This window comes from Vitis riparia, chromosome 15, assembly GCF_004353265.1.
Source record: "Vitis riparia cultivar Riparia Gloire de Montpellier isolate 1030 chromosome 15, EGFV_Vit.rip_1.0, whole genome shotgun sequence".
Taxonomy (NCBI): Eukaryota; Viridiplantae; Streptophyta; class Magnoliopsida; order Vitales; family Vitaceae; genus Vitis; species Vitis riparia.
In genome coordinates, this window is record NC_048445.1 from 10,764,043 (window position 1) to 10,836,131 (window position 72,089).

The 72,089-nt window shown below is 32.7% G+C and overlaps 2 protein-coding genes across 7 annotated transcripts; one reads left to right on the forward strand and one right to left on the reverse strand.

The window, feature by feature from the left end:
* Positions 1–1,393: 1,393 nt before the first annotated feature.
* LOC117932316 (histone deacetylase 9) lies at positions 1,394–19,838 on the forward strand. Of its 4 annotated transcripts, none has more exons than XM_034853508.1 (14): positions 1,394–1,504; positions 1,768–1,880; positions 1,972–2,089; positions 2,897–2,971; positions 3,043–3,267; positions 3,816–3,892; positions 13,145–13,237; positions 13,343–13,451; positions 13,660–13,709; positions 13,812–13,902; positions 15,650–15,720; positions 15,983–16,081; positions 19,323–19,389; positions 19,495–19,838. In XM_034853508.1, exons 1-14 carry the CDS (start codon positions 1,468–1,470, stop codon positions 19,578–19,580), a joined length of 1,311 nt encoding a protein of 436 aa, XP_034709399.1. In that variant the 5' UTR covers positions 1,394–1,467; the 3' UTR covers positions 19,581–19,838. The 4 variants fall into 4 exon arrangements, with proteins under 4 accessions (XP_034709399.1, XP_034709400.1, XP_034709401.1 ...); XM_034853509.1 differs by having other exon boundaries at positions 3,043–3,262; positions 3,829–3,892; XM_034853510.1 differs by having other exon boundaries at positions 1,418–1,504; positions 1,748–1,880.
* Positions 19,839–56,837: 36,999 nt separating this feature from the next.
* LOC117931831 lies at positions 56,838–61,892 on the reverse strand. Of its 3 annotated transcripts, none has more exons than XM_034852902.1 (2): positions 61,532–61,892; positions 56,838–56,875 (listed from the first exon to the last, which is right to left on the reverse strand). In XM_034852902.1, the coding sequence occupies exons 1-2, from the start codon at positions 61,872–61,874 to the stop codon at positions 56,868–56,870; spliced, it is 351 nt and encodes a 116-aa protein (XP_034708793.1). In that variant the 5' UTR covers positions 61,875–61,892; the 3' UTR covers positions 56,838–56,867. The 3 variants fall into 3 exon arrangements, with proteins under 3 accessions (XP_034708793.1, XP_034708791.1, XP_034708792.1); XM_034852900.1 differs by lacking the exon at positions 56,838–56,875 and adding an exon at positions 57,467–57,734; XM_034852901.1 differs by lacking the exon at positions 56,838–56,875 and adding an exon at positions 59,924–59,961.
* Positions 61,893–72,089: the final 10,197 nt, after the last annotated feature.

Below are 72,089 nucleotides of genomic sequence, written 5' to 3' on the forward strand. Positions count from 1 at the left end.
AATATAGAATACTTCAAGTTTTCAAAATTTTGCTCTAAAAAATATTAAATAAATATTTTTTATTTTCCGAGTTTGGTGTTTGAGGAAGTTTTTCATGAGGTACAAAAAAGCAAGCCTTTGGGTACTTCATCCACCACACCCATGGTATATGCATTCCCTAGTATCCTTCATTAATGAATCGGAGGAAATTACCTCGGATTTAAATAAAAATTATTTTTTGTTTGCTTATATTCATAATTTTCATTGTAGAAAGATAACATTTATTATTATTTTTTAATAAAATATTTACTCGATAACTAAGACCACCTTTTATTTTTAAAAATAAAAATAGTTTAGAGTTCGTTTAAGAGTGATTTCATAAAGTGTTTTTAATTTAAAATATTTTTTTTAAAATTAGAGTTATGCTTGATAACTATTTTCGAAAACAATTATAAAAAATAATTTTTTAAAACATTTTTTAAAAATTGTTCTCAAATTTTTTATAAAACAAAAATATGATTGAAAATGTGAAATATTTTTAATATTTTTAAATATATTTTAAAAATAATTTTGATGTCTATTGTTTTATTTTTAATCATTTTATATGTTTATATAATTATTTTTTAAAACAATTTTTTTAAAGTAAAAATAATTAAAAATATTTAAAAAATGTTATATGAAAATATTATTTTTTTGTTTTTAAGAATAACAATAGAAAATAGTTTTCTGATTTCAAAACATGTTTTTCTGTTTTTATGTTTTAGAAAATATAAAACTGTTTTTTGAAAATAGTTGACAAATAGGACCTAACAGAATTTAGAAAATATTTAAAAAAAATCTTGAAAAGTCATATTTAGGTGGTGTTTGTTTTTTTTACTTAATTCTAAATAGAATCTTAATACTTAATAGTATTAAATATTAGGTTGTTTGTTTTTGTAGTATTTTATTTCTATTAAGTATTAAAAAGTAAAAAAAATCATTGTGTTATTTTTTCTATTTAAAAAAAGCTACATATTTTGGCTTTTTCTATTTAGTAAAAAGTTTATAATAAGTCATAAAAAAGTAAAAAAATAAACAACCTAAATTCTAAAACTAAATGATTTTCAGCAAAAACAGTTTTAAAGAAAAACATAAATCTTTTTAGAGAAAACATTTTTATTAAAAACATTTCGAGTGCATATCGGTAAAACACAGTCTTAATATTTGTTTGGATACATTTCTTTAAAAATTAATTAAAAGAATTGAAGTATTAAAAACTTTTTACTACCTTAATAACAGAACTGGGTTTAAAGTCTTAGCCACGTGGACAACTCAGGTGACCATATTGGCGTTTTTTTGTTTTTCTTAAAAGCTATTTCAGTAATTATTTATTTCTTTTTAATAAAAACTATTTTGGTATTAATATTCATCGTCTTTAACTCGGAAGAAGGCTGCGATGACCAAACCTCGGTGACCGTACATCTTCTTCCTCCGCTGCTATTCGCTAAAATGCGCTCTAAGGACAGGATCTCCTACTTCTACGACGGTTCTATTCAATTTTCAATTTCTTTCTGTTACATTTATTTGAAATTCGCTACTTTCCCTCTGTTTGGTTCCCGAGAAACCGGACGAAAGCAAAATAAAAAGAAAAAAGTTTTAAGTGAATATGCTATTTTAGGATAAGATTTTTTTTTGGAATGGAGGAGATTCAAGAGTCCAAATTTTTAACTTCTGGGAAACCAAACGGAGTTGAAAGGCGCTAAGCTTCTGGAATTTATCAGTGGTTTAGAGTTTTGATTGGGGTTGCAGGTGATGTGGGAAGTGTGTACTTTGGGCCCAACCATCCGATGAAGCCGCACCGGCTTTGTATGACTCACCATCTCGTACTCTCTTACGAACTTCACAAGAAGATGGAAATCTATGTTAGTTATTGCAAATTGAATTTTTCCCTGATTTATTTGCACATTTAATGGCGTATTTTGTGTTTTGATTATTTTTGTTGCAAAAACGCAGAGGCCTCACAAGGCATATCCAGTTGAGCTTGCGCAGTTTCATTCTGCAGAATATGTCGAATTTCTGCATCGGATAACCCCTGACACACAACATTTATTCTCGAATGAATTGGCAAGATGTATGACTTGTTTTATTCAGAATATTACTGGGTGCTAAGTGAATTAGTGCCCCTTCTTTATGCATTAGTTCTTGTTGCTATAAAAGGTGAAAATATTTTTAAACATATATTGCTATTATTAACATGACAATCTTAATCATCTTGTCTGAGTTGAAATTTTTTTAAAAAGGTTCACAGGATCCTAGGTTTTAGTTGTTCATCTTATTCCAATTTGAGTTTTGATAGTGAGCTCTTTTGAACTGTGATTATTTGCAGCTTCTGCCATGACTTAGTACTAGATTGTTTATGGTTCTCGATCATGGCCTTTGAGTTAATGTGTTAATTATTGCTTGCAATTGTAAAGTGAACTAAATTTACTAAGCCATTTGGACCATGCAAATTTCCAGAAAGATAGATAGGATTATGGCTTTTGTTTGTAACTAGCAAGTAAGTTCTATAATTTGTGTCATTTGATACTTAGGGTTACCTACTAGTACTTGGGATCTCCTGGTCTTGTGGTTTTTCATTTTTCCATGTGTGCAGTAAAATTGAAGATCATCTGCTGCTGGGCAGGTTGTTAAAATTGGGCAAGCATGTTATTTGCTTGAAGCCTATACAGTATTTCGGTGGTGAAATTTTTATGCATGTTTCTAGTTTGAGTTTCTCTTTGTTTGTTCTCACTATTTTTCTTTCTATCTTCAAGTGATTGATTTAGTGTGCATGCAAACTGTTTAGTCTAAATATGAAATTAATCAAATCCTATAGACTTCCAATTAAATTTTTTAGGTTTATTAATGCCAAGTTTCATTTTTTCCTTTCTTTCCCCAGATAATCTTGGAGAAGACTGCCCTGTCTTCGAAAATTTATTTGAGTTTTGTCAAATTTATGCTGGTGGAACAATAGGTAAGTTCAACCTTAGTATTGCAGTCATGTATGTTTTGTTATCTTAACCATGCATTGTGGTTTGTAAGCAGATGCTGCACGCAGATTAAACAATCAGCTTTGTGACATAGCTATAAATTGGGCTGGTGGATTGCACCATGCGAAGAAGTGCGTGGCATCTGGATTTTGTTACATCAATGACTTAGTTTTGGGGATTTTGGAGCTTCTAAAACATCATGCCCGTGTTCTTTATATTGATATTGATGTACATCATGGTGATGGTGTAGAAGAAGCCTTTTATTTCACAGACAGGTCAGGTAACCTTCCTATTTTGTTATTAATTCTGACTATGAAAGGGATTGTAAAGCCATTTGAGACATCGAATTTAATTTAAAAGTTCAATATAGTTAATATCATGTTGCTCACTGCTAGCTTTGTCAAATGTGAGGTTGCTTTAAAAATGTAGATGCAACAACAGGTGGTTAGTTTTTAAAATGTGTTGATACAAGCATCTGTGAGGTTCAATAGTCAATCTATGGGACTGTTGTATCTACATTTCATAACAGAAATGGCCATTTTGTGAAACAGAGAACGTGTTGCATACATATATGGAAAAGTGTCATGTAATGTACATCAGACATTGTTATTTTTCATGTAAAACTAGTAATTCTTGTTGTATTTTTACCATTTTCTGGTTATGTCTAATTCATAGTGGAATAATGATTCCATATTCCTGACTCAATCTGACAAGAAGTAGTAGGAAGCAGTACTTCCTATATGAAATTGATCTACTGAAAAGGATGTATACAGATTTAGATTTATGGAGATTTACATGATTTTTATAACTCAATTTAAATTCATCTAGTTCAACATGACAGGGTGATGACTGTTAGTTTTCACAAGTATGGGGATAAGTTCTTTCCTGGAACGGGTGATGTTAAGGTATTTTCTAACACTTTGCTCTTTACTTTTAGCATTCCCATCAGTAACTTAACATCGGTTAATTTCTGCAACGGGTCATTTCATATACCCTGTTGATCAGTTTCAGGCAGCCTTTATCTTAGCTTCAATTGTTTTCCTATATTCAATATATAATCCCTTGTTCTTTTTAGGGAGAATACATTCAGTTACCAAGGTTCTGAATTTGTTTTATGTGTTTTGTAATTTAGGAAGTAGTTTTGATTGTTCAATCTTATCAGTTATGAGGAAGCTGGCCTTTTCATCGTTGAGTTTCAAGTTCTTGTCATGATTGGAATGGAGGAGAGAGAAAGAGAGTAAGAGAGAGAGAGAGAGAGAGCGTGGGAGGAGAGGGAGAGTGGATGCGTGTGAGCGAGGATGAAGAGAAAGATTTCCGATCGGGGTCTCGGAAAATTTTGAGAGGGAGTAGCTTCGGAGTGGAGTCGAAGTCGTTCGAGGTCGAAGTAGAGGAGAAGAAAGGTAAATTGCAAGCCATTATTGTGGAAAGGAAAAGAGGGATTTCTTCATGGGTCAAACTAGGACCGGAGAGCCTAGGGTTCTTTCTGGACTGCTTGCGTTTTTGCATAGAAGACACGAGTGCCGGAAAATGGGAAAGAAGTTGGAAGGAAAACAGGAGGTCTTATTCGATGGTGCATGATGAGAACAAGGGGGGGTATTTTCTCCGGTTGGGCGTTGTAGATCTGAAGAAAAAAAGCTTTAGCATCTTTATCCCCAAAAGTAGAGGGGTAAAGGATGGCTGGTCTTCAATGGCAGAGACGTTGCGAAGCTTGGGGGTAGTCTCCGGAAGGAAGGAAAGCCAGCAGGTCGAGGCGACTTTGCTGAAACCCAAGTTGGTAAAATCTTTTGCGGAGGTGGTCCAGATGCCAAGGAACAAAGGTAGAGCAGTGGTGACGGTGGAGGTTAGAAAAGAGGAGATGAGCAGAAATTTGAACAAGCTGGGTCATTGCCTCGTTGGGTTCTGGAACCCTAGCTCAGAGAGGTGAGGATTTGAAAAGCTGGGGGAGCCAAATGGCAAAAATTTGGGGCTTGAAGGGCAAACTAGGGATGGCAAAATTGGAAAGGGGTAAGGTTTTGTTAGAGTTTGAGTTGGTGGCAAAAGCTAAGAAAGCTCTTAGCCATGGAAGAATCTCGGTTGGGGGGCTTCTCCTACGCCTGGAGAGTTGGAGCCCTGAGACGGGGTGTTTGGTGGAAGGAGAGAAAAGACGCGAGGCTTGGGTGAGGTTTGTGGGGCTTACCCGTTTCATTATGGGATCGAGCCATTTTGAGAAGAGTAGGGGAGGAATGCAGGGGTTTCTTGGCCGTCGACACCCAAACGGAGAAGTTGGAAGAATTGTAGTGGGCTCGGATTTTGGTGAAATTAAACAGCAAGGAGCTCCCTAACGTGGTGGAGATCTGGGTGGAAGAGGTCTATTACTCGCTAATTTTGTGGTGGAAGGTTAGGCCGTTAATAAGGTTTTATCTAGCCGATAAGTGCGGGAAGGAAGTTGGAGTAGGAGAAGAGGTTGGGGGTGAGGGCTCTGTATGCGCGGGCAAGTGCATGGTGGAGGTGGACAGAGGCTCTAGGCTCGAGGCCCTGGTTCAGTCTGCCGACGGGACGCGGGGGCAGACGAGTAGGTCGAGGTGTCCTTCGGTTCCTTCTCGAAGCCTTGACGGGTCATCGGGTCGGTTTCTTGGAGGTTTGCAGTTGCTGGGTGGGCTTTCTAAGCCGGGCCTAGTAGAGGAATCTTTTATTCCAACTTTTAGGCCCATTGGGCCAGGCCCAGTTTTGACTGTTGAGACGGAGGTTGGGCCGGTTGGGCTGGAGTCTCAGCCTTTGTTTGAGGAGTCTGGGCCGAATGAGGGTAGAGGCCCATCCCAGCCACTGTTAGCGGCTAGAGCCCAAGTTGGTGGGATCCCTTCCTCGGTTATGTCGAGCCCAAGCTCCTTGGGGTGTCCAGATTTAGATTCCACTAATTTCTGGGTGAAGGATGGCTTGCGAAAGCAAATTGAAGCTGAACTCCATTCCAAGGTGAGATCGTTGACTGACCATGCTTTACTTGAGGAAGCCTTGAGGTATGGGAATGTCTTTGACCCTAAAGGAATTTTGGATTCTGGGCTCTCTTCTTCTTTCTTTTTTTTTCCCGGTCGGACTCCAGATGGGGAGTATTATGACTATTCTGGGGCTGTTTGTGAGACAGCCTAAGGGGAAATACCGGTACGCATGATCAATGCCCCGGGGTTTATAGAGGGCGAGACCGTCACTCGTTGGGAGTTGATGGAGGTAAGTAACGGCTACATTGAGGAAATAAGAGCGGAGTTGAGCTCAGTTCGAACTAAGCCTCAAGAAGCAAGAGGCTAGGAGGAGGTCAGTTGGGAGGAAAGTGATCTGGCTAGGTTCAGCAAGTTCTTGGGATTTCCGACAGAGGGTTTGGAGAAGGATATTTTGGCTTTTTTGGTTAAAATCAGAAAGAGAAGGGAAAGAATTCACAACAAAACTCTATTGGAGAAATCTAAATTTGAAAGGGAATTAAAAAGACTGGAATGTTCTATTAACTACGAAAGGGGGAAAAAACAGAAATTTGGTTTGCAAGGAAGAGGGTGCCAAATCATGGAAGTCCAATGAAGTTAAGACTTTTGAGTTGGAATGTTCGTGGAGTTAATGATAGCTCCAAAAGAAAGGTGGTTAAAGCCGTGATTAGAAGTCAGAGGGTGGATTTGTTCTGCCTCCAGGAGACAAAAATTCAGGCAATGTCGGAGGGTGTGGTGAGAAGCTTAGGCACTGGAAGGTTCCTAGATTGGGGTGCCCTGGATGCTTCTGGAGCTGCCGGGGGGGGGGATTTTGATCTATTGGGACAAAAGGACACTGAATGTGCTTGAGATGGAGGTGGGTCATTTTCAATTTCCTGTAGATTCAGGAATGTGGAGGATGGGTTCGTTTGGATTTTCACAGGAGTGTACGGGCCTTTCTCTAGAGAGGAAAGGGTTTGGTTTTGGGAGGAGTTAGGGGCGATCAGAGGCATTTGGGATGATCCCTGGTGTTTAGGGGGTGACTTCAACGTCATCCTCTCCCAAAGGGAAAGGAGTAGGCAAGGAAGGCTAACTGGTGCGATGAGAAGGTTTGCCCAGATTGTTGACGAGTTAGAGCTTCTTGACCTTCCTATGTAAGGAGGTTTTCTTACTTGGAATGGGGGTAGGAATAATCAGTCGTGGGCTAGACTGGATAGATTCCTAGTGACTCAGAATTGGCTTGATCAATTCAGTGGGATTGTCCAGAGCAGGCTGTCTAGACCCACTTCAGACCACTTTCCCACTCTGTTGGAGGGTGGTGGGTTAAGGAGGGGTCCTTCCTCGTTTAGGTTTGAAAATATGTGGCTTAAAGTGGATGGCTTTAAGGACCTCATTCGGGGTTGGTGGCAGGGGACTGTGGTGAGAGGGAATGCTAGCTACAGGTTGACTACTAAGTTGAAGCAAAGAATCAAAGTTTGGAATAGGGATGTGTTTGGAAGGTTGGAAGTCAATAGAAATTCAGCTCTTCAACAAGTTGAATTTTGGGATGGGGTGGAAAGCGAGAGGAGCCTCTCAGAAGGGGACACTGAGCTGAAAAAAGAAGCTAAGGAAACCTAAAAAAAGTGGTCTTGCTAGAAGAAATCCATTGGAGACAATTATCTAGGGAGCTGTGGTTAAAGGAAGGGGATAAGAACACATACTTTTTTCACAGGATGGCAAACGCCCACCGGAGAAATAATTCCTTGGATAGAATTAAGATTAACGGGGTGTGGTTGACTAAGGAACAAAAGGTGAGGTAGGGGATTGTTAATGTTTTTCAGCAATTGTTCTCGGAAGAGCCAAGCTGGAGGGCGGACATAGAGGGGCTGCATCTCCATCGTCTGAATTTCCAAGAAGTTGAAAATTTGGAATTGCCCTTCTCTGAGGAAGAAATCCATTTTGCCCTGTTGGAGCTAAATGGTAACAAAGCTCCTGGACCGGATGGTTTCACAGTGGCCTTTTGGCAAGCGTATTGGGATTTTGTGAGGGAAGAGATCTTGGAGTTGTTCAAGGAGTTTTATGATCAAAGATCCTTTGCTAAAAGCCTGAACACCACTTTGCTGGTCCTTATTCCTAAGAAAGGGGGTGTTGAGGACTTGGGGGATTTCCGGCCCATTAGCTTTCTAGGGGGACTGTACAAGTTGTTGGCTAAGGTGCTGGCTAATAGGTTGAAGAAGGTTTTAGGAAAGGTAGTTTTCGAGGATCAAAACGCGTTTGTGAAGGGTAGACAGATTTTGGATGCCTCGTTTATAGCTAATGAGGTGGTTGACTTTTGGCAAAAACGAAAAGAGAAAGGGCTGATTTGTAAATTGGACATTGAAAAAGCCTATGACAGCATAAATTGGAGTTTTCTAATGAAGGTTTTGCATAAGATGGGATTTGGGTCTCAGTGGATGGAGTGGATTTGGCGATGCATCTCAACCCAAGTTCTCTTTTTGGTCAATGGGGTGCTTGTAGGCTTCTTCTCAAGCACCAAGGGGTTGCGTCAAGGAGACCCTCTTTCTCCTTACCTTTTTGTATTGGGAATGGAAGTGCTAAGTGCACTTTTAAGAAGGGCTGCGGATGGGGGGTTCATTTCAGGCTATAAGCTTCGCGGAGGAGGAAGGATGGAGTTAAATGTGTCCCACTTACTGTTTGCTGATCATACAATCATATTCTGTGAAGCAAGGAAAGAGAATCTAACTTTTTTGAGTTGGATTTTGGCTTGGTTTGAGACTGCTTTTGGTTTAAGGATCAATTTGGCCAAAAGCGAATTAATTCTAGTTGGAGAGGTGGAAGAGATTGAGGAAATGACAGTGGAGCTAAGGTGTAGGGTGGGGTCTCTGCCAACTATTTATTTGGGGCTGCCTTTAGGAGCCTATCACAAGACTCTTTCTATGTGGAGATGGGGTGGAAGAGAGAATGAGGAGAAGACTAGCCTTGTGGAAAAGACAATATATTTCCAAAGGCGGGAGAATCACCCTTATTAAGAGCACGTTGGCTAGCATGTCGATTTACCAATTGTCCCTTTTTCGAATGCCCAAGATTGTTGCAAAAAGGTTGGAAAAATTACAAAGAGACTTCCTTTGGGGAGGGGGAAGCTTGGAAAGGAAAGTCTACTTGATCAATTGGGAGGTGGTGTGCGCTCAAAAGGAGAAGGGTGGTCTAGGCTTAAGAAAGATTATCCTTCTGAACAAGGCCTTGCTGAGAAAATGGGTATGGAGATTTGCCATTGAAAAGGATAATCTCTGGAAGAAGGTGTTGTTGGTGAAGTATGGCCAAGCGTGTTTTGGGTGGAGGACTAATGAGGTTCGCGGGACGTATGGAGTGGGGGTTTGGAAGGAGATTTCGAAGGAGGCATGCTGGTGTTGAGATAATTTCCAGTTTAAAGTGGGTAAAGGGACTAAAATTAAGTTCTGGACTGATCATTAGTGTGACAATGCAGCGCTGTCCCAAATCTTCCCCCAGTTATTCACTTTGGCGGTCCATAGGAATGCAATGGTTAATGAAGTGTGGGACTCTAGTTTTGGCCAAGGAGGTTGGAACCTCAGATTTTCTAGAGACTTTAATGATTGGGAGTTGGATTTGATAGGAGAGTTGCTGAATTTGTTGAGGGACTGTAGGGGATATCATCAGAGGAGGATTTAGTTTTTTTGGAAAGGTGGGGAAGTGGTATTTTTGGGGTTAAGGATGCTTATATTCTGCTGGTCGCTCCCAATGACGTCGCTTTCCCGAAGAAGAACATTTAGGTGGATAAGGCTCCAACCAAAGCTGTTTTTTTTGCTTGGGAGGCCACTTGGGGGAAGGTTCTCACCTTGGATAGGCTTAAAAAACGGGGGTGACAACTCCCCAATTGCTGTTTTTTGTGTGGTTGTGAAGAAGAAACTGTAAGTCATATTTTTTTACATTGTACAGTGGTCAGGGTCCTCTGGGAGATCATTCTCGCCTTGTTTTGGGTTCTGTGGGTATTCCCAAAGACAGTTAAAGAGGTGGTGTTCAGTTGGAAGGGTCCTTTTGTGGGGAAAAAAAGGAAAAAGATTTAGAATTCCATTCCGTTGTGTATTTTTTTTATGGTTTGGAAGGAGAGGAATAGGTTAGCTTTTTTTGGGGGGGGGGGGGGGGGGGTGTGTTTAGCTATACAGAAGCTCAAAAATTCTTTTGTTTGTAATCTTTGGAGTTGGGCTCGGGTGTACATTGGTGAGGAGTCCTTGTCTTTCTTAGGCTTTTTAGAGTGGCTAGCGTCCACTTAAGGGCTGGTGAGGTTATTTGTGTTTTGTGTCTTTTGGTTTAGGCTGTTGTGCATACTCTGTATGCCTTGTGGCTTTTTGCCGTTTCTTAATCTATTGCTTGCTTATTTATCAAAAAAAAAAAAAAATCTTATCAGTTATGAGCTCAAAGATCATAGTATATTGTATGATATCTTGACATCACTATCCCTTTTTTTTTTGGTTATTTCAAAAGTTGAGAATCCTACTATAACACAACTTTTTTTAGCTTTTGTTCCTTCTCTTGAATCCCATCGTTCTCCTTATGTCTTGCTTTAAAAAGTTTCAGCCGTAACTAGTGGAAATTTAACTACAAAATAAAGTTTTAGCCAAGAGTAAAATTTGTATGGAAGGATATATATTCATTCCAGTATGCAACTTATGGAGATATTGTTTCTAAAACCTATATGATATTAGAGCGTAAAGCCTAAATTTCTAAAATAGAATATTACTTGACTTGGCCTTGAATAACACAAAACATTTGTTAGGATTGATGAACAAAACCTTTGTTAGGATTGAGGAACACAACATTTGTTAGCCTAAATTTCCACCCCTCAAGTAGTATCTTCAAGCTAAGAAATTTGGCTGTGATACCAAAACTAATGTAGGACAACCCTACGATGGTTGTCTACAACCAAGTGTATTAGGGTTTGATCTTTTAGGATTTAAGAAGTGGAATAGGGAATAAAAATTATGGCAATGAAGAAAAGTAGAATAAAATATAGGAAAGGAAAGACAAGGAAAAAAAAAAAAAAAGAAGCAAAAGAAGCCTTAAGAGTTTCATTATGGCCTTCTAGGAGTCTCACTTGGAAGAAAATCAATGGAGTCTCATCATTGAGAATTGTAAAGTGTATGTGTATATAGATCATCAATCCATTAATACCTTTTACATTTATTAGCCATATTTATAGGCCTTAGAAAACTAAAATTTGAATAAAATGATGAAAAAGTTTGCCTAACATATGTAGTAACTAATTAGGATTGTTATTCTTTTCCTAAAACTATTAAATCTTCTTTTAAAAAAAGAAAGAAAGAAACCAGAGACCTTTTTTTAGAGTTAAAATATACTTTGTAGAAATTTCATATAATAAAGTTTCTAATAAAGAAGACTTATAGATTCTAAAGACTCAAAATAGAAACTTTAGAATAAAAAATTATTTAGAGAACAGAAAGTTTAGAATATCTTCTAATGAGAAGTCTAAAACTTCCCAAATTCTGAAACTTTCCTTTTTATCATTTCCTTTCTTTTCTTTATTACACCTTCTTGGACTCATCCCCATCAGTGTATGTGCACAAACAAGTAAATTTGGAGGAAAGTCCCATTGTAAACACAAATATCTTTCTTAAGCATTTTGTAACTATAAAAAGTTATAAAAAGTATACGAATAATCTAAAAAAAAAAAAATATTATGAAGGAACTATTATACAAATTATCAATATGTTGACCGTTTATGTCTTATTTGGAAAACTGATCTTCTTGAACATTGAACTTCCCACTGATAAGTTTTGGAAATATTATTAAAGATAAATACATTAAGTGGTGAGCCTTGACAGGCTTCTACCTGTTTATGCTGAAACTACCTGTAGCCTTTGTTTTATCTTTTGAGAACAGACTTAAACTTTTGGTTCCAAGCATTTCAATAAGCACAAACAAGGAAGAATCACTGCATACATATAAGCACAAAAATATCAGTGACAAATGACAAGGCTATTTATCTTAGTGGATCATGAGATGCGGCATGACTTGAGAATGCTTTGATGTGTCTACTATGTTTTTGTTTTCTCCTCCTAGATTATACCCAAACAAATGACCTAATGGACATTGAAATGAAAGACTCGTCTTTTTTGGGAACTTTATTATCTGAAATATTCTTTACTCAATATGTTCCTCATGAAAATTTCAAACAAGTTATTCTTAAGCTCCTTAGAATCATGTACATCAATGTAGTTTACTCCCTTCCTATAGGAGCTAACACCACTGCAATGCATTTATGCAGGGAAGCATATATCTTATCATCTTCTCATCTGCAAACTGACTTGTCTATGGGAACATGAGTTAACCTTAAAATGCTTCTATAACTTGCTTCCCAATTTATGTTCTCAATGATTTTATATTGTGTTTAGTTATTTTTTTCCTTACAAAACCCTCACCAATTTGCCTAATCACCTTGTGTATGCCTGCTTGGCAAATGAATATGACCTCCTCTCCATCCTTCTGTTTGCCACAAAGTACATTCCCTAAATTGTTTCTCATCGCTGTTCTCTGAGAGCCTTAAATCTATTGAATCATTTCCTAGGATATGTTTAAGGTATGAAGCTGTCATTTAAACCCTCTTTGTGTCTTACTAATTATAATTTCATAGTATTACATTTTTGACCCTCTCCTTTTCCATTGCAATTCTTGCTAAGCTAGTATAAAGCATCAATGTTCTTGCTCTTCTAAATCAGAAACATTATAGAGTTGTAAACTTATTAGAGCTCTTTGCCTTTAACTAACATACATATTCAAAATACTTTTTTTTTATTTTATTATTTTTAATGGATGTTGAATTTCTTGGACCTTAAGGGCATGAAATGCTGTATGAAAAAAATTACCCTCTGTTGGCTTTGTAATTCAGCTATATTGGTGTGCTTCCCTAACACACATTGCATGGTTGGAAGATCAAGTAGCATGATACTGGGGATGACAAAAACTCATCAGGTTGGGTCCCTGTGGGAATTTGCCTGTAAGGGGTTGGGGATGGTAACCCGATTCCTTAACCCGAACCTATCTATATCTATATATATATATATATAGATGGGAACCATATCCTTGACTCGAACCTATCCTCATCTCTGCCCTGATTATATTATATTATATATATATATATATATATATATGGAAATGTGGTTACAATTAGTTCTAAGTCTTATTTCAATCCTAACTTTGACCTGTTATGTATTGAAGGAAACAGGAGAAAGAGAAGGAAAATTTTATGCCATAAATGTCCCACTCAAGGATGGAATAGATGACACTAGCTTTACTCGACTTTTCAAAACTGTAAGTTGTGGTAAAATACCTAAGTTCATGATTGATGTAATTTATTGATTTGTGGTTAAATTGTGTTGAGTCTAAAACTTTTGCTTGCCAATGTCCATTATGTAGATTATAGCCAAGGTTGTTGAAACTTATCAACCAGGTGTGATAGTTCTTCAATGTGGAGCAGATTCTCTGGCTGGGGACCGCTTGGGCTGCTTCAACCTCTCCATTGATGGTGCAGATCTCTTTCTAATTGAAATGTTTTTCCTTTTTGTCCATGGTTACAAATTGGAGTGTTATTTATGTTTTTTTTTTAAATATTTTTCAAGTATAGAACATTCTATTGCTCATCCCTTTGTTGGAGATATCTAATTGTTGAGTTAGTAATCTGTGGACTTTGATTGTATGTTTGCTTGCTGGTGCCATTGCAACACTTCTTACAGGGCATGCTGAATGTGTTAGGTTTGTGAAGAAATTCAATTTGCCCTTACTGGTATGTTTGTGATTTAAACTAATTTTACATTGTTATTCATCATTGTCATACATAGGTATGATATTGTTTTTTTTTCTTCTAACCCCACCTTTGTTATTGCAGGTTACCGGTGGTGGTGGATACACAAAAGAGAATGTTGCTCGATGTTGGACTGTTGAAACAGGAGTTCTTTTAGATACAGAACTTCCCAATGGTATGTTAAGATGAACTTTTTTTTAATTTTTTTTTTTCCCTTCTAATGCCTGCTTACTTGATTTATGTAATTCACAGGTATGGTATGAATAATTCTTCTGAAACTGTGTGATAGTTAATGATCAGATAATATAATTTAGGCTTTCCAAACCAAGGTTTAAATTATAGGTGATTATATCATTTTTTTTATTGCTTTTGGGATGCGGACATGGAACAGCACAATGAATTCATTTTTTACAAATATGTGCAATATTATCATAATTTGATCGGAGTATATTTTTTCATTGTTTTTAAATGCTACCATTTCTGAATAAAGCCAAAGTGGGTGTAGATAGTTTCTTAGAATGGAAATATAAGCACCTCCCAATCACACATTCTAGCTCCGTCCCTCCTCTCTATTGGGTGAATTGGGCAGTCTTCGTAGTTTTAGGAAAATTAAAAGAACATGCAGATCAATTTAAAATCATCAACAAAATTTGGCCAACCTGGAAATGTGTGTCCCATATAGAGGAGAAAGGAAGGGGGGTTGTGGGGAACCTTGCTGGCTTCTGCTTGATTTTCTCCCCTTACCTACCTTTTCCCTTTTGTGTCAAGGAAAAATATGTTAGTGTATATCATTTTCCCTCTTCTCTAGATGGTTTATATTTGATTTGATCAGATTTGACATGTTGGGTGTTTAGTTTTCTTGTCTAATCCTGTACTATCTCTAAATTCACCAGGGCTCATTATTATTCACTTAAGTCTTCCAGTTTATATGTAATATTGATGTGGTATCCAGAGGGTTAAACTGACCTTCCAGCTTTTGATGCATTTTTACCACTTTTCTGGCTGGTGGTACAAGTAAGCTATGCTCCTGACCTTGTTGGGGGAATTCCATATTCATGTGTGGAGGAATCTTGGTATGGTCTGGGAGTTGCCTTCTCTTCTTTTAAACCGTCAGTTGGATTTTGCTGCTCTACATGCTTTAGCCACTTCTGGGACTGTCTCATAGTTAAAGATTTTATTACAGTAGAAGAACATGATACCATCTCACTTAGCAGTAGTGTGAATGGCTGTTTTATCTCAAAAGAAACTCTGTTACATGCCAAAGAAGCAGGAAAACATGATGAGTTTCTGGGGTATCCAAAACAAATATTATAAAGGTTGTAATTTGTGGAGAGATGTTCATACCAATTTCTTGGGGCATTTGGAAGGGAAGAAACTAATTAGTTTTGAGTCCTTGAATGGCTGTTACCTGTTGGAGTGTGTTCCAAGTCCTATAAATGATAGCTTCTTCTTGTTCTGCTGCTTGTGATTGTTTTCCTTTTTCTTTTCCTTTTCCTTTTTTTTCCAATAATATTTACATTCAGGAGGTCTACCTTTCTACTAATAGAGGCTAGTTGTCCACCAAAAAAATCTAACACAAGGTCATTTCTTTGCTCTATATTTTTGACATACAGATTTCTTGCAAGTTATTTTCTCTCATCTTGTTTGTGAATCTAGTCTCTGTTTTTGATCTGCCTGCTTGTCCATACTTAGAACTTCAGTGATCTTCATATTTGTTTATGTTCCTTCAGCAGACTTGAGTTTGATGCTTTTTCCATATGCATACTGGTGATTACTTTGTGAAATTTTCATCTTTGTTTGGCTTTAAGAAGTGAATCAAGTGATGGATCAGGATGGTTTCATATGCCTAATTTTGCCCTTTGTTTCATAATCATTAATAATAAGGCATTTTCTGGTTCCCAACAATATCAACTTTCTTGCAGAGATCCCAGAAAATGAATATATCAAATATTTTGCACCAGAGTATTCATTGAAGATTCCGAATGGGCACATAGTATGTTTTTTTTCTTAATTTTTCAAGAATCATGCATGATAATTGGTTATCTTATTTGTCCAATTTGATTGCAAACTCTGCTGTATAATTTAGTACAGTCAGGGTTTGCAGTCTTGAGTCAAAAGTGCAACCAGAACTGGTTAATTCAGGCAGTCCTGGTCAAATCATAAACATTTTCTTGATATAGTTTATATTGTGCAATAGAGATCATGAGATCACTGCCTTCTTATATTATTTCTTTTCCTTGGTTGATTTTGAGTAGGAGAACTTAAATAGCAAATCGTATATTGGAACGATTAAGATGCAAGTCTTGGAAAATCTCCGTTGCATCCAACATGCGCCGAGCGTACAGATGCAAGAGGTAAGTAGGTTTCAAAAGTTTACCATTGATCCAATATTAAAATAAAACCACTACATCCACAAAGTGAAGTCCTTTGACATATTGTTACTCCCATGTTTACCTGCTAAGAAAAACATCCTAGACGTTCTTTGTTGACTAAATTTTTATCAGTAGCAGGATATCTTACCATCCAAGCATCACATTGCTCACATGGAAGCACCTTGAACTTACTAACTGGTGGGCCAATGTGTTCCATTTGTTAAGCTACCAATTCAACCCAAAAGCTTAAGTTGTTATGTATTAGGCCAACATGCGTATGAGGTTAACACCCTTTCTTGCACATGACCTTATACCCTCAAATGAAAAGGCAAAATGGATTAACTCAAAACTCTGATACCTTGTTGAGCTACCGATTTAATCCAAAGGCTTACGTTGTTAGGTAACAAGTCAATTATGTGTACCTGGTTAACAAATGGACACTTCAAAACATGTGAAGTACTTATATGGTACATGATAATGGCACGGTTTTGGGTGTGGGCTATGTGTCCTACCTAATGGTTAGATATGCAAACATGTTTTCTAAAACAAAGCAAAATAAAATAAATTTATAATTGATTGTAAGAAATGTTAGACTAGGGATGACAATGGGGCGTGTTGGGTTCATGTAGTGTTGAGGTAGGAAATACTAAAAATTTACTTAACCCAAATATGGGCTGTTTAATAAATGTGTCATAATGACCTGAAAATAACACAACTCATTTATTACACGGATAACATAATATGACCCATTTTACATGTTTAATAAATGGGGTAGGTTGGATTGCATATGAATTAATAGGGATAACCTATTAATATGATTTTAATCTATTAACACGATTCTAACCTATTTTAACCATATGATTTTAACCCATCAAACTTGTTAACACAATTTTAACCCATCAAACTCGTTAACATAATTATAACTAGTTTAACCTATTTAAAATTTTAAATTTATGAAAATATTAATTTTAAAACATCTTTTTGTTGCTTTAACTTTCAAATTTTAATTTTTTTTAGATCTTAATTAATTCAATTATTTAACTTTAACTATAATATATTTATACTATAGGAAATAGATATAAATTTTATTTTACACTTGCTTTTTATTTTATTTAATGTTTTAATTATAAAATATTTTTAATCTTTTTCATGAAATATATAAAATATTATTTTAATTAGTTATTTATATTTAATTATATAATATTTATAATTAAAATAATATTTTATATATTTATAAATTTTAAATATATAAAATTAATAAATCTATATGAGTTAAACGGGCATAAATGAGTTGGGTTATAAACAAGGTCATTTTGATACGATTAGGCACATAGGTTGAATAGTCAATTTGAATACAACCTACTTATTAAATAAGGTATACAAGTTGACATGATTATGACATGAACACTATTACACCTAATCAGAACCTGCTAAAATTTATGTCATTTTCGAATCGTATTGTATCAAAATTGCCACTCTTGGACAATCTATTGTAATTTTGCAAACTTCATTTTCCATATAATGTATAGAATGAAAAAAAAAAAAAAAATTGGAAACTAGAATATTTATCTGTATCCCATCTCTTGACATCTTGGCACTAAGTGTATACAAAACTGCACCCAACACTTGTAACTGAGTCTGCATAATATGGTTGGGTCACATTTGGTTGGCAGTGTCAGCACAAAAGCCTAGTAGGTAAGTTCTAATATCCAATTAGTAGATACTATTTAAATTCCTTGTATGCCCCAAGTAAGAATCCACTTTGGGGACCCTTGGCATTTCATGTGAATAGCAGTTCCTTTTAATTTTTGGTTGCATTTGAAGTCAGAAACCTGTCCTTTGGAATGAATTCGTCACAAAACAAATACCAAGTCATTGCATTCATTGCTGATTCACAAATGGTATCATGTCTTGGAATTGTAAGACCGGTCCAGTTTAAAATGCAATACTCTTTCAAATACCACGAAAGAAAAATATACTTTTCCTAGTGCAGTGTTGAACAAAGCGAGGTGGCTACACATGCATGGAATGTCCAAAAAACTCAAAGCTTCCTGACTGGATGGTTTAGACAACCATCAGGCTTTAGGTGCATCCTAATTGTTGATGTATTACTATTATTATTTATTATAACCTATTACTCTAGGATAGCCCTTTAAGTAGCTGTATACAATCAAATAATGTTAGGGTAGGGCATTGGCTTTTGGGTTGATGGCAGAGAAGGTGGAACTGGGATCTATGGATCAATATGGATGTAGAAAGACCATGGCTTTATGTGGTTTTGATCTGGAATGAGAAAACCTTGCTATAAATTTTGGATTGTAATAAAAATTGGACTTTGGTGTTTAGGGTACCAGGTGTTTGCGGTCAGAAGTGTCGGGATTTAGGATGAATATTAAGATCAAAGTATGGCTTGGTTGTGTGTGAAAAATAGATGCAGATAAGAATGCAAGAAGAATGTGTGAGACAAATATTGGAATCTTGCAAACCCTCTAATGTCTCTGATAGAGGAGATGACCTCTCTGAGGCCTTCCAAAATCTCACATTTAGCAGAGACCATTTTGAATGGGAAATGTGTATTCATTGACTAAAAAAATGTGCATGGAATTGAATTATTAATTTGTCTCTACAACTTCTGCCTTTACATAGAAGCATTGTTGCCAAATCCCTGTGACAAAAAAACTTTCAGAGTAGGAACTTCTGCCAAACAAATCAAACTCAAAATAAGACAAGAAATAATTAATAAATAAACTTCTTTTAATAGGCCTTATACCGCAGAAAAAATAACCTTTTGTTCCTTTCTATGGGCCTTGTTGCCAACTCTTACTAAAAATTTAGGAGCTCTAGAAGAGCAAGTGAAATAGTCTTTCGATAACCAAATTAGACCAAGCTAAGCTCAAGCACAAATAAGAATTGACAAAATCCATAACCTAACAGATACTAACTTCGATACCAGACCCCTCCACTCCGTATGCTCTTATGTCTCTGAATATGAAAATTTTAGATTTCTCTAAATTTAAGGAGGCTGGAACCAAGTAGGTTCATTCATACCCCAATCCAGTTCTCTAATACTGTGGTATGCCCTAATGGCTGAATTGGGTGGAACTCTGAGCTCTCATGGATTTTGATAATTTTTTCTTTTCATCTATACTAGAGGAGACTGAATTTTGATTACAAAATGCATGCATGATCCTACTGGATTGAGAATCCTACTTTTATGTTGCAGGTTCCACCGGACTTCTATATTCCTGATTTTGATGAAGATGAGCAGAATCCTGATGAACGTGTTGATCGTAAGTCCGAAAGTTACATAGAGATGCATGTATAAACAAGCTTTACCAAACATATTTATGTTCAATTCACTCTTTGTAATTCTCGTTTCTTACCGTTTATTTCAGAGCACACCCGGGACAGACAAATCCAGAGAAATGATGAATATTATGATGGCGACAACGACAATGATCAGAATATGGATGATGTATAAAGCAACCTAGACAGTGTTTATTGTTTGATAGTTTAAGCTTTAATTTAAAGGGGAAAATGTAATTAGATTCCAAATTTGACTAACACATCCGATGAGAAGAGAAAAAAGAAAGGACTAGCACTTGCTTTCCTGCCTGCTGGTTTTAGTATCAATATTCGTGGATCGTTTCTCATGGGACTCTTTATCTTTTCGTAGAGTACAAATGGCTTCTGATAGGACTATAGTCTGGAACAATTATTATTATTATTATTATTGGCATGAATTTTAGTTCCAATTTTAGTTACTTATTATTATTATTATTATTATTGTGGGTGTGGGTGTATGTTTTTTAGGTATTTATATTTTTAGTATATATATATAAGGAAATTATGAATTTATTTTTAAAAATATAATATTTTATATCCATGTTAAAATTGTCTTTTATAAAGACAATTTCAATACAAGTTTATAAATTAAGTTTATGCTAAAATTTTATTTTGCAATGATGAATTTCGTATGTAAAATAATTTTTTAAACAGTGCTCTTTTTAATAAATATTTTATTTGTAAAAATAATGTTATATAAATAAGAAATCCCCATTTGTGAGAAAAAAGAAAGGAAAAATTTGCCTTGACCCCTGCAACATTATTTTGTACCCCTGAGTTCATACAAATTTGGGAGGAGAAATAAGAAATTACTTGGAAGTTGCAGTGTAAGTGATGTAGAATGAAAGGACTCAGCTTTGACATATGAGCTTCTTGAAAATGATTTCATGGAAGTTGAGATGCATGAAGTTTGTGTTGCCCAAACACAGTAGAAAAATAAAGAAAATAAAATATTTACGTGATTTCGGTGTAATCAATTACATTTGTATGAAAGGGAGATTAAATTTATTAATAAATTTCAAGAATATATACTTCGGCTCTCTCAACCTTTTCTATCCAAAACTTAATACACCTTTAATCTCTCTCTCTTTCACTTTTTCCTTCTCTTAAATCATATATAAAATCACATATTTATAAAGTCCAATGAATTAATCTTCAATTATTAATTTTTTTAATCCTAGTCAAACTTAAAATGGTAATTTACTAAAATACAAACTTTATAAATATTAAATTTTCTAACAAATAAATAATAAATAATTTGAGTCACATCCCAACAATCTTTACCTTGATGCAAATTCTCTCAATCTTGTACAATTAATGAAAATAAATGTGTCAAGTTTAAGTGTATAGGTGGTATAATATGAGGTGTAAATGGGAATGAATGAGAGTTGTTGAGGATGTGATGTCAACCAAACTGAGTAAATGGTTGAAGTTGGAATGGAGTTCCGCCTATGCAAGAGATGTAGCTAGTACATACATGCATTTAATGTTCCATAATGAGTGCATAGTTACAAGTCACTAAAGTTGGATGAGATGAAACAACGTGAATGAACTCTTCTACAAGCCTACAATTGGAGACTATCATTATGTGGAGTGAATGTAAAGTTGTTATATGGTAGGTGCATCATAAATATTGGTAATATGTCGACCTCTAGTTATTAATGGTCCATTGTGGTACAATAAAATCAAATGCAATAAAAGTTTTTCAAGTTTTTGTTCTCTTCGACATAAAATGGCCAAATATTTATCAAATAAGTGTAATGTAGTTGATATAAGTATGAATAAATATAATATTTATCAAATTTTTATAAGAAAAGTAGCATTAATTGATCAAATATATTTAAGAGATTTATTTTAAAATTAAAAATACTTATATTCAAACATATTTTATGACATTTTAAATACTTTAGAAAATGTATCATTAAATTATTAAAAATGCTAAAAAAGCTTTCACAATTTACAAAAATGCCATGGACTCCAAATTTTTTCCACAAAAACAATAGTAGAAGTTTATTTAATTCAATGTGAAAAAAAATTACCCATATCATTAAAAATAATTATTTTTAAAAATCATTCCTAAATATAAAATTCTATGGCTTTATTACTCTGATAGCTACACATAGAAGCTAATCACCTTGCTAAACAAAGATTTATTACCACTATGATATTTTCCATCATGCCAAATGCTGCACAAGTATGCAATTTCGTTTTGTAAATGCTTATATCATCCACAATCATTTAAACCTCCATAAATGATCAATAACTATTTGTATTTCATGGCATTGGCAGAATTGAACCTTTTGGGAATACAAGAAATAATGTTGAAGGGACAAAATTAGAACTTCTAACAAAGTACATAAATTGGAAAGCTAAGACAAACTTGAGAAACCGAGAAAGAACCACTAGATTCAGCACACATTTAGGGTTCCATTCTGAACTTTCATCATGAAACATATCCTAGAATCAGTAGCTAGCTATAGTCCCCAATGCAAACCAATTGGCATCTTTTGTAGTAGAAATACTAGTGGTTGAGGAGCCCAATCACAAAACTTCATGAGCTTTCCCATAATACCTGTTTATAAACGGTGCCTGAAAGGCATTCCAAACAACAATAATTATTATTTAAAGATTAATGAGTCATAGTTATTTCCTGAAAAATATGTAGAAAGGGGACAAATAAGATAATGCAATTAACATTCATTAGCAAGTGTCTGCTCTAATAGAAGAGGCCAAATTCATTGATATGATACAACCAATCAACTATTTTTTGTACTTATTCACAAAATGGATGGCAAAACATAACCTTAATAAACCATGGCCAGGTGAAAACTAGGTGACTCAACAGAAAATACTCAACTTAATTAGCTAAGTAAAAGTCAAACCATTTAGAACTAGTGTTGTATTGATCCATTTGGATACCAAGGAAAAAAATGGCCACATAATGACAAAGCTTTTGGGCTATCAGTTAGTTGATATTTAAAATAGCAGACATGTTTTGTTAGCATGGAACAGATAAATAAATTAAACATATGTTCCATCAAGAGATTAATTTTTGATTATTTATGTAGGGAACGACTTATAGCAATACACCATGATCTTGAATGTCGCATCAAGGCCAACTTCAAAATGCACAAGATTCATAGGCTATCAATAGTCTCATATGGAGAAACAAAAATAGTGGTGTCGAAGATATTATGTTCTTTCAATAGAAGGGATGTTCAAAATTGTACCTTAACATTTTAGAGTTTTTTGTCAATGAAGAATAATCAGAACAAACTCTCACAAATTCTTTCTTATGCTTTCTCTGGCTTTTAACTGTCCATATTAGATTGTGTTGATTGGTTGGGCTCTTGATGATTATAGAGAGGTGCTTTTGTTAATATCTCAATCTAATTGCCTTTATGTCTCATTTCTAAACTTATTGTGTACATTTGTGCACCTTCTTTTAATTAGGTGATGTTAATAATATTAGCTTTTGCAAAAAATAAATAAATTGTACCTTAACATTTGATATGTCAGGAGTATCATCGGTCTGCACTGAGTAGAACTTGTTAAACTTCATGTTTTCAAATGTTGCTTTAGTCTACTAACTCATTTCTGCAAGGGCTTTTTTCAGTTTCTCTAGCCTACAAGAAAAGGAATTAACAAGTACTCAACATATTTAAAATTTATGTGCAAGACCAAAACTATTGCAGGGATTGGTATTTGTTATAAAATACCTGTCTATTGGCTTTTTTTGCCTTTCAGACATTGTATTTGACAAAATTCTGAGCAACCAAAACAATTTAACTTCATGGTATGGTTTATTACATGAAGGAGCAATCAGTTACATGCATATCATAAATTACAGATCACCTTAAATGGATCCTTTTGATTTGCATCAAATTCATCCTCCTCAATTAGCTTATCAGTGAACTCCTAAAGATAGGAGAAGTACAATTAACCATAAGATATAAATAAAAAATAATAAAAACCTACAAAACTTCTGAGTAATGAAGGAACTTATTCCTTTGGAGGGTTCCTTCCACAACACTCCCCTAGGAAAAATTAATGCAGGAACAAGTCATTTTTTGTCTTATTAAATGTCTGACCATCAAAAATCACTTTAAACTAAGTTTAGTATCAATTGCTTTATAGATGTGAGATAGCCAAACCCACAATCAGATGGTAACAAGGATTCTCTTAGCTAAACAGAAAATACAGCCATTTGACTAAATTGGTTTACAGGGTTGTTTATTATCTAATAATTGGCTCATGATTATACATAAACATAGAAAATTGGAGATAAGTTTAAGCAACCAGACCTTGTCATTACAATATTATCAACTGATTTAAACAGGTTATATGGAAGAGCACAAACATAAAAAAAGTTACTTGTGTACCTCAAGTTCATCAAGCTCCCAATCAAACTCGTAGAAAACCTGCAAAGAGAAGGACAAATTTACAGAGTTTTTTTTAGTATATTTGCTTCAATCAATGTATTCATACAAACCCATTAAACACAAACCCATTAAATGACACCACCATAGACCATCCATGGCAAGAAAAAATTCCATTATACGCCTAATCCTGCTAAAAGGGCTCATAATGCTGAATTATAGGCCATGCTCAGGCCCCTTGCCTGTAAAGAATGAAACAAAATTTCAGTTCAAGCCTGTATGATACATATGCATGGTAAGAAACATCCACATTGATGGGAAATTTAAGTCACCATAAATCAAACTCTAACTCAATTGCTTCGCACAGACATAAGACCACTTTTGCATCTCGATCGGCCCCCAAAAAATGCAGAGGGGGAAATATTATTTAAGGACATATTCAGTGGGATCCTATTATGAGATGATAATAAACAAAGGTAATTCATTTCAACAATAACACAAGAAGAAACAAATAACATATGATAGCTTCAAAAACAATTTATATTTCTCATTCTACAAATAGAAATATTAATAAAGCAATGGAATGTCCATGATGATCAAGACCAAAGAAAAAACCCTTTGCAATGGATGTAATGAAGGATGTACCAATTACTCTAAATCTATTAAGCAAAGAAGAAAAACATTTAAATGGAAGATAATAAAAAATAAAAACACTTGATGAAGAGTCGTCTGAGTTTTCATACCAAATGAAATTATGATAGTAATTACCTTCACTAAGGTGATTTCGAAAATCTCGGAAGCACGTTTTGATTATAATAGACCATAGACGTGCGAGTTTGAACCACTTGTTGAAAAGCCTCAATCGCAATTGGACCCGCTGTAAATGTTGCATCTATTTACAAATGAAGCTGAGATGACAAAGATAATTGACTTGCAGGGTGCCTATATGTATTATCCATTGGTCTGCCAGTACAGAAGATTGAGAGGGTTTTAAATATTGTCAATTGAGCTTTTCATATAAGTCTTGTATGGAAGTTTCAATTATAAAGAATGAGTACAACACAACTATACTCCTAATAAACACTAATTTATGGAAGCATAAAGAAATTGTCAATAATATAACCTTAAAAAATAAAAATGTCATTTACTATAGTTTTATATATATAGGGAGGAGATAGAAGCTAACTTGGTAGTCAAATGAACCATGCATGCATTGGAAGCAATATTGATAACTTATCCCTTCTATTGTACCATAAAGAAGCTATGACATAGCCTCAAAATATATTATTCACTATCAATGACCAAGTTAAAGTTTAAATTAGAATGTATAGATAAAAAATTGAATGAAATAAAACAAAAGAAATTAATTGTGAAGGTTACCCAATACTATTCTGCATCGTTGGTTGACCAAATATTAGTTGTAACCATTTTACCAATTTCATTTTCGCTATCAAGAACCATATTTCAATCTTTCAAGGCTCATGTGTTCCTACACATTAAACTTATGTTAGACCCTACATCCCAGTAACATTTAACATGTATATTTGAAAATAAAAACATAACATCATATTTAACAACTTATAGAATTAATGGTTCTATTAAGACCACTTCCATCCCAATGTTGCATATAGAGAATAACATGCATCCCAGTATGACATCTGCAATAACAAGTATGATTTGTGACATGTTATTAACATAGGACCCAATTAGGATTGAAAATGAATACATGAAAAAAAATGTAACTTACAATTTTGGATCACCTATGATATCTGCATACTGTGGATGTAAATTATTTATATTCACATCATTCCGTTTGAAGGAATTTTTTAATAACTGTGACATAAATTCAACTACTTTGGAAGCTTCATTAACAAAGTGAATCCGTTGAATGCTATGATATGATGAAAGTAGATCCACCCTTTTAGCCTCCAAATTGATTACCATGATGACCCATTCATTAAATTGGAATAAGGGGATACAAAACTACAAAACACACAATCATCATAACAACAATGAAGGCTTAAATATTTGAAATATAAATTTGCAATTACTAAAAAGTTGTCATCAATCTATGTAATCAATACAATAGCCAAGCATTACTTGGTTGCAACATTCAAAATTAACACAATAGCTACCTAATCTTTTCTTGAGTGTTGATTTTGAGGTAGACTAGCTCATTGAACCACATATTTCCTGTAAAAAGTTGTTGAGATCATAGTAACAATGTATGACTAAAACTATACATGCATCTTATATTAGGGACAAGATTTGGTGTACTTAAGGAAAAAACCTCACCCTAAAGTATGGATTAAAAAAGTGTTTGCGAGAAGGATTCTCTTCTTTTGCATTCATGTATCGATAGAACATGGAAATCACCTACATAATGCCTTTTCATTAGTTAAAATGATCAATGGAAATATGAGGGTATTTTTTTCTTATTTATCATAAACCTTACCGGAATATCAATGAAGCTCTCCTCTACTAAGCATTGAAGTTGTTCCCATGTCACACCATAGCCACCATATGCACAAAGCATCTCACTATTAATCACATGAAACACAAGACGTGAGTAATTTTTTTGTTTTTCTAGACAAATCCATAATCATAGTCTTTTAAGAACAATACTTGCTAAACTTGTGATTTGGGACTAACCTAGGATCTTTTTACTCGTCAAACACATAGTCGGCAACATGTGTCTCTTCATTCGTCAACCTTTTGCATTTTGATACACATAATTGTACAAAAGGTGACTTGCACACAACTGCTCGTTGCCTATGATGACGTACTTTAATTTTTACTCTTCGTGGTCGTATATCTTCTGAGGCTTGTGGTGCTACATCCGCATTGTTGTTCATGCATGATTGCACTAACACCAACATATTGTGTGGCCCAAGGTGAAGGGGATCCTCGTTTGCAAAGAACACACCCTCTTCTACGTTGGGCCTTTCTGACACCCCTTCATTTGTACATCCAAGGTCATCTTCAAAAAATCTTCTTTGACCACCAAAATGAACAGGTGAATGTTGTGGATTATTTGTATAAAATGGTGCACCACTTTCATTAACATGTTCATGACAATTTGACGGTTGGCCTTCATTTGCGCGATAGTGTGAAGAGGTGAAACGAGTCCTCAACACTTTCACGTCACAGTTGTATGATGCAATAAGACTATTAAGATGACTTTGTGCATTGGTGATTTAACGTTGTGTTGCCTCCATGTGAGCACAAATAGCCTAAGTCAAACATAATAAAAGAACATTAAATGACATATATTTAAACTAAGCCTTAATATAAGTTACTATTCATAGTCATTAGGTATGAAGGATTACATCAAAGTCTTCATTCTCATCTGGGTCAACTGGGTCATCAACTGCAGGAGCCTTATTATTTTCTGTTTCATCTTGCTCCGCGATGTGCTAACCAACTATCATTGCAAAACATGTAAATTGTCATCCCAATAATCTAATTACAATGGTAATCAACTATCTTAATATAACTAAAAGCTAATTATACGTCAACTTTGCCAAATCCTCCAAGCATTTCCAACTCCAACTTGATGCGTTACTTGACCAAAAAATTGTTCCATGCATCAATGCGAGGAGTGGTAAGTTCCACATACATGGTTGGAAAATTAGATATTGAAAAGCAGAATATTTGTTGCATTATATAAGACATAATTAGTGGTAACATCATGGCCAACATAGTGTATAACCATTATTAAATATCTAATACATGAACATATACTTATAAATAAGACAAAAAGTTACCTGTAGAAACATCAAACACCCTTTAATCCAAACACTTTCCTTCCTCCTATGTTCATGTATAGCTTGAATAAAAAATTCTAAGACATATTCTCCCCAATTTATGTTCCCAAGTAACTGCTCTTGGGGTATATACCATAACGAGTGACTACCTTTCAAACGAGATGTGGGTGCCAATAAGGTTGCACAAGTGAAAATCAAGAAGACCAGCTTAAATTCCTCAATATCATCGATGCCAACCATCATTGACTCTATATCTTGCAAACTCGGCATTTGATTAGCTTTAACACTTCCTTTCTCAACAATTAACTTTCTTCCACTATGTGGAATGCCCATCGTCATCCCAACATCATGACATGTCAAAGAGACCTTCTTACCCCCAAATAACTCGAGTTGGGAATAAGCAATGTTTGTGTTTTTTATCAACCAAAAACATAAATCTAAATTAACCTCCTTACAACCTAATTGCAATAACCCATCAAAACCAAGTTCTCTTATTACATCATTCTTCACTTCTGAGAACAAATGGATTCTAGAGAGGAATCTATGGCCAGAACAACGACACCGTATGTTCATATTATCACTGCATTAAACAACCATAATTCATTAATAAATTAATCAAATGTTAAAGACATGTGAACGTGAATATAGAGTTCCTATATACATTCATCATAATTATTACACAAATATAACAAATATTAACAAAAAAATGGGAAACATTTTGTTACATCATGAAAATGAAAATCATTGGGATCGGTTTCCCCTAGCCTCTCAATAATATGGTTATCAATAAGGGTGAAATTGTTATATATAGGGCCACCCACTATGATACCCACTGCCCAAAAAAAACATACAATGTGCATTTTAGTGGGTGGGCCAATTAAACAAATGGTATGCCTCAAATTTACATACTCATCTAACCAAATCAATATAGTTTAGGGAAAAGTGAGATTTGATTCACTAATAAGAAAATATATGGTAAAAAGAATCCCAATATTTTAAATTAGTATTATCTTCATCTATTTAAAAAATAATTTGAAATACATACACTGAGTTATCCAATTATTCCAAAAAATATCATTTTATTTTTTATGTTATTCAAATCAATTGACAACTACACTCCTCCATATAAATGTGTCCTTATTTTTTTAGATTTTTTTTTGTTATTTTATTATTTTATTATTTTATTATTTAAGATTTTTTTTCCTCTAGAGACAAACACCTTATAGGATTCTTATTTTAGTTTTCTAAAAGTTTAGGAAATATTGTCAAACAAATCATATTTAATCATAATTACCAATTCAAAAAGTAATAAGGTTGTTTATTAAATAATAAATAATAAACTTCGTAATATATAATTATTTTAATATTATAACAAATTTATTATTTAAAAACTCTAATAACAAATTTTATTCATTATTATATTAAACAATTATTAATATTATATAATAAATACAAATTTATTATTGGTTTATTTATTATCAAAAATATGAATCTATTTCTAACTTATTAATACTATAATAAATTCTGTTTTTTTTTTTCTTTCAAACTCTTACTTTATAATGTTTCTAGAGAAAAAAATTCCCAAATAATAAAATAATAAAATAATAAAGTAATAATAAAGTAGTAATAATAATAATAATAATAATAATAATAATAAATAAATAAATAAATAAATAAATAAATAAATAAATAAAATGTCTAAAAAGAATGGAAATATCTATACGAAGGATTCTAATTGTCAATGGATTAGGATGACATGACAAGTAAATGACTATTTTTGGGAATAATTAAATCACAAATTAAAAAGTGCATGCATTTTAAATTATTTTTAAATAGATGAAGATAATATTAATTTCAAATATTTGAGGTTTTTTTTTTCTATATATTTTCATATTAGTGAATCAAATTTCACTTTTCCCTATAATTTACAGTATTACAATTTAAAAATAACAGTTAAAAGTAAAATCTAATGAATATTAAAGTGGAAACCAAATCAATACAAAGATTTTTTTTTATTCATTATTTAGTGTCTTGGATATAATTTCTTAAATTTATTATTAAAATTATAAAGTAGTAGTAAATTTTGTATAGCATTGGAAAGGTTATATTATATATATATATATATATATATATATATAATATATATAATGTATATATATAATGTAGAAAAAATAAAAAATTAAATTAAAATTCTCAATTAATAATACAAACCCACATAATTGAAGACAATGGGTAGTGATCCTCTCAATTTTATCCTCATTTATTTTAGGGTTAAGATAGGAATAACTTTAAAATATGTCTATAAATAATGATATTTATTTTAGGGTTAGGATTCATATAACTTTAAAACAAATCTAGAAAAAAAAAAGTGTAATACATCTATCTAGGAAAAAAATATAATATAAATATAAAACTTGCTATGGTAGTTGAGGTCCGTTGTTACTTTCCCCTTCTCCAATTTTTATGGTTTTGGTGCACACTGACTTTAGGTAGAATCAAATTCAAAACATAAATCAAAGTAATATTCCTCATTGATATATGTTAAAGGGTCCTAAAGATGTAGCCCTTACACTTGGGTAGAATCTATGATTCAGGTATGAATGTCTAGGATAGAAAGATTAAGGTTTCAGGACAAGATAGTAAATGTTTGGGCACTATTAATTCATATAATTTTTTATTTTATTTTATTTTATTTGTAAAAGTAGATTTAATTTAGATGCAAAGAAAATACAAGAACGGTAATTAAACTTTTGAATTGTCAAAATTTAGGGACTTGGTATCAAATGTCATGTAAATTTTGATTTTTTTTGTAAATTAAAATATAATGTTTTTTATATTGATAAATAAAAGCCATATTGTTTTAAATGTTTAAAAAATGTCTACATTTGTATTAAAAATATGTGGTAACAAAATTTTCTATTAACATTAATTTATTTAAATAATTAATATTATTAATAATTTATCTTATCAAATTAATTTTAATTTATAAAATATTACTGATAAAAACTGAAATTTTGATTTAACCAAAAATAAAAATGGATAATTAATCATTAATAATTTTGATTTCTAATATTGTTCTTATGATTTGTTTCCTTTTTATTTATCTCTGCTAAATCTGAAAAACAAAATAGCCACCCGAGTGAGGCATCAAGAAGCCTTTTTGCTGAATTTGCTCTCCAGGCGAGCATCCAGAAAGCCCTATTTTCCTTTGCCACTCTCAATCCTCGCAAGTACTAATCTAATCATGTTATTATTATTTCTTTTCAACCCCCGTTTGCTTCCCAAGAAAATCCATCCCCATTCGATTTCCGGGAAAATTCATCCTCGTTTGATTTCAGAGAGAAATCCATGCAAAACTCCCAAGGAAAAAAAAATGCTTTTATTTTTATTTTTTGCTTCCTGTGTTTTCTGGATCTGTTCTAGGGTTCTATTTGCTTTTGTGCCATTGGATTTAAATTTTACAAACCCTAAATCCACGATTTTTGAGCCAGGCTGAAAAACACAACCTTTGCCCACAAATCATGTTCAGATTACCAAATAACATCAGTAAATTTCTAGGATTTTGCATCCTGTGTGTAGGCTGGACTGGTAGGAAATATTGGGAAATTTCCAAAAAATGGGTAAAAATACCCATTAATACCGAAATCTCGGCGATATTTTTAAAAAATTACCCAATTTTCTGTCAAAGATCTCAACAAGCAACGATAACAACCCAAATTAACTCATAAATCCATTAGATTCATACTTGGGAAAGCTCCTCTCAGCTCGGCCCACCTCTCTCTGTTTTCACTGCAAGCTCCCCTCGCGAATTGTGGCTGTGAAAGAAGGTGAAAAAATATGGGTTTTTGGAGTTAGGGTTTGGTTCAAGAGAGAAGAAGGGATTTGGAGGGTTTAGTTCAAAGAGAGAAAAAGGGATTTAGGGTTTGGTTCAAGAGAGAAGAAGGGATTTGGGGGTTTGGTTCGGTTCAAGAGAGAAGAAGGGATTTGGGGGGTTTGGTTCAAAGAGAGAAGAAGGGATTTTAGGTAAATCTCACTATTATATTTTAGTAATTTTTTTTTTTAAATATTGCCACGTGGAGTGTCTAGATGGCCGATGACATGTAAATGAGCCATGTCATTGGCTTAAGTGGAACATGACTTTTCTGAGCAATTGATTATGTCAAAGTGCATGAGGGTATTATTGGAAGGGCCTTAACATCACTATTACAGTGTATGAAAGGTCATTTATTTTCCACAAAATCCATTGAATTTGAAAAGTAAAAAGTAAAGTTTCCAAAAGGCAAAATTTTGCCCCTTGGTGTATGGTTACATAAATTTCCCTTTTTTTAATTACTACTACTGTTCTTGTGAATATTATGGATTATTATTTAGGTGTTATTTGAATATACTTTTTTTTTTTTTTTTTTGCAATTTTGATTGCATAATAGCATGTGGGGTTGGATTCATGTTACTTTTCTGTTTTCAAAGATGAAAAGTAATTATTAATGCTATTTTATTTTATTTTTTGATAGAGAAATGACTCAAAATATTGAAAGTAGAGAAAATTGGATTGATTTCATTCAAAGAAAACACTTTATTAATTTGTCTTAATGTTTTGAAATCGGACCGAACCGGTCAGTCCAATGAATTTGACCTTTGATCGGTGACCATTCTGATTCGGTCTGGTCATATAAACCGTTTACCTTTCGAATAGTCGAAATCGATGATTGGACCAATAAACCGAATGAACCGACCAATTCTTTATAAACCAAATAGTTTTGTTGTTACTATTTATATATATATATATATATATACACCTAAAATGACATCATTTTGATGCATTTTACAGTAAAACGACATCGTTTTGTTTGGGTATAAATGGCGTCTTATTCCAAAGAAGCCCTAGTGCATACGCCCTTTGCTACCTTACACTCCAACATCAACTCCAAGCTCCAATAGCCTCCCTCTAATCTCCACTTTCGGCGGCCCAACCAAAACAAACAAATAAATAAATATGATTTTTATTTATTTTTTCTCCAGAATTTTTTGGAGGTAAATGGGTAAGAAAGAAAAGAAAAAACGAATGAGAAATAGGAAATGTTGTTTATAGGTGTTTTTGTTTGCTTGTTATGGCAGTTTAATTTTGGGGAAGGTTTGTGGTTGGACGTCGACTATTAACTCGGTTAAGAAGGTGAAGTGGTGAAGCCCCTCTCTCTCTTGCATTGTGCTCATCGCAACCTCGTATCTCATCTTCTCTAACAAGCATTCCTCATTATCTGTCTTTCACCTTCTCATAGAAATCAAACTCAAAAAATGAAGTTATATTCTCCATATTCATGGTCATATTTATTTTCAACTCTTTCAATAATTTGTTGTTTTATTAGTTAATTTTGTATAAAATATTTTTATTAAAAAATAAGATAACAATCATATTTAAAAAAATAACTTTTATTTTTATTATTATGTTGAAGTTTAATCTAACCTTGAGGTATGATTAAATTTCAATTGTTGAATAAAATTATAAATAAAAGAGACTCAAATAAAAAAAAATAAGATCAAAGAAATAAAAAATGAGGCATAAATAATAAATATTATCCTAACTACAAAACAATAGAATTATTATAAGTTGCAAGATAAAAGAATTCTTTTGGAGTGTTGATTTGTAATTAGTCATCATTCTCTTACATGATTTTAATATCACATAATAATATATATGTAAATTGTTTTTATTTTTATTTTTAATAATATATAAATTATATATTTATAACTCACCGATTTGACTGCAGTTCAACCACTGGTCCGATCAATAAACTATGAACTAATAATTTTTTCGATTTAATAGTCAGTCTAATTTTGAAAACATTAATATATTTTTAAGAAACGAATAAAGGTTTTAGATCAAGTGGAAGTTTAAAGCCTAATGCTTGGTTTCGAATTGGTTAAGAGTTAGAAAAGTTACTTGGAAGACATTATGCTCCAAAACAACTTAATAATAGATGATATTACATGAAAAGACAATATCTCACATGGAATAAACGGATGACTATGATACGACATGGTTGTAACTCTATAACCAAAACTTTTTATTAGCCAATTGAAAGATGAAAAAAATATTTGCAGGTAATTTTCTTATTGATTTAAGTGAATTCTTAAAATGATTGTCTCCATGATACGACATGGTTGTAACTCTATAACCAAAACTTTTGATTGACTAATTAAAAGGTGAAAAGAATATTTGCAGGTAATTTTCTTATTGATTTAAGTGAATTCTTAAAATGATTGTCTTATATGTATGTGTGTGTAGTGAATTCTTTAAATGGTTGTTTTATATATATATATATGTGTGTGTGTGTGTGTGTGCGCGCGCGCGTGCACTCGCGCATGCATGCATGCATGTGTGTGTAACTAATTTATTATTTATATTGTAAAACAGAAATAGTTAGAATTTAAATAATTCTATTTTGAACCATTGGCAAATCCTAAGGAATTAAAGGCATATTATTTGGAGGAATGTTAGCTATTGAGACTAAAAAATGGAGTTTTGGAGGAGTGTTAGCTATTGGAACCAAAAATTATAGTTTTGGAGGAGAAATAGCTTTTGGGGTGAGGAATCATCAACACTTCTACATCTCTACCCAGTGAAACTTTAATTAGTTTAGAGGGAGATGAGAATTTGCCAAGAAATACTAATGATAAAGTACAAGGTTGTCATAAAAAACAAAAGAAATGAAAGAAATAATAAACTCAAGAAGAAACAAATAGAATAATTAATGCATTAGGGAATTTTGAAGGACTCTTGGTGAAGGAGGGCATGAAGATTTTGAGGAGACTCTTAACTTATTTCATCTATTGTATTATATAGCAACTAATGTGTTTGGCAAGAAAGAATATCAATAGTTATAAATGGATATGGAAAGTGACTAAGAGTGGATAAGATGGATTCAAAGCTTACGGGAATGACTTTAAATATTTAGTTTAATATTGTTTATATGATGATTGTGATGTAGTGTATTTGATTTTCTTATTTTAGATATTTGATACATTTAAAATTTTACAATTATAAAAAATTTGTCATTTTCTAAGCTTTTTCCATCATAAAAAATTTGATGTTTTGGATATTTAACTAAAATGTGGTGTTTTGTACATTTGAAAATATTCAATTGAATTGTTTTATTTTTTTTCTTTATTTTAACATGTTTACTTTTAAATTTTTTAGTTCTAATTATATTTTTTATTTATTGTTGACAACAATTAACAGAGTTTTTATTCCGTTTTAATGGAAATATATAATGTCTTTCAAAAAATAAAGTCAGATATAATGTTAGATGATGAATTATCATTAACAAATTAAAGATTAGGGAAGATTTTTCTACTTAAAGCGAGATAAATAAATTTTCATGTAAACAACTTTTATAAGAATCTCAATATTTATGGTCATTTATATGAAGTTAATTTTTGTTTTCTTAAGAATTAAGTAATATTTTATAAGTTTTAAAATTAAAAATTACAAAATTCTATGTTAAAATATTTTCTATAATTTGTTTTTGTTTAAAGCAATAATTTATTTGACTATTTCTTCAACACAATATTTTTTGTTTTTGTAATTTATTTTATCAAATATGTAAAAAATAATTCCAAATAGTCACCATTGTAGACAAGTTTTAGCAATCATATGTATCAAACAAATATTTTATTTTCCTTACAAAGTGATATTTTGTGAATTTTGAAATGAAAAAAACTGAATTTTGATAAAAGTAAATAAATGAAGAGGTAAAACCAATTGTTTTTTTTTTTTTTTCCCTAATGTCACGTGTCGCAAATGGATTAAAGGCCACATTTGAAGGTTACTTTTGGTAGCACCTCAATTCATTGATTACAGGATGCTCCAAGAATCAAGACACTATTGTTCTATTGCCATTTTCATTATTTAACCATATAATAAATGATGGCTAAATATAATAAAAAATAATTTTTATTTATTAATTTTTTATTCGTTAATATCAAATTATTTCAAAAATATAAAAAAATGATGTAAAAATAATGTTCTAAACATTTTTCTAAGTTATATGAAACGGATTGTAATCATCTTTTTGAGAAGTCATCTTATCAATTCTTTAATGTTTTTTATAGCTATTGTAACGGTGGAACTTGACCTTTTGATTTATAGGAAGTAGAGTGGGACCGAAGACCACCTACCCACCTTCCCACTAAGGTTCTTACTTTTGATTATTTATTAAATATGTTATTTTCATTGTCGTATGTCAAGTAAGTCTTTCTCTTGATTTCATTTTCATCTTTTGCATATTGATTATATCCTCTTACCTTTACTTCATTTATTTTAAATTTTTGTACATTTCTAAGCATTTAAATAGACAAGAAATGATAACAAAAAAAAAAAAAAAAACTAAGAAAAAATGAATCCAAATTTGAGAACAAATTAAAGAAGATGAAGTCTTAAAAATTGGAGGTATTGAGGACAAGGAAGAAGATGCAATAAGTTATTGACTTGTATAAATTACAAATAACCTTTTGGATTAATATATATACTCTAAACATTTTAATCTAGGTCTTATAAAGATTGAATTAAGATTCATTTTAAGGTTAAATTACAACTTATTTGAAGTTAATTGAGGTTGATTTATATACCAATTTAAAGTGAATTAAAATTTAAAATAAATAAATAAATAAATAAATAAAAAGGGCTTTGAATAGGTATTTTGATAATTGATCAATAACATCATTCTTGGCATCGTAAGCAGGTTTTGTGCTTGTGCTGTCAACATGATATTTATGCAACCCTCAAGTCGTCAGAAATTCGAGCATTTTTTCCTTCATATTTTCATTTTAAAAAAATTCTGTAGTGTAAAAGGTCTTTGAAAAGGGCGGCCGACCTGGTTATAAATAATCCCAGAGCTTCCTAACAACCAGTCCATTCCGGGCATCGGGTTGTAACTTGTAATACATTCACTATCTACACTTCAATACACCATGCTTAAATTTCTTTTTCTTTCTTTGCATTCTAACTCACTATCTGCTGAATTCAGATAAGTCTTGTGATGAACCTCTTGATTTTGGTACGCAGGAGAGCGTAACTGCAATTCCGGCATCTCCCCAAACGATATAAAATGTCTCAAAATACCTTCCAAAAGTGAGACTTTTGTTTTTCTAATCAGTTGTTCAAATGATTTGATTATTATATATCTTGGAAACCCTATTCTTATTGATGTTTATATGGCAAAGGGATACTACACAGTTTATGCTTTTTCAACTGCATGGTCAGTTTCCATCGTGTTCTTACACAGTAAAAAAGAAATCTATTCTATGTCAGAAGACATGGTAGCTCATCTCCCCAGATGAGCTTGGGAAAGGTTTAAACCATATATTGGGAGGTCTTCATGAATTCTTACTAATATATATATGTCTCAGCAGATGTGTACAAGTAATAAGTTCATTAATATTTGGACTGAGTTTGTGTGTGATCTAAGTAGTACTTTTCTGTTGGGTCTTGGGTGCAGTGAGCAAAGACGAAGATTGCAACTCAAACCTCTCCAAATTTTGCTACTTGGGATTATGATGCTGCTTACGATAATGGAGCTCAAGTATAAACAAGGGGAGACGCCTCTATTTGAAGGAGATGATGTAGGTATATTTTCCTTGCTGGGGTTATCTCTTGCTGTTTACTTTGTAACATGGGTGGCCTTGGCTTTCACCAAAGACTTCACTCATTCAACCGGCACCCTTCCTATACTGATATGGCATATGAGCTGCACCTCTGGAGCTCTTGCTTGTGGGTTGCTGTCATCCATACTCGTCCCCTGCTATGGTTGGGTCTTCTTCTTCTTCTATGCATTACCTTTGTGGGTGGCACCATGTAAACCCCACTTAAGGATTCTCCGACGGTTCCGGCCACCATTAAACACTCAACAAGACGATCACTCAATTGCTGTTATTTTGGAAGAGAGGGTGTTACTTCATCCACCAACACCACCTTCTGATACGCAGGAACCCAGTTCTGGCTGCAACTCTTTTGAAGATCCTTTTGCTTCCTGAATTTGGGAGGGTAGTGAAGCTGTTGATGATGGATGCTCTGACATCTTGTTTAATAACATGTAGTTCAGTCTACTTTCTCAAAGATAATGATGTGCAACATTTTGTTTCTTGACTCTTCCGCATTTTCTCTACTCTCATCTGAATGGTGTTCATGTACAAAATCTTGGGTGAAAGATCGGCAGATTCGGTGTATTAGCCATCCGATATGAAAAAAGGGTAGAAATCTCAACCAGCAGAAGGCCAACTTTGCCAACCTTGCCAATAAATCTACGAAATATCGATAAAAACTGACGTTTCTACTGATTTTGATTGTAGAAGTTGATATTTCCCGATATTTATCTGAAATTCCTGGACATTTTTATGCAAAAAAATGAGTAATTTTTATTTTTTAAAAAACAAAAAATTCATAAGTAAAATTATAAATATTTTTAAATTAAAAAATAATTATAAATATATCATCATTTTTTTTAGATTCTTAAATACATTCAAACTAAATATATCATCATTTATGTTTAGTTTTCTTTGATAAAATAATTTCAATACGTATATTATTACTTATTTTGTCTTTTATTATAGTTTTTCTTAACATTTCATGAGTTTGGATCAATTTTCATTACATGTACTTGTCAAATATTTTCCTTTAAATCCAATCATTGATATCTCCATACATAATTTATGATATTTTAATCCTCAATTTTTTATTGGAGTAATTTCAAATCAAAAGATTAAAATCATCCCATTAATTCACCATTGAATTTTATTTATCTTTACTTTTTTAGCTTTAATTTCAAACAAAAAAAAATGTTATGTTTTAAGACGAATTTTTTAATTAAATATTTGTATGGATGATAATAATAATAAATAGGAAAAAAAAAAATCAACACTTCCCTCTCATATATATATGTCTATTTTTATTCTCTCTTTCAAACAAGATTTATTGTATTACGGCGGAGTTGCACTTATTGGATTCAAGCATTGTCGTCATGAACTTAGGATTCATAAAGGTGGTGTGAGGTGAAGGAAAAATTATCAGAATTGATGGAGAATTAAATGAGAACTGTCTTCTTCCCTTTATTCCTCTCAACCCAACCAGTGTCTCCATGCCAATTGCCAACCAGACATATTTTCGTTTTAAAAAACCGGTGGTGGTGGTGGTGGTGGTGCCTTATCGAAGACTTCATCTTTAGTTCTACCAATATTTTGAAGGCTGAAAGTCATCACCGTTGAAGCATTAAACCCAGGAGTGTATATTTTCTCTCTTTCTAACTACTTTTTCTTCCTCTTCAACCCTTTCCTGGAAAAAAAGTAAAAAGTAAAAAATTAAAAAAGGAAAAAAGAAAAAGACGTCGGCCGTCGTAGATTGACTTCACTTCTAATTTTACCGATACATCTCTAAACAACTATTTTCATTTGCAAAGGTGATTTAATTTGTCAGTGTTGTTGAAGCATTAAAACGAGAAGTATGTTTTTCTGCCTTTGTAGCTTGGTACATTGCCTGCGTCCTCACTCTCTGTCGGGTTTATTGAAGTTGGTCGGTAGGTTGATCACACGCTGCACATTGGCTACTGCATGAATATTTAATTTCTGACATGTTTTCCACTGTTTGGTTTTGGGAAGTTCAAGAATGTTTCTCAATGTTTGGAAGTGTTTTTTTTCTTGTTCACATCACTTTCAAACAAGCTATCATTATACAAGGGTATTCTATATACCTTGTGATAAACTTCCAAGACCCCGAAGATCTCAACATAGAGCTTGGCTATGTTTGGTTCCCAGAAAATTTGAGGGAAAATGCGAGGGAAAGAAAATACAAAGGAAGTAGAAGGAAAGAAAAAGTGAAGGAAAATAAAAAAATAGATTAAAAGTTGATAAATTATTTTTTTTTTGTTACTTTAAACTCATTTTATTTATTTTAACTCATCAATATAAAGATTAAATAATTTAAAAATACATAAGTTTTTAATTAGTTTTAATTATATTTGATTTTCTTTTATATTTTTCATAGGACAACCAAACATGAGAAAATCATTTTCCTTAGCATTTTTTTTCTTTCCTTTGTACTTTCCGGGAACCAAACATAGCCTTAAGGTTATTTTTTATTCTTAGAAAATTTGAAGGAAAAAAATGCAAAAGAAAGAAAGTAAAGAAGAAAAACATAAGAGAAGAAAAAATGGAAAAAAAAAAATTAGATTCAAAGTTCATGAATTATTCTTTGTACAAGTTTCAAGCTCAATTCACTTATTATAAATAGTTTTAAAATATATTAAGTTTCTAAATAATTTTCTTTTATATTTTTCATGTAAAAGTTAATTATGAGAAAAAAATATATTTCTTAGTACTTTTTATTTATTTATTTCTTTTCTACTTTCGAGAAACTAAACACAACCTCAAAATCTCAAATGGACAAATGATTTTATAAGCCGAATGAGTTATTTAATATAATCATTCGTTATACAATTACGTGTGTATACCGGTTCCATATTTGATTGTTAGAGTGTCTTCATTACTTGTTGGAGAATTGAAGAAGGAAAAATTATGTCAACTTTTCTAAAAGTTAAGTTATATTTTTTCTTCTTTTCTTGGGTAATAATAACGAGATACAAGTGGCTCAATTAGTCTTTCTACAAATGTGTCCATAGAGAAGACATAATGAGAGTTATTGGATTGTATTTAAAAACGATTATCGACCGTTTATATCCGCACGTAAAGAGGTGATAACATATCTATATTTACCTCTTCAAAACAAGACAGCTTTCTTATCTCTATTTATTTTGTTTACTATATTAGTCTTAATTAGTTTATTATTTGATTTTATATGTGACAAAATTTATTTGTTTTCTGGGTTGCAAGCACTAGACTACAGTCGATGTTGCTACCAGAAATCTTGAGGTTAACCCTATGAGTATCCAAACAAAAAGATAAATCAAAATGCATGGATCATCAAACATAGAATCATGCATCCACCAGGCGTAGGGCTTTTGAAATTGGTTCCATATAACTCAGCATTTCAACATGGAGCAGTGCATTTGTTATAATTAAAGCTTATTATATGAATTAATTAATGTCTATTTACATGAAATAAATCAACGTTTTCTTCTTTTATGATTCTCTCCAGCGTGATGAAGAAAGTAGACGAAGACAGCATCAGTATTTACTTTTTGGTTTTCATTCCTTGTGGTAGACCCACCATGCTCCATTTCGCGTCGTTTTTTCAACATGTTTGATGACACCCATCGTTAATTTTCCTCAAACATATTTCTTATGCTTGACCTTGAAGAAGGGTCAACTTTTAGTCTTCAGGAGGGGGCACGAAAGGATGTTTTGCCATCGTCATTTTGTAAATTATAATTAAAAAATAAAGAAATGTTTAGCCATTGCTTCTTATCTTGTTCATTTTCTTCTTCCCCATGTGGCGTGTTCATATCATGGGAGTTTAGTAATAAAAAAAATTTTAAAAGTGAAAATGGAATACGTGATGCCGGGGATAAGTTTCGAGAAAAATACCGATTTGAATATATTATTTTTGAGAGGAAGAGCACGCCAATGGAAATAAGGTTTTAGATTATCTCTTGTAATGGCCAAAATTTAGATCGGTTGTTTTACTGATAAATTCTTTGCACCAAATTATGAACGGAACAACAAAAAATTGAGAACCACTCTATTTCCACAATACAATTGTCTTAACATTCTTTTTCATAGAGAAAAAAATGGAATAAAAAAATAAAAATAAAAAGACTTTCTTGCAAGAGCATGTTCTTTCAGTTTTTTTTAGAGAGAAAAGTATGATCAATAGCATCTAAATCCATTCTATTATACTTTTGAAGATCATTCATGCAGACAAATGGGTTGTGTGACCATGTGAGCACACTTGCAATTTGGGAGCTATTAAGTTATGTACCTGTTAGGGATATATAATAGTCATGTCTCACTATACCCCGGATTAATTTAGTCACATTTTAATGTATACACTTAATCCATTAAAACTGTATATTATACAATATTATAAGTGTATTCACAATTATATAAGCTACAAAAGCAATATAATTGGTCAACTATGAACACATCATATTTTTTTTTAAGCTCATGTCTTTTAGATTCAAATTAACCACTTTGCCCAATATGTCTCATAAAAATAAATTATTTCACTTTTGTTGGGAACATATCAAAGTAATAACATTAATTTGTCAACTCAAAACACAACAAAAAATATAAAGACTACAATAATGGACTATTATAATTGTAATAAGCCCTAAAGATCTCACATAGTGATGATGTAAAGATTAATCATTCACTTTCCTTATTAGTCACATTCAAACACATGCAGTATGAAATATATGCTATGGTAGTTTCTCTTCAATTAGAGAGTGTATGTTAAACTACCACCATACGAACCTTTACTAATAGCTCCAAACCTTTTATGCTATAACTCAAGTCCAGTTTAAATGGGTAAATGTAATTATGGGCAATTACATTCGATCGTGATATCACTTATTATAGACTTCATCTTGATACTCAATCAAGGCGACACATATTGTCTTTATATACTTTTCACTCATTTATCATCATTCATATACCATGTCTCATGCCCGCTCAAAAACACATTGATTGGGGTCGTTGCTTGTGTAAGAGAGCTAACCTCTACCTGATCACATACATTTAAAGGTATATTTGTGTAAGTACCAATTACATATTTAATGATATGAATAAAAGATACTCATCTCATTTGATCATGTACGGAGTATCTTACATCTAATCAATAATGATCCATGATATATAATTAACATAAAATTTTAACCTACATAGTCCTAATGACTTTACATACACAAAAAACATGTCTTTTGCAATGGATTGTGAATAGATCAACAACCAACTCATGTGTAGGTAAATATTTCAAGATCACCTCATTTTGTGGAATAATATCTCTTATAAAATTATTCTTGGGTCTATATGCTTAGTTCTTCCATGATATTTCGGATCCTTTACATAAGCGATCACCACTTGATTGTCACTATAAACTATTATTAACCCAAAAACATCCTTGATTATTCCTAAGCTTTACAAAAATCTTCTCAACCATACAACTTCCTGTATTGCAGCTGAACAAGCAATAAATTAAGCTTTTATGGTTGACAAAGCTATACAAGTTTGTTTCTTACTTCCCTATGAGATGATACCATTATTAAGCAAGTATATATATATATATATATATATATATATATATATATATATATATATATCTAGATGTTGACTTGCGCTCATCTAGATCAGTTACCCAATTGACATTTAAATAACCCACCAAACCCAATTCTTTGCCTTGATAACAAAGAGAATAGTCCATAGTGCCTTTTAGATACCTAAGAACTCTCTTTACTACTTTCCAATGCATCATTCCAGGATTTGCTTGGTAGTAGCTAACCATCCCAAAAACATAGCAAATGTCTAGTATTGTGCACATCGTAGCATACATTAGACTCCCAACAACACTGGAGTAGGGAACATTACTCATTTTTCTCTTTTCTTTTAGAGTCTTTAAACCTATTTCTTTGCTTAGGTTTTCACTTCTTACAAATGGAGTATCAATGGGATTGTAATCTTGCATATTAAATCATTCAAGGATTTTCTTAATATAATGTTCTTGTGAAAGAGTCATTAATTTGATAGAATGATCTCTATGGATCTTTACTCAAAAAATGTAAGATACTTCTCCTATATCTTTCATCTTAAAAGTAGATGGCAACCATCTTTTAATGGTTTGAACAAACTCCAAATCATTTCCAGCTATAAGTATATAATCCACGTATAAAGATAATAACACATATTTATCTTTATGTCACTTAATATAAACTCAATGGTCCTCATCAATCATTATAAAATCATACAAAGTTATTGCAAAATGAAATCTCAAGTTCCATTGTCTGGATGATTACTTAGGGTCATAAATTAATTAATTTAAGTTGCACACTTTGTGCTCTTGGCCTTGGATAATGAAACCTATTGATTGTTCCATATAGATTTCTTTGTTCAACTCTCCATTAAGGAAAGTTGTCTTAACAACCATTTAGTGTAGCTCTAAATCCATATTAACTAAGAATGAGGCAAATTGAGGCAAACCTAACTATTGGAGAGAAGGTCTCCTCATAGTCTATACTCTCTTATTGGTTGTAACCTTTAGCCATTAGTCGAGTTTTATAATTTCAATGGATCCATTTGCCTTTCGTTTTATTTTAAGAACCCATTTGTTCCCAATAGCTTTTTTTATCTCAAGGTAGATCAACCAAGTCCCAAACTTTATTTTTTTTTCACATTGACTCCAATTCCTCTTCCATTGCTTTTTTTCATTCATTCTTAGTTGGACAAGTAAGAGCCTCTTAAATCGAATTAGGTTCAACATCATCATATTGAGTTACAATATGAACTGCCCCTTCAATCTCAAATAATAATTGAGGAATAATTTGTTAAGAACTTTTTTATGGGAAAAACCTAGATCTCTCTATTTTCCAAGCCTGGATCAAGTTAGGAATATACATAACTATCTTAAGCTTTTCTAAATCCTATGCACAATGAAAAAAAAAAAAAAAAACTTTAAAGGGATTCAAAAAGTGCTAATAAACAACATACCTCATATTTGAATGTTCTAGAATCAAATCCATGAGATGAAGATGAAGAAGGAAATCGCAAAAGTCTCGTAAACCCGAAGTCTTTCGCCTAATGACTTGAACCTTAATCTTGATACACTTTAGGTGGGAATGGAAGAGGAGTGGAGACTATGATTCTCTCTTTCTCTAAATGTGAAATATGACTCTCTAGAAAAAGCTTGAGAGACTTTAACCCCTAAAGAGGTATTTATAGGGTTCCCTACTAGGCTTAAACTCACTAAAGGTTTGAGTTGCTTAATCTAGCCAACAATGAGTCTTAATTGATAAATTAACCCAACATAGCCTACCAATTAACCAGTTAGCCCAATCTAGAGATGTTGTTCACTTACCCCTATGCAACCTTGTGTAATTACCATAATGTCACCATGCACAAAAGTGAACCTAAAGTCGATCCAACCCTTTTAACTTGTGTTAACAAGGTATATGAGCCTAGAGTAGGGACTACTAGGACCCATAGGAATACCGATTCCCTCATAATCTAATTATGAAGTTGATTCAACATCCCACTATAGAGAATTAATTAAACTCTAGTATCTTATGTAAATAACAACGAGACACCAAGTGCTCGGGTGTGTGACCTATTATTCATTATGTTCAATCTCCTCATAAACCGATGTCCATAGTCTAACAAAGTGAAAGTTATTAGCCTTTCAAGACTATCTCTACCATCATTGAGTTACAAATTCTCTTATTGTGTGTTCATCTAACATATCTTTGTCAAAGAGCCTATATGAAGTTCCACTTAAGGAACTACTATGTCCATAGTTTCCATGAACACACCATCTTAGGATCACCTAATGAGACATACTATCTTAATCACAAGAGATATGATGGTGTCTTTATTGAGAATACTTATTGCTACTAGTTTTCATCAACAGTAACCCAATCCATAGGGAATATATGCTTACGATCTCACCTATAGGTCAAAGATATTGCTAACTTTAGTATAAGCTCGATATTCTCTAAAGGTTAAGAGACAACACAATGAAGCACACAATGAAGTAGCTTGGTAAGGTCATAACTACTTGATAGCCTTAAGTCATGACTCACTGTAAGTCTTGTTTAATGTGTAACCATACACACTAGTGCACTCACCCTGGGAAACCTATCCTAATGGCTAAAAGTAATCTTCTCTCCAATTAGGAGGTGGTACACTACAACCCTAATAAGTTGCCTAGACCCACAAACTAGTTGTGAATAAGTCATCTATTTACAAAACATCCATGACTTGGATCTTCTATACAACTCCTAATGCACCCAAGTCACATACAATGTAAAAAATGTAAGTCAAAGTGCTTATAAGGTATAATGCATGGAAATATGATATATTAAAGTGAACTAGAACTTTATTAAATAAATAATAAAACCCAAGAGTTTATTACATCATGTCATCCTTTTAAGAGCTTTATCATAACAGTTTTTCTCAACATTGGCTCTTTTACTATACTTGCTATAGGTACTAGTTCATTCCCACTCAATTCAAGTATCAATCGTTGTTTGGGTATAGATATTATGTTGAGATCTATCATTTCATAAAGATGTAAATCCCTATCAATCTCACCTATGCATGGGAAATCATTCTCTAAGAACGTGACATCTCGTGATTTTAATTTAGTTACTATTCCAACTTCATACTCACCTATGAACACATATCTTTTGGACTGTTCATTGTATCTTATAAAGATACATTTTCTTCCTTAAGGACCTAATTTTCCATATTTATGAGAAGGATTATGAATATAAGCCACTGACTCCCATGGTCGCAAATTGTTAAGATCAGGCTTTCGTTTATTCCATAACTCATATAAAGTAGATGCAACATATTTTAAGGATACTCGATTAAGTACATAAGTAGAAATCAACAATACATCACCTTAATATGAAATGGGAAGATTTGCTTTAGTTATCATTGACCTAACCATGTCTAACAACGTTCTATTCCTCTTCTCAACAACACTATTTTGTTGTGGAGTCCCTAAAATAGGCAATTGTCTATTAATACATTTTTCATCACATAAATCCTTAAATTGTTTTGATAGATATTCTTTAATTTTTTAAGCCTTTTATCTAATTGATTCTCAACTAAATTAATGTAGTGTATAAAACAATCTAATGCTTTCAACTTATGAGAAATTAGATAAACATGACCGTAACGAGTAAAGTCATCTATAAATGTGATGAAATACAAGGTGTCATGTCTTGCTCCAACACTTTTAGGACCATAGATGTCAGAATGGATCAATTGCAATGGTGTTTCAGCTTTAGTTCCTTTTCTGAATGGTTTTTTAATTTGTTTTACCAACTAGATAATATTCACAAGTTGACATATCCATTTTAGTGAATTGACCTAAAAGATTTTCTCTAGCTAGTCTATTCATTCTTTCTTGTCCAAATCTAGCATGCCATATGACCACATTATCACATGTATTTCCAGAAGTAGTCATCAACGAATAATAACTATCATTAGAATTAGACAACACAAAGTTATCAATGTCAAGAACCATAAAATGATCCCAAATAAATCTATAACCAAAGTATGTTGTTTCCAAATGCAACTTCATTACTAAATCATAAAAATTCAAATTGAAACCTAAACGAAGGACTAACATGAATACTAGGTTTTGTTAAATATCCAGAGCATAAAGAACATCATATAGGAATAAGGTATGTTCTCTACACAATTCCAATTTGCACATTTCAATACCCTTAACCTCAACTTTGAAGTTATTTTCTATATAGATCTATCTTGTACCAAAACTAATTCGTCAAAACTCTACATATACTCCTCAGTCTCTAGCTATATGGTCAATGGTGGCTAAGTCTATAGTCCAAAAAGGAATAGATTCAGTTAACATTACATAGTTAGAAACATAAGCATATTTGTTATTTGAATAGGACCATACCTATTTCGACTTAGTGCACTCCCAAGCAAAGTGACCCTTATTGGCACAATTGTAGTATTTCAACTTACTCTTATCCCTTTTAGCATGCTTGAACTTCTTGCATGCCCTAGTCTTCTCTTTCTTTAAAGCATCATCATATTTCTTATTTTTCTTAAAGAATTTTCTATAACGCTTAAAACTAAAAGTTTTGCACAAACTAAATTTAACTACATAAGCTTGTTCATTAGGCCTAACAACCATAAGTCACTTGACTTCCAATTCAAGATGGTGGACTATATCATCAAAAGTATTAACACTCATTATGTGTCATGTTCACGACCATGTGTTCTTAACTCTTAGGTAGAGATGTGATGATTGCCTCAACTTGTTGCTCATCAATGAGGACACACTCGAATGTCTTAAGCTCTCTTATCATTCTTTTCATTTCCCTGAAATGTTGTTTCATTGTATGGTTTGGTCGCATATTGTAATTTCCAAATTTCATTTTATCTTCCCTCAACTATGTGGTTGAAATCCACCATACTTTTCCTTTAAAGCTTCTCACATCTCATGAGCAGTTTGGTATACCTCATACTCATTCAAGAGATCATCTTGCATACAACATAACAACGTACTGAGAGCTAAAGATTTTTTTTTTCTTCCAAGCCACATAAGCTTTCTAATCCCTTCTATGTTGACTAGAGTTCCCTTATTCATGTTCTTGCATGACATGATTCAGTGTTTCAAGAGCTTCTTACTCTTCAAGAATATACCAAACTTTGCAATGTCAAATCTCATAATTATCACCATTCAATTTCCCATTCTTGTTTAGTTCTACTATGATGTTCCTAGTTGTAGTCGACATATTCAATTACATAGAGATATTTCAAAATCTTATTAATTGATACTTTTATGGATATAGATGTACATACTTGCTTTAATTATCTTCTGATATGTAATAAACTTAAATTGCAATAGAAAAAAAAGTTCACTATGTTCCCAATTAACTCCTATATACAATTTTAATTATTACACATTAAAAATAATCTATATAAGTATTTCTAATTTTTTTTATGCAAAAAAATACTTAAAATTATTTTTAACCTAAAACCTCTCACTCCATGAAATAATATTGTATAACTAGCATGTGTTAACAATATATATTTATAAAAGAATTGAAGACATGTAAATAAAAGACATACTAATTCATCAAAAGATAAATATACATGTCATGTTTTGCATATAAAATATTTACATTTTATGTATAGAGCATGAAAATGTAATATATAGAAGAAAAACCAATCTTCTCCCTTGAAGCTAAACAATATTTGGATTATACATGGTGTTTTCTATGACTCTAGAAGTTGTTTTCATTAACCATAATCCTCTAATATTTTCATACTTGATTGAATTTAAAAAATTTGCACTTCGCAAGTTAGGAGAAATAGAAAACATTGTCGTTTGTTTAGTGACATTCTTGACAAAGCATATTTGTGAATGTTCCTTAAAAAGGTCTACTAAGTCATCAAAAGACTTATTTTCCAAACCCTTAGGATTTTCTTGAACAAATTCTCATATATGTTCTAATTTTAACCTCAAGTTCTATTAATGACAATTGTAAAAACTGTTTCTTATAGCTTGGCGAAAAAAAATTTCCACTTTCTAACCTCTTGATCATATTAACGACATGATCCACATGTTCATCTATAAAATGGTTAGGGTTCATTTTGTAGTTCATAAGCACATTCAGATTCGACCAAGATCCTCTACCCCTTAATACTTTCCTGGTTGTCTTCATTCATACCATTTCAAACTTGAGAAAAAAGGATTTTAATTAATTTAATTTTAATGAGTAACATATACTCATACTTTAATTAAAAATTTGAACAAATAAAAAATTTAATTAAAAGAACCCAATTATTGTTATTATTTTAAAAAAATAAATAAATATTTGTCTTTCATTGCCTAATTATATTTTCAACAAATCAACGTATATAATTTGACTAGCTACAACCCAAAGAATTCATATTAGACACTAAGTCTTTAGTCATAATCTAAGTAAACAGAAAAAAGGCAACATTCTTAAATTAGGGTTTTACGTTTTTTTTTTTTCTTTTTGTCCCAAGGAAAAAGAGTCTATAAGAGTCTACAATCCTTGTCACTGTCACAAAGGAGAGCTTGCAGTGGCATGGTAGGGTAGACCTATTTTTTTCCCACTAGATCTTATTCACCCATTTTTTTCTCCATTAGATCTAATAAATTTTTCTTTTTTAACTCTATTTTTTTAGGAACATTGTTTTTCCTAGAAACACATCCATATTTATCATTTTTATTTATTTATTTATTTATTTGGTCGTCTTCCAAACTATACACTATCCAAAGTATTTGGGTGCCTCTGTTTCCCATATATTCAACCCTACAATAACCATAAATTTCAATATAAGCCTGCATAATGTCTTTTTCTTGACTACAACTCCTTTTAGAAAGGGTACATTTGCATGGACCTCTCATCTAACCGTATCTACATTTCTCGCCATGTGGTGTTTCATGAGACTGTCTTCCCATTTAAAATACATCAACCTTCCCCCACCCCCACATCTTATCCTTCCACTATCACTCCGACCATTCCTAATATCCATCCAAGTCAACATATATTACCAACTCACTCATCAAATACCACTCAACCCTGTACCATATCCCCTTCACCCACAACTACAACAAGTTCTTGTTCATCCAATCATCCCATACATTCCATTGATCAAGCCCCATCCCTGTCCCCTTCCTTTCTAAAGTCTTTACTTCCAGCTCCCTCTAACAAAGAAGAAAACACTCATCCCATGATTACTAGATCAAAGACAGGCAATCTCAAGCCCAAACTATTCTTAACACCTAAAATTATTGAACCTCGAACACATCATCAAGCTCTCAAAGACTTTAACTAGAGGGCAACCATGACTATAGAATACCAAGCACTTCTTCGTAACAACACCTGGACCCTTGCTCCTGCTCCATCACATGGTCATATCATTGGTTGCAAGTGGGTATTTAAGCTTAAATACAAACCGGACAGGTCCATTGATCGCTACAAGGCTCGGCTTGTAGCTAAAGGCTTTCATCAAACACATGGGCTAGATTGTTTTGATACATTTAGTCCAGTAGTCAAGGCCTCCACCGTCCGCATCGTTCTTGCCATCACCCTCTCTTCTGGATGGACAATTCACCAATTGGATGTCCAAAACGCCTTCCTCAATGGTGACCTCTATGAATAGGTATTCATGCAACAACCCCCAGGATTTGAAGATCCCTAACGTCCTACTCATGTTTGTCAATTAAACAAAACCCTCTATGGCCTCAAGCAAGCCCCCCGTTCATGGTTTTTGAAGCTTAGAACAACACTACTCAATTAGGGCTTCTCCTGCTCCTAAGCGGACAACTCATTATTCTTCCTTCATACATCCAATACAACCCTTCTCCTTCTGGTGTGCGTAGATGATATCTTGGTAACAGGAAGTAGTCCTCCTCAAGTGCTTTTCTTCTTAAAATATCTCAAAAACACGTTTGCTCTAAAGAAACCTAGCCCCCATAAACTATTTTATGGGCATCGAGGTCACCCATGTTAATGGAGGACTTCATCTCAATCAACAAAAATATATACATGATCTACTCACCAGAACAACAATGTAGAATTCAAAACCCACTTCTACACTTGGAGCAATTAGCACAAACCTATCCCAATTTGATGGAGAACCATTCCCTAATGCCTCTCTATACCGCAACATAGTAGGTCCTCTTCAATATGTGACAATCACCAGGCCACACCTCTCATATGCATTCAACAAAGCATTCCAATTCATGGCCAATCCAACCACAATGCATTGGTTGGCTCTCAAACGAATTCTACGATATTAAAAGGTTTTGCTTTTCTTGGCCTCATCCTACATCCATCTTCATCTCTGGATATTCCAGCTTATACCAATGCGAATTGGGCATTATGCCTAGATGATCGAAGAAGCACAATTGGCTATTGTATTCTTCTTGGGTCCAATCTAGTCTCCCGGTCCTCTACCAAACAAAAAGTCATGTCCCACAGTAGCGCAAAGTTTAAATACTGTGCTCTTGCTGCAATAGTTGCTGAGGTCACTTGGATTTAGTTTGTGCTCTACGAACTCTGCATTTCTCTCTTGTCTCCACCTCTGGTATGGTGTGATAATAAAAATGCCACTCAGCTTGCTGCAAATTTGGTATTTCATGTACAAAGCAAGCATATCGAAATTAACTTTCATTTTATAAGGGACAAAGTGTTGCAACATGCTCTTACCATACAATATATATACCCTCAACAGAACAAGTAGCTGATATTTTTACCAAACATATCTCAATCTCACAGGTCTCCACCTTCAAGACTCGCCTCTCGGTTGTTCCTTGACCTTTGTGTCTGCGGGGATGATAGACTCAAAGATCAAGAATGTCACGACCCAAATTCCGGGCGACCCAAAATTTGGCCCATGACCCCAAGTCAAAGGTTTGACCCTAAGGGTTCCTCCTAATCCACACTGGCAGTCAACCAAAATGCTCTGATTTTTTTTTTCTACACATACATCATGCTAGAGTTTCCACCAACTAACAATATCCCAATCACCACACAAAAGCAATAGGATATAATAATTATCATTACAATCCAAAAATAAAAGTTAACACTTAAACAATTTAATCAAAATAGGATCTCATTACAAATCTATAGTTCATAGTTTATTCATAGTTTACTAATACAAGTTCTAATACAACAAACACAAAAAATACACCACTTTCCACTAGTCCTCTCCAAAACCTCTAGGAGTATCCTGAAGTCCTTTCTGTCCCACCTGTGGACCCTCAGGAGTGATATCTACATCTAAAAAAGATGTAAAAAGGAAAGGGTGAGCATTTCACATTGCTCAGTAGGGTGTCTAACACCCAAAGGGTTAATAGGGATTATTAAGTTTCAATGAGTACAAAAGAAACATTCATCAACATTGATCAAGCCACATATTTTAATCTCTACAATTATACCTAATTCCACAATTTTCAACAATTAAATGAAATGCATGTGAACATGTGACACACAGTCATACAATGCACTGTCGTTCTTGGGCTTTCATCGAAGGATACGCATTCGCACCCAAATACACTCCCCATTCAAAGTCTTCCCAGGGTAAACTTTTGGGTCTTTCACCTTAAGGATCTCTCTCTCTTCTTAATTCGCCTCACACGGGCCTTTACTTTTCATCACTATTCATTTTTCTATTTCTTTTGCCATTTCATGCACTTTTCACAGTTTTTATCCTTTCCTCACACAGCCATGATGCAATGCATGCCATGAGGTTAATTACCCTTATTCACAAGTATCACTAATATCATTGGAATTACAATCATACTACAATTCCAAAATTTCTCAACAATTTCAATACTCAAATATAATTATTTTTCCACAACAAAATTACAAAAAATATTCCAACAAACTCTCAAAAATTCACATATCAATAAATTATAATTTATACCACAATTTCAAAATTTTCCAACAATTCCAACAATTTCAATACTCAAATATAATTATTTTTCCACAAAAAAATTTCCAAAAATATTCCAACAAATTCTCACAAATTCACGTATCAATAAATTATAATTTTTTACCACAATTTCGAATTTTTCCAACAATTCCAATAATTTTCAATAATCGAATATAATTATTTTCCACAATAAAATCACCAAAAATATTCCAACAAATTCTCAAAAATTCACATATCAATAAATTATCATTTATACCACAATTTCAAAATTTTCCAACAATTCCAATAATTTTCTATAATCGAATATAATTATTTTCCACAATAAAATCACCAAAAATATTCCAACAAATTCTAAAAAATTCACATATCAATAAATTATAATTTATACCACAATTTCAAAATTTTCCAACAATTCCAATAATCGAATATAATTATTTTCCACAATAAAATCAACAAAAATATTCCAACAAATTCTCAAAAATTCACATATCAATAAATTATAATTTATACCACAATTTCGAATTTTTCCAACAATTCCAATAATTTTCAATAATCGAATATAATTATTTTCCACAATAAAATCACCAAAAATATTCTAACAAATTCTCAAAAATACACATATTAATAAATTATAAATTTGACCACAATTTCATAATTTTTGAACAATTTCAATAATTTTAACAACCCAAAACAACCATTTATCAACCAAACAAAATTTCCCGAATTCACATAAATTCCAAAAATACTCACAATCATGCAATTAAATTCCTATTTTCACAAAAATTACCTATTTAACTCATAACGACAAGAAAAACGCATTTAATTAAAGTTTTAGGGTTAGGTTTCCTACCTTAAATCTGAAAAATCTTTCCTTTTCCTTTGTTTTTTTTTCCTTTTCTTTCTTCTCAACTCCCATAGCCACTATTAAAACAAATCCTAAAATACCACACACATCCCTTTCTCTTAATAAATTAAAATCATTAATCTTAATTCCACCTTCCGTAATTATGAATTATACCCAACTTATAATTTTCCACCTCATGAAAAATAATATCATATTTGTAATTTAATTTACTACAAGTCTGCTATTCAAAAAGTATAATTTGACTATAATTACCTGAAGCACTTTTACTCCGAAAATCACTTAAAACATTATATAATTAACTATTAATAAAATTCAATTTCATAAAAAAATATAAAAAAATATGAAATAACTTTTTCGACAACCAAGAAGTTGAAATTTGTAATAACCCTTAACCAGTTAATTTTACCAATATTTATTTACCAATAAAAATTTAAGTAATATTCTAAAACTTATTTCTATAAATTAATTAATCATTTACTTTATAAAAATCAAATTTTCAACCCTTTGGTATAACTTTTATTTAATTTACTTAATTTTTCAAATTATTCAATCGCATCAAAATTTCAAAAATTAAATTCATAAAATTCACATTTAATTAATTTACCCCTTTTGTATATATATATATATATATTTAAAATCACATATCATAATTTACTCTTAATTTAATTTCAATTTAACTTCGTTTAATGTTTCATAATTCTATAAAGTTTAATTCCAATTATAAAAATTAAATTGATTGGTTATAAAATTAAATTGAATTTCTTTTTAATTATCCAATATAACAATTTGATATAATATAAATTTTTATCAAGTTTTTCTTACTATAATTTTTTTTATAATTACCCGATAATAAATTAATTCTCATAACGTACTTAATATTCAAAATTTCAAAACCTAATCTCAATTATTTGATGGCTAAATTTTTTCTCCAAATCTAAATTTAATTTCTAAAATTCCCACTCCTTACATATGACATGACAAATTTTTCAAATTATTGACTTTTGACCAACTTTTCCAAAACCTCTCCTAATTAGATATTAACACGTGGATCTTCATCACTCTTTTTGACCATTTAACCCACAATTTTATAAAAGACTTTATGTTTCGTGTCTTTAAAAACTTGGGTATTACAAAGAAACCACCCTCTATAATTATGTAGTAACAGATTAGGATAGTTAGCTTATTGTTAGAGTTACTTATACGTTCAAGATTACCTATTACACTATATAAATACTGTAAATGAAAGATGTATAATATTAGAGCTTTTCTTTCCAAAAGACACTCTTCCCTCTGAAAGTTCTTCATAAAGATCTTTTAAAGCTATGCCGAGGGGAGCGTCCTGAGAGTTCAGTGATAAAAACAGATTTGTATGGTATCCAGATTGTAGAAAGAAAGTAGCTTTTCCCATGTAAACATTGCAACTGGACTTGAAGATTCATCCCGGCTCAAGTACAAAGACGGCAACATTTACGTTCCTAATCCACAGGCTGAGACATTGGAAATTTGAATCCAAAACCCAAGGGAGCTTCCAGGTCTTCAATCTGCTCCACACTACAACATGCCTGCCCAAACCTTCATGCTGCTTATCTGCCTTCCCACACAGGCCATGCAGCCTTCAATGTAGCTGCAGTAGCAGCCCAATCTTCTCACATGCAATTCCCTGGGCTGTACCACCCTTCTTCACACTGTTATTGAATCAGAGAAGGTATCCCATGTGGCCTACATCAATAGCTATCTTGGGGATGACCCATTTCTGGAACAATATCTTCTTTTAGATCCTGTGATCTGCGGCATTGATAAAAGGATTAATGTTCACTATCAACTTGTGTGGACTGGGAATACTGAAAATGGCTTGCCTACTTCTGATGAGCAACTTCTGGTAATTATAAAGAAGACAAGATGTAGAATGAAAATCGAATCATGGTGCCTGGGTCTTTGGGAAACTCTTCGTTACCAAAGGAGAGAGAACCCGTTATTGATGCTACTAAGCTTTCCGGCACCAAGAGACCACCATCTAAATGCTTGGCAAGCCTCCTTTGAAGGCCACACTTGCAGAATTGATATTCCCACTGGCTCACACTATTTAGGACGAAGAACTGGGCAGTAAGCTGGAGGTGTTGGACTTGGTATACAACAACTTTAGTGGATCATTATCTTCTGATTTGGGCAATAATCAGTCCCTGACAATTATTTTATTGGACAATAATGAGTTCCTTGGCAGCATATCTCCTGAAATATACGAGCTTAAAATGCTTTCTGAATATCAGGTTGATGAAAACCAGCAATTCTTCTGTTCCTTCGACTCTGACAGTCCCATCTTACGGTGAAAGGAGCACTACTGAAAGTCTTCCCACTCCCTACTAGGTCATCTGGGTGGACAACTGCTTCTCCAGGTTTAGAAACAGAGGTTGCAACTATGACAGCTGAAGCTAATTCTCAGATTGGTAACTGAGTCAAATGTTTCAGTTTTGGAAGAAGCTACTTCGAACCTTCACATCTCTGATGGTCGTCATGTCATCCTTGGAAACCATCTTCAAATCCTCGAGACTTTTGAAGGATGGAAACCCGAGTGCGAGGTGTAATTTTAAAGTCACTTCCTAACCTTTCACGCTTGAAGCCGGATAGAAATCCACTCAGTTAGATTCCAGCGGATGGATTTCAAGCTGTCTCCAAGCTCCAGATTCTGGATCTATGTGGGAATGCAGCCCCATTACCTGACAATCCAGCATTTTCTAGCTTACCTCAGTTACAGGAATTTTACCTGAGGCAAATGCAGTTACGTGAAGTTCCATCAGATATATTGAGCTTACAACAATTGCTCTTGTACAAGCTAGAGTCTCTGTTCTTCGATTAGCAGCTGGAGAACTTGATTTTGATAATCCAGCTGTGATAGCTAAGTTTGGGGTAAATGCAATTCGTGAAGGTTGTACAAGGCACACACTCCGAATAGGGATACTTTGGAAGTCCGTTCAGCAATTTGTCATAAGTTGGAGGAGGAAAATGGATCACTTATCGGAGCATGGCAGAAGATGCAGTTGATGCAGCTACAAAATCTGGAAAGACGGAGTTTGTGTTCAAAGCATTGTTGATGAAAATTGGATACAATGGAGAAAAGAAACACTCTCACACACTCACTTTGATACAATGAAACTCTCAAAGATACAAAATAAGAACAACAAGAAGAAGAACACAAGAAAGGCTCAAACAAGTTCTTGGAACTTTGTCCAAAGACTCTATTTCCTCCCACCTCTAGAAATCTTTAGGGAACTAATGGAAATAGTCTTGGGATTGATCAAGCCTTTTCACTTTTCTGCATAAGATTTCAAAAGAAGAAAAGTCATATATATAGCACTCTTAGGGTTTAAAAAAGGTTACAAGGATGAGAAAAAACCCATTGTCTTCCTCAATCTCTTCATCTTTGTAACATTCAAAAATTAAATCATATGTTTAATTCACACATTAAACATGATTTAATCTCAAATGTGTAACTCTCTTACACTTAACCTCTTAAGCTTTGTAAAGTTACAAAGATGAGAAGACTCATTGTCTTCCTTAACCTTTCAAGTTTTGTAACATTTCAAAACTTAATCATATGTGTAAATACCTCTTAAGTTTTGTAAAGTTACAAAGATGAGAAGACTCATTGTCTTCCTTAACCTTTCAAGTTTTGTAACATTTCAAAACTTAATCATGTGTTTAATTCACACTTTAAAAGTGTAACCCTTCTTACACTTTATTTTCAAAGGTTATTTTTTCAAAAGTGTAACTCTTCTTACACTTTATTTTTAACCAATAATATATATATTTATATAAATATAACAATCCCCCACTTGGTTAAAAATAAACATCAATCCTTATAACCTTAACAGTGAAAATGCATAAAATAAAATATCTTTCGATTTGAATTTTACCTTAGTGTAATTGTCACAAAGCTCCGTTGAAATCCCAGGTTGCTTGTAGCATTGAACCAGTTATTCCTTGTAACGAAACCGGTAACAACACACACACTTCCACTAACCACACGAGTGCCCATTATTTTCTTGCTTAGCACTTTTATGGCCATGTGCTCAATCCATTCATGAACTTTCTTGAAAGAAACTCTAACTCTCATGAGAGGCGGCACCACCCCTAAGTTCACATAGGTGAAATTCTTCCAGCATCCTTGTTACCTTTAAGATGCTTGTCACACATAGACTGAATTTCATTAAAAGCTTTAAGCTTAACCCTCCAACGGTAACAACCAGCATTAATCATCACGGATGGAACTCACATGTTCTAATGCTGCCACAACCCACTTATCAATGACTTGTTTTTACCCATTGAACTTAAGACTAGTCATTTCTTAGTATTAAGTTGGGTTACCATCATTGGTGAGTTTTATTTAAGGAGTTTTAGTCCCATCCCTCTAGATGTTATCCTTACTAAATCTCTTGTAAGAGGTTTAGTAAAAGGATCCGCCAAGTTTCCACTTGACCTCACAAATGAGATTGAGATGATTCCATTTTGAATCAATTGTCTCACATAATCATGTCTAATGCTTATATGTCTAGACTTCCCATTGTACACTCCACTGTACGCACGAGCTAGAGTGGCTTGACTGTCACAATGTATCGACACTGTTGACACATTATTTGCAGTAAAAGGGATGTCCATCATGAGATCCCTAAGCCACTCAGCTTCTTTTCCAGTTGCAGCTAGAGCTATAAACTCTGCCTCCATGGTTGAGTGTGATATACAAGTCTGTTTCTTGGATCCCCAAGAGACAGCCCCACCACCAAGTGTAAACACCCAACCTGTGGTAGATAAATTATCTCCCACACTCGATATCCAGCTTGCATCTGAATACCCTTCAAGTATAGCAGGAAACTTTGAATATTGGAGGCTTAGTTCTTTGGTATTCTTTAGGTAACCAAGAACTCTACCAATAGCTTTCCAATGTTCCACGCTTGGATTGCTAGTAAACCTACTTAGTTTACTAACTGCAAATGAAATGTCAGCCCTAGTACACTGAGCAGCATACATAAGACTTCCAATTGCACTTGCATACTCAAGTTGAGCCACCGATCTACCATCATTCTTTTCAAGTTTTATACTTGAATCAAATGGAGTATTAGCATTTTTAATCTTGAGATGACTAAATTTGCTAACTACTTTCTCAATATAGTGGGTTTGGTTCAAAGCATAACCCCCACTATTTCTTTTCACTTTGATACCCAATATAGTATCAACTTCTCCAAGATCTTTCATCTTGAAGGTTGAGGATAGAAACCTTTTCGTTTCTATTATTCCTTTCATGTCATCACTCAAGATTAACATGTCATCCACATATAGACACACTATGACCATATAGTCATCACAAGTCTTAGAATATAAGCACTTGTCCGCATTGTTGTGTCTAAATCCATCCGAAAGAATAGCATGATCAAATTTTTCGTGCCATTGTTTGGGAGCTTGTTTTAAACCATATAATGATTTGACAAGCTTACACACTTTGTTTTCATTCCCTAGTAGAACAAAACCTTCCGGTTGTTCCATGTAGACCTCCTCATTGAGATCCCCATTCAAGAATGCCGTTTTGACATCCATTTGATGAACAAATAAATTATGAATTGATGCCAAAGCAAACAATATCCTAATCGATGTTGTTCTAGCCACCGCGCATAGGTATCAAAATAATCAATACCTTCTCTTGTTTAAACCCCTTAGCTACTAATCTAGCCTTAAAGTTTTGAATCATACCATCAGTGTGATATTTCCTTCGAAATACCCACTTGTACCCTATTGGTTTAGATCTTGGTGGAAGGTCTACCAATTCCCATGTTTGGTTGGACATAATTGAATCCATTTCATCATTGATGGCCTCTTTCCAAAAAGCAACATCCTAGAAGCCATAGCTTCTTTGTATGTTTTGGGATCCTCCTCTATTTGAAGTACTATAGGAATTTTTCTTATAATATCTTCTCTATTTCCTTCTACTAAGTAAAAGGAAATTCTTTGAGAATCAATCTCATCCGATCCCAACACTTTCTCTTTTCTAGCTCTTTGGCTTTTTCGAGGCACAATGGGTTGCTCAACAACCTTTGAAGGTGTCTCCTCTTGAGATTCTCCAACACTAGTAGGCACTTGAGAATTGCTATCACTCAACAAATTCTCAAAGAACTCTACTTCTCTTGATTCAATTATCACATTAGACTCCAAGTCTAATAGCCTATAAGCTTTGCTATTTGAGGCATAGCCTACAAATGCACACTTAATGGCTCTTGGACCCAATTTTGTTTTATTTGGATCCGTTTTCTTGCAATAAGCAAGACACCCCCACACTTTGAAGTAACCTATATTAGGCTTCCTTCCTTTCCATAACTCATATGGAGATATCTCATTTTCTTCATAGGAATTCTATTCAAAATATGGCAAGCAGTCAATAAAGCTTCACCCCACAAATTGAAATTCAATTTAGCATGCAATAACATAGCATTCACCATTTCCAAGAATGTTCTATTCTTTCTCTCCGCTATGCCATTGTGTTGAGGTGTATAGGGTGCGGTGCACTCATGTATTATGTCATATTCTTCACAAAAAGAATTGAATTCACTAGAGAAATATTCACCACCTCTATCACTTCTAAGCACCTTAATATTTTTTCCTAGTTGATTTTCAACTTCGGCTTTGTAAACTTTAAAGGCATTGAAAGTTTCACTTTTGTTTTTCAACAAAAACACATAGGTAAATCTAGAACAATCATCTATGAATGTAAGAAAATACCTATTTCCACCTCTTGTTAACATGCCATTAAGTTCACAAAGATCACTATGTATTAAATCAAGCAAATTAGATGATCTTTCAACACTATGAAAAGACTTTTTAATCATCTTTGATTTAACACATATTTCACACTTTTCAAATTTCTTGGTATCACAAGCAATCAAACCACATTTCACAATCCTTTTAATAGTGCTTAAACCAACATGTGCAAGTCTATTATGCCACAAAAATAAAGAATTTGAATCACACATATAAGCGGAAGTAGAAGCCATTTTATTGATATTGTCATTGGTACAAAGTTTGATCATCCCATCACAAGAATACCCTTTTCCCACAAAGTTCCCCGATTTGGATAAAATTAGCTTACCGGATTCAAACACCGCTTTGATACCCGGTTTGCCAAGCAAATCCCCACTAACCAAATTTTTATTCATATCGGGGACATACAATACATTTGTAAGGGTAACCTTTTTGCCGGAGGTAAAAACAACTTCAATAGTGCCCTTGCCAAGCACCTTGGATCTTCCTTCATTGCCCATTTGAACCTCTTGATCTCCCTTTGCATCTTCAAAGGTCTTGAAAAGAGATTTGTCATAGGTAACATGAATTGTGGCACAAGTATCATACCACCATCCTTGCACCTTTCTTGGACAACGCACACTTCGCTTAGTGTTGCAATGATCTCCTCATCAATTGCATTCACCACAGCCCCTTTTTGGTCCTTTCGGAACCTACACTCCCTAGCATAATGCCCGGGTTTTCCACACACAAAACAAGGACCTTTCTTGCCCTTAAATTGCTCTTGATTTTTCTTGGGGCTCATATAATTTCCGGAATTCCTTTTGACGTTATTATTTTTACCTCTAGGATGATTGGCCTTTGAAACCACATTGGCTTTGTTAGTCCCACCATTGGACTCTTCCACCATTTTGTCTCTTGATCTCGATTCTTCCTCAATGCGAAGATGTTTTGAATCTCCTCCAAGGAGTAATCTTCGCTCTTGTGGAGAATCCTCTTCCGGTAACCTTTCCAACTTGATGGTAATTTAGCCACAATAGCACCAACTTGGAAGGCCTCCGGAAGTTCAATTTTGAGAACTTTCAACTTATTCACAATTACTTGCAACTCATGAATTTGTGGTAAGAGAGGCTTTTCATCAAAAATTTGAAATCTATGTATTGAGAAATAAGAAACTTTTTGGTACCTTCTTCCTCGGCTTTGTACTTGTTTTCAAGAGCCTCCCAAATCTCCCTCGCGGAATTGGTGTTGGTGTAGAGATCATATAGCCTATCAGATAAGGCGTTCAAAATATGACCCCTACATATGAGCTCATCATCCTCCCTCTTCTTCCTTGCCGCCACCACTTGAGGTGTGTCATTTTCCTTTGGTTCCGGTAACGGTGCCAAGGTAGGATCAAGGATGTAGAAAATCTTGAGTGCTGTGAGAAGGAATCTCACCTTGTCTTGCCACCTAGTGAAGTTGGAACCATCAAAACGATCCAACCTCACAAGGTCTTGGTTCATAATCTTGATAGTCTCTCCTTCCATTGTGAATAGAGTCTTTGATTGTTGATGAAAATTGGATACAATGGAGAAAAGAAACACTCTCACACACTCACTTTGATACAATGAAACTCTCAAAGATACAAAATAAGAACAACAAGAAGAAGAACACAAGAAAGGCTCAAACAAGTTCTTGGAACTTTGTCCAAAGACTCTATTTCCTCCCACCTCTAGAAATCTTTAGGGAACTAATGGAAATAGTCTTGGGATTGATCAAGCCTTTTCACTTTTCTGCATAAGATTTCAAAAGAAGAAAAGTCATATATATAGCACTCTTAGGGTTTAAAAAAGGTTACAAGGATGAGAAAAAACCCATTGTCTTCCTCAATCTCTTCATCTTTGTAACATTCAAAAATTAAATCATATGGTTAATTCACACATTAAACATGATTTAATCTCAAATGTGTAACTCTCTTACACTTAACCTCTTAAGCTTTGTAAAGTTACAAAGATGAGAAGACTCATTGTCTTCCTTAACCTTTCAAGTTTTGTAACATTTCAAAACTTAATCATATGTGTAAATACCTCTTAAGTTTTGTAAAGTTACAAAGATGAGAAGACTCATTGTCTTCCTTAACCTTTCAAGTTTTGTAACATTTCAAAACTTAATCATGTGTTTAATTCACACTTTAAAAGTGTAACCCTTCTTACACTTTATTTTCAAAGGTTATTTTTTCAAAAGTGTAACTCTTCTTACACTTTAATTTTTAACCAATAATATATATATTTATATAAATATAACAAGCATAAAGCATTCTGTTTGTGTTTAGGATGCCAAATTCTTGAAAAAATAAGGATAATGTTCAAAAATTCAAAATTCTGCAGAAGTAAACAAAGGGTACCTGGGAAGAGTTCTCCGAGGACATGTTTGAAAAGGTAATGAACATGATTGAGAAGGCTGCATAAGTTTAGCAGTATGGTGAGTTCACATCTGACGAATGAGATGAGCTCATGGTTGAATTTGGCCCAACTAAATTAGTCAGAATCATCCATGAGTATTGAAAACCATTAAGGACTCAGAGTACAAAGAAGACAAGGTTAAATTTCTGAACAGTGTGTATGACTTTGACATCAGCTGCATCAAGAGGCAAGTAATGATGAAACCACTTGTGGACAGAGTTCATCAGAATCAGACTGTCACAAACTGCCGGTTACTCAAGAGGATGGACATCTCCGAGATGACTCTGATAGAGATGGTGTGGACAAATCCGCAACTGGCTATCATAGGCTGCCTGAGTTTCAGTATTATGGAGTTCTGCAACAACAATGATATTCAGCTGATTGCATTGCATGGCTCACATGGCCATCTTGGTGCACACTATCCTCCTCATGCATTTCTTTTATCCTTATGTGAATTTGTTTTGATTCAGGTTTTCAAATCTTTTTCCATCAAAATAATCTCAGTTTTTTTAAACTTTATCCTTGGGAGATTCTAGATTAATAAAACTTCAGCTTCAATAAATTTGCTGCCATATTTCTCTTTGGCATGCATCTTTCTAGTTTTCCTTGATTTTTCTCAATTTTTAATAAGCATGAATAAATTTTATGATTCCAAAAATAATGAAATTTCTTTCAAATTTCTATGATCCTTCCACATGATCATTAGAAAGATGGGGCTCATAAAATTAATTCATGCAAATAAATTGGGCCTTGGTGGGACCCAATATCTATGATATTTTCTTTGACAATAATTTAAATGAAATGCATGATTGACATTGATTGACTTTGGTTTGTTTTGAGATACATATGAGATTGTTTTATATTTGTTTTTATGAGCTAACCTTGTTTCCCTTGCAGGCGCATTATCGTTTGCTAAGGTATGCTTCCTTCCTCACCTTGTCCATTTGTTCTTTATGTTTGATTTGCTTTATTCTATATCCCGATCTTTGGTATTCATTGATCGATCAACCAATTGCCATACTTACCTTAGCTTAATTAGTAAATATTTAATTTTAGGGATTAGAGGAGTACCACAATTTATAGTCATATATTCTCGATAGGTAACCTAACCCTCGAACCCCAACTCTATTTTTTCTAGACATGTTTTTCCTTTTTAGGAGCCACTTAGAGTTTTATTTCTTATTTTATTTCTCTTTAAAAAATAAAGAAAAATAATTGGCGATTTTAAAACATTTTTTCAAAAATCAAATTTTCACTAAATGAAAAAAAATGAAAAATGTAGGTCCACACTGTTTTCATTATTTTAAAAAATAATTATTATGGAAAATGACTTAAAATGAAGCATAATAAATAAGAATTATTTAAAAACATAAGAAATATGTTGAGAATATTGCAAATTCTCATACAAACTTTTATTTAAAAAAAATTAAAAAAACTGCTTTTTTGAGGGTTTGTTTTGCAACTATTTTCGAGAAAAACACATGTTTGACAATTGTTTTCTATTTTCTATTCTACATTTTTTTTTAGTTTTGTACTGTTTTCATTTGTTTTCTAAAGATTGATTTAAAAATAATAATTATATAAATATGTAGAATGATTAAAAATAAAACACTAAACATAAAAGTTATTTTTAGAACATATTTAAAAATATTGGAAACAAGTTAAAAACATTTTACTCTTCCAAACAGACTAAAATAAAACATCACATATTTTGTTTTCAAAATTAGTTACCAAATCGACCCTTACTTTCCAAAAAATTAATAATACATAGTTTTCAAAACATCACATATGGGATTTTCTTTGTCACCTTCTAGAAGAACCATTGATTCCTACAGACAAGAAAACAACAACACTGTGAAATACAAAGCCAAATTAAGAAATTCAATCCCAATAGCCATTGTTACAAAGTGATGCACTCTCTCTTACAAAAGCAACCCATAAAAAGCACACACAGAAACAAATATAGAACGTTGGAATAAAAACGAAGATTAAAAATTATTTTATTTTAGTTTTTTTATTTTTATTACGATTTAAATTATTCATTAAAAACAGAATAATAATAATAATAACAATAATAATAATAATAACAACTTCATCTCTCATTCAAACTCAAACTCAACCTAAAAGAAAGGTAATTAATGGATTATATCATGTTCAAATCCCACGATGCAGTACCTTAAACTGAAAAGTTCCGGACCTATTTTCCCAGTAGAGTCCAATCTCACCATTAGGGTTCATATTAGCCTTTCGAGCCAGATCCATCCACCCCAACAAGCAAGTATCTGATATCTGACTGGACTGTTTTCATCAGTGAGATCCCATATCACAGCATAGAACATTTTGCCTGCTACCACATGGCTGCACATCTCCAAGCTCCAGTGTCGAAAAATATACTCAAAACACATCATGGTGCAGCAGCATAAGCTTTCCTGTTAAGATATCAGTGCTGGTTGCCACCTTCTTTATCTGCCATGGATTCATGGGGTCTGTCACTGGGGCTGCATATAAGTTTCTGATCCCCACCAGCACACGACCCACTTGAAAAATGGTGGCGTTGGGCTTGGCTGCTTCTTCTTCAGCGTTGGTTGGAAGGAACTTGTAGTAGTAAGTCTTCTTGATGGTGACTGCAATGAGCTAGGGCAATTTTTATTTTTTTAAAATTTTTGGTTGGATTTATAGGCAATAGGAGGATCTTTTTCTTAAAGCTTTTCTATTTTTGCTTTCATTTGTTTCCTTTTTTAAGCCTTGATTTGGAATGTTTATTGATGGAAAATGTTTTTTGAGAATGGAAATGTTCAAAGAGAAGAAATGGTGAGTTGTGTTATTACCAAATTAGTAAATTCTTTTTCATAATTTCATTTAGGTTACGTTTGGTTAGTGAGATAAGATAAGATAATATATATATATATATATATATATATATATATATATATATATATATATATATATATATCTTAAGAGATCATATCTCAATGAATACTACATCTTATTGAATAGGAAATACAAATACTAAGATATGATTTCTAATGGGATTCAATGAGATATAATATCCTATAGACATGATATTGTAAGGTAGCATATCCAATGAAATATGTTATGTTATATTATATTATATTTTATTTGTGAAATGAATAAAAAAAATAAAATAGATATTATTTTCAATAGTTAAAATAAAAATTATATCACAGTCTAATATTTTCTTTTTAAAAAAATGAAATTTATCTTATATTTAACAATATTCATAATTAAAATATATAAACTTTATAAACAAATTTTTTATATTATTATATCATGTTTATATTTTATTTGTGAAATGAATAAAAAAAATATGAAATAGATATTATTTTCAATATTTAAAATAAAAATTATATCACAGTCTAATATTTTCTATTTAAAAAATAAAATTTCTCTTATATTTAACAATATTTATAATTAAAATATTTAAACTTTATAAATAAATTATTTTTATATTATGTTATTCAATATATAAAAATAATTTATTTTTCATATACTACAACAACTTTGCAACTAGTTGTCAACTTATGACTCTTAATAACAAATCCTCAAAGTCGTCTTCAACTTTTTGGTTGTTGTAAGTGTAGCATTGGTGTGTTTTCTTTTTATTTATTATTTATTATCTTTCTTCTTCTTATTTTAATTATTGGTAAGTGAATGTATATATTATCTAAAAAATTATCATATATAAACATTGAAAATTTAATATATTGTATTAAAATATGATGTTAGTATCATAAGTACTTATAGTTTTTATTTATGTTAGTATTGATTGTGACTATACATTGTGTAATTTAGATGATTTTTTTTAATGAAAACATGTGTTACTATGATGCATACTCCAAGGGTTTTCCTAATCGTGTTTTGATGATAACAAACCATGGTTAAGTTGCTAATTATTTTGAATTAAAAAAATTTTCGGGTGTTAGTTTGGAAATTCATCAAATGACCCAATGGTTGCAAGATTAAGACAATTAGAAGACCCTTTAATCATAGGAAACATATGTAAGATAAATGTATGAGTGCACTTATAATTTTCATATATTTTCATGCATCTTTAAAAACTCAGTTTATGTATTAAAGTTACATTTCCATTAGAACTCGAGTTTTATCAAATGAACATTAAGCAAAGCACTTCAAAATTGGCATATTCATTTACCTAGAGACCTTACCTAAGTATTAGAAGTGAAAGGACTAGAAAAAGATAGGTTTTTGGACCAAAAATGGTGAACCAGTCGAGGCACTGGTCAACCAGCTTAACTGTTTAGGTTATGAGTCGATTAGTTATACTTTCCTGATTGAGGTTCGATCGAAAGATGTAAAAAAATCTTCTCTCTCTTCCAATAATCTTTCATTCCCAGTCGATAGTTATGCCTTCCTGATTGAGGTTTGGTCAAAGACTAGTCGAGGCCTAGCGATCACCTACCATGCATTTATTGTCCAACAGTTAGTCAACAAGTCGACCTCAAACTCGACCGATCGAGGCTATTTTTTGGCATTTTGTCTCCTAAGGCTAGAAATCTATAAATATAAAGCCCTACTTCATTTATGAGGAAGAGAACACCTGCATTTATTTGTTTACCTACTTATTATTGACTCAAAAGCCCTCACTCCTAGCATTTAAGTTGTATTTGAGCCCTTGTTGAGTTAGGTTGAGAGATTTAAACTTGTTATTTGAATGTTAAAAGCTTCAAGTGAGCAAAAACTTAAAGGGATTGTGTAAGAGTCCATTGGAGCCCGAATCTAAGTGTAAAGGTGTTAGAAGCTTGGTTGAAACTTCAAGTATAGTGAAACCTTCACTTGGTTAGGAGCTTGAGGAAAGTGAACATAGGCAAGGGGTGTCGAATCATTATAAAATCTGAGTTTGCTTTCTCTAACCTTATCTCTTTATATTTGTGCTTTTTTTGCTTGAATTTATTATGTTTGAAAAAGAATTTTTAAAACCCAATTCACCCTCCCTCTTGGATGTTTTCCCTATTAAGATTAGCTTTTATTTTCTCAATGCATTTATGATTAAAATAAATACTTTCAAAATGATTAAGGAGTTTACCATATGTACGAATAAAGATATTATAGAAATCAAATATAGTTACACATGTTTACAAAGTAATCATTTGTTTAAAAAAATTATAATATGTGTAAATAAATTTAAAAATGGAATTTTTTTTTTTAATTTAAATGAAGTGTGAATTTAAAATTTTATTTATTTATTTACAATATCAAGTTAATTGAATTAAACACTAATTAAAAAAATGATAATAACTTCCATACATTTTTTTTTTTGTTTTATTTGTTATAAAAAAAACTTTTTTTATTAACTCAACCAAACATGTTATTTATTTTTTAGAACAAACACTATTTTTCAGAATTTAGTTTCCAAACGCAATTTTTGTTTCTAAAAACACAAAGAATTGTTTATAAAAATTGTTTTCCATAACAATGTTTAAAAACAACAACAAAACATGCTCTTACTTTCTTTTGATTTGTACAATTGATGGTTCTATTATTACCACAATCTGTGTTGGTTTTATAACTTGCCTAGATCATCTGTCAATTTCAATGTTCTATTTGTTCCAAAACTTTCGTTGAACTTGATATTAGTTGGTCAACTGTGTAAACAAGGTCTTGAAACCATTTTTTCCTCTTTTGGTTGTGTGGTACAAGATCATTTAACAAAGACGAAAATTACGATAGGTCATAGGATTAGAGGGCTCTTCATTTTCAACTCCTTACATACGCATTCCTCAAGATCTAAATAGACAATTTTCTATTCATACACGTAGAAAGCCCTTACTCGTTGCCTTCCTAAGGCCATCTTCAGCCTTTTCTCTTTAATATAAAAGATTGTGTCATATGTTCGATAGTCGGCTTAAACATTTGATTTCTACAAGAAATTGATCACTTTGAAATTGAAAAAGTGCATAAGTTGCAAACTTGTCAAACAATCAGTTCTGTTATATTTTAATAAAAATGACTCCTTTTCTGCTTCTCCTTTTGATTTAATCCATATGATGTTTAAGGGGCTTCTCAAGTGCTTACAATTGGGGGTGTTTGTTATCATGTCATATTTGTTGATGATTTCTAATATTATATCTGGATTTATGTGCTCAATTAAGATATGATAGTTTCAAAATTTATGAAGAAATTTTCACCATGATCCAAACTCAATTTTTTAAGATCATAAAAAGATTTCATGCAGATTTCATTGAAGAATACTAATCATGGTGCTTTAAGGAATATTTTAATTTTAGAGGAACACTTTCTAAATCTTCTTACATAGATATCTTTCAGTAAAATGGAGTCGTTAAAAGGAAGTAGAGTCTTATCATGGAAACCACTAAAGCCATGTTACTTTCTTCCCTTATTCCTAAAAATTTTTGGATATCTTTCCATTAGTTATAAGTGGCATATCTCTTTAGGAGTGTCTCTTTTAGCATGCTCCAATTACTTTGAAGTCCATATTTTTAGGTCTACTTGCTTTGTTCTTCTTCGTAAAGTTGATTATGATAAACTATTTAGGAGATTTGTATTCTCTATTTTCTTAGGCTATCGTATAGGACAAAAATGATGTAGATTTTATGATATATTATTGGAATCATATATATAGTCTCTTACCATGTCTACCTTTGGGCAAATACATCTCTTTACTTCTTACCTTGGTTTTGTGATTCCAATAATTTGTCTCTTGAATTGTTCTCCTTCCTTGATCCATTCGATGAACCAAATTCAAATACCAATCAACATTAAGAACTCTTTTTCCTTCACAACACTTACATGATTTTCCTTATTTTCTCTCGATAATTTTATCTATTAATGAACCCAATAATATCATGAGGCATCATCTAAATCTCATTGGTAAAAAGTAATGAATACAGAAATAAAGGCATTAAACAAGACTTGTATGTAGGATCTCGTCATGTTATGTCTTAGAAAATCTTTAGTCGATTGTAAATGGGTGTACAAATAAAAACTTGATCAAATGTCCATTGAAAGGTATAAGGTTAGATTAGTAGAAAAGGGATTTTCACAAGAATATGAAGTGGATTATGGTGAAACCTTTACTTCAGTTGTTTGATGACATCTATTCATTGTCTTATTATTATGGCTTCCATAAGAGGATGGTCACTATCTCAAATGGAAGTAAAAAATGTCTTTTTAAATGGTGATAGAAAAGAAGTCTATATGTAATCGTCATCTAGACTATCACATTAGGAAAATCTAGTTTGTAGATTGTGTCGTACTTAATTATCACTTAACCTAACAATAGTCATGTTATTCATGTTGTCAATCAGTTTATGTCCGCCCTCAATCTATTCACTATATTGTAGTTTACGAAAATTTTCTATACATACATGGCATGATGACTCAAGGATTAGTATTCTCATCTAATTCCAAACATGAAGTTCAAGTTTATTCTGATTTTTGACTGTGATGGTCATGACAGCGATTGTTACTCCCCTATGGGATTCTACATTTCCTTGAGCGATTCATTGCTCTCTTGGAAAAGAAAAAAGCAAGCAAGAGTACTGGCTTGCTAGCTTAAGTGATGAAGCAGAGTACAAAGCATTGATTGACATTACAATGAAGATTATTTGATTGCGACGGTTAATTGGTGATACAAGTATTGACCCACAATGATGTCTTTCATAAGACAACAAAAGTATATATCAAGATAGATTGTCATTTTGTTAGACATCTTGTTTATACTTGTTTCATATCTTTGTCTCACATTCCTTATGAGTTATAAGTTGTTGATCTCCTTACCAAGCCATACCCGAACAATTGCTTTCAATTTTTGGTGTCCAAGCTCTATTGAAATGCATCGGACACTTTCCATGGGCATAAATTGCCGGATTGGGAGTTATATATATTAATTGGATATATTTCTTTGATTTATAAAGTGTTATTTTTATTTTTATTTTTAAATATTTTCTCTAGAATTTTCTATACTATCATACATAGAATGTGCTCTACCTCTAAAAAATGGATATATTCAAATCAGTCTTTTTCGCGGAACCTATCCCCGTCATCATGCTTTCCATTTTTCACTTACTTTTTTAATTTATTACCAACCTCCCATGATACGAACAAGGCACATGGGGAAGAAGAAAATGAACAAGATAAGAAGCAATGACTCGTTGCCAATGACGACTCACCATTTTTTTGTTTTTTTAATTGCAACTTAACAAAATGACGGTGGTAAAACATCCCTTTCGTGCCCCCTCCTGAGGACTAAAAGTTGACCCTCCTTCAAGGTCAAGCGTTAAGAAATATGTTCGAGGAAAATTAACGATGGGTGTCATCAAACATGTTGAAAAAACGAGACGAACTCGAGCATGGAGGGCCTACCACATGGAATGCAAAACAAAAAGTAAATTCTAATGCTGTCTCCGTCTACTTTATTCATCATGGTTACCTGCTTTCAATTGCTTGTTTGCGAATCACGCTGGAGGGAATCATAAAAGAAGAAAATGTTGATCATTTACTTCATCTACATACACATTAATTAATTCATATAATAAGCTTTAATTATAACAAATGCACTGCTCCATGTTGAAATGCTGAGTTCAATGGAACCAATTTCAAAAGCCATACGCCTGGTGGATGCATGAATCTATGTTTGATGATCCATGCATTTTGATTTATTTTTTTGTTTGGATACTCGTAGGGTTAACCTTGAGATTTCTGGTATCAACATAAATTTTGTCACATATAAAATCAAATAATAAATTAAAACTAATATAATAAACAAAATAAATAGAGATTAGAAAAGCCGTCTTGTTTTGAAGAGGTAAGTATATATAGATGTGTTATCACCTCTTTACGTGCGGATATAAAGGGTCGATAGTCGTTTTTAAATACAATCCAATAACTCTCATTATGTCTTCTCTATGGACACATTTATAGAAAGACTAATTAAGCCGCTCGTATCTCATTATTACCTAAGAAAAGAAGAAAAAATATAACTTAACTTTTAGAAAAGTTGACATAATTTTTCTTTCTTCAATTCTCCGACAAGTAATGAAGACACTAACAATCAAATATGGAACCGGTATACACACGTAATTGCATAACGAATGATTATATTAAGGCCCATGATTATATTAAATAACGATCATTTGGCTTATGAAATCATTTGTTCATTTGAAATTTTGAAGTTATGTTTGATTTCTCGAAAATACAAAAGAAAGAAGAAAGAAAAAAAAGTACTAATTTTTTTTTTTTCTTATAGTTAATTTTTATATGAAAAATATAAAAGAAAATTATTTAGAAACTTAATATATT

What these genes read in the sequence shown, in the direction of transcription:
- LOC117931831 (XM_034852900.1), bottom strand. Translation starts at nt 61,874, where the DNA reads ATGGAAGGAGAGACTATCAAGATTATGAACCAAGACCTTGTGAGGTTG. An exon ending in GTACAAAGCCGAGGAAGAAG is followed by an intron (nt 57,735 to 61,531) that starts GTACCAAAAAGT and finishes AGCATCTTAAAG; the next exon opens with GTAACAAGGATGCTGGAAGA.
- LOC117932316 (XM_034853508.1), top strand. Translation starts at nt 1,468, where the DNA reads ATGCGCTCTAAGGACAGGATCTCCTACTTCTACGACG. An exon ending in TTATTTCACAGACAGGTCAG is followed by an intron (nt 3,268 to 3,815) that starts GTAACCTTCCTA and finishes AAATTCATCTAG; the next exon opens with TTCAACATGACAGGGTGATG. An exon ending in AGATTCCGAATGGGCACATA is followed by an intron (nt 15,721 to 15,982) that starts GTATGTTTTTTT and finishes GATTTTGAGTAG; the next exon opens with GAGAACTTAAATAGCAAATC.